At 46.7% G+C, this 70,922-nt stretch overlaps 3 protein-coding genes and 1 pseudogene across 3 annotated transcripts in view; all 4 read right to left on the minus strand.

The window, feature by feature from the left end:
* Nucleotides 1–10,496: 10,496 nt before the first annotated feature.
* LOC136645327 (histidine-rich glycoprotein-like) lies at nt 10,497–26,984 on the minus strand. The gene is made up of 8 exons (XM_066621558.1): nt 26,787–26,984; nt 21,151–21,261; nt 19,949–20,036; nt 17,529–17,699; nt 16,279–16,373; nt 14,449–14,538; nt 11,153–11,773; nt 10,497–10,511 (listed from the first exon to the last, which is right to left on the minus strand). The coding sequence occupies exons 1-8, from the start codon at nt 26,982–26,984 to the stop codon at nt 10,497–10,499; spliced, it is 1,389 nt and encodes a 462-aa protein (XP_066477655.1).
* On the minus strand, nt 26,224–26,341 carry LOC136646198 (5S ribosomal RNA; annotated as a pseudogene).
* Nucleotides 26,985–36,082: 9,098 nt separating the features above from the next.
* Nucleotides 36,083–46,403, minus strand: LOC136645328 (fetuin-B-like). Its single transcript, XM_066621559.1, has 7 exons — nt 46,176–46,403; nt 45,594–45,704; nt 42,089–42,176; nt 39,473–39,639; nt 37,077–37,190; nt 36,504–36,599; nt 36,083–36,160 (listed from the first exon to the last, which is right to left on the minus strand). The coding sequence occupies exons 1-7, from the start codon at nt 46,401–46,403 to the stop codon at nt 36,083–36,085; spliced, it is 882 nt and encodes a 293-aa protein (XP_066477656.1).
* Nucleotides 46,404–60,967: 14,564 nt separating this feature from the next.
* AHSG (alpha 2-HS glycoprotein) overlaps nt 60,968–70,922 on the minus strand; it is an 11,969-nt gene continuing 2,014 nt past the window's right edge. Inside the window, exons 3-9 of the mRNA XM_066621561.1 lie at nt 68,721–68,805; nt 65,231–65,394; nt 63,833–63,943; nt 62,544–62,651; nt 62,138–62,317; nt 61,737–61,801; nt 60,968–60,980 (exon numbers count right to left, since the gene is read on the minus strand). Coding sequence (XP_066477658.1) covers nt 60,968–60,980; nt 61,737–61,801; nt 62,138–62,317; nt 62,544–62,651; nt 63,833–63,943; nt 65,231–65,394; nt 68,721–68,805 — 726 coding nt within the window. The remainder of the gene's footprint in view (nt 60,981–61,736; nt 61,802–62,137; nt 62,318–62,543; nt 62,652–63,832; nt 63,944–65,230; nt 65,395–68,720; nt 68,806–70,922) is intronic.

A 70,922-nucleotide genomic window follows, 5' to 3' on the forward strand; every position in this document is an offset into this window, starting at 1 on the left:
CACCTGCAGGTCCACATACAGGCAGACGTATTGCTGGTTTCAAACAACAACCATACTATCAAATGGGAAACCATGGATGGGACGCTTTTTAAAAAATGTAAAGTCACTTTCATACCAGCATCTGTGTCATCTTCACTGAATGTTTCTCAATGACTCACCTCTCAGTTTGAATCTTTCGCTGTTCATACTGATTTCACACACAGTAGTGTAGCTAAAGGGGGTGCAAAGCACTAAATTTTGCAGGGAGCCTCAACTTACTTAGCATGCAAGCAGCCCCTCTCCCTCCCCTTTGGAGCCATTCTGGGCAGGGGGAGCAAAACGGAGGCGTCTACCTCTGTTTTGCACCCACTACCCTGAATGGCTCCAAAGGGGACAGGCCGCTTGTATGCTAAGTAAGGTGAACCTCCTTGCAAAACTGAGTGCTTTGTACCCTTTCTAGCTACACTGCTGTTCATACCTCCCAAACTTGGACATGATGCTCCCATGACAGTCCCCCCCCCCCGGGGCTTCTTTTGTGACCTTAATCAATATGTTTTGGCCATCCTGTCTGGCTGAGCGCTCACTTGAAGGTTTACATACCTGGGAGAATGGTGCATGTCTGTGAAACACTGGAATAGCCACCAGTACTTTGAACTTGGGCTTCACAGCGGCCTGAGTCCTACAAGAGGAAAAAAATATTAAAAGGCAAGTTAGCTTTTATCTAACTCTTGTTGAAATCTAGCTGCTTCTGTATTCCTCATACACCACCTGAGATGAGTGGGAACAGGAGGAGCAGTGGTGGATAAGGGGGGTGGCCAGCTAGTGGTGTGGTGAGGTATCCAGCAGGTGTGTAGAACAGACAGGGCACATTCCCACCACCAATCCACCATCTCAATGTAATTCATTCATGGGCTAGCCCTGTGCAAATGGCAGTAAGTCAGTTCTCATTGTCCACTAAGGTTAAGTTCCTGGAAAGCCTTGTGGATACCAAATGAGCAGATACCGAATCATTGAGCCTATGGGGGAAAAAAGGGGTTACGTTCCAGGGGATCTTCTTCACCATACACTCTATGAACTTTATGAACCTGAAAATTAACTTGAAGCCCATACGGCTGAGTGATAGCAAGGGCTCATCAACATCTCTGACATCTGATGCTTCCTCTGCTGTGCTGGATATCCTTCGGTGCATTGAAGGTTGTGGTGATGGCAATTTCTCTGTGCTGGCTCTCCCTCAACTTGTTGAAGGTTGCTGGCTCAACAATGGGGCCTCAGAGTTCAGCAGTGGGGAGAGGGTTGCCTCACCCATCCTCCTCCTCCACCTGTCTCTTGGCTTCTTCCCTTGGATTGCTCCAGCCCCAGAGCAGCCCTCAGGTGGCCTTCCACAAATCTCTCATCAGCCTCTGATCGTCGCCAGGGTTGTGAAGGTTCAGCTGGAGTCCCTGAGATGGTGCCCAAGATGGTGGGGCAAGTCTGGAAGCTGACACAAACGTATCCGACGATTCTCCATGGGACAATATCAGTGCCCATTTGATATGGCACTATCAAATATTACAGTATTCGTGGAAAACGACAACAAGAGTCACAGGTAACGAAAGGTAGATGGCAATTCTTCCCCTTGCAGATAAGATAAAGAGAACACTGGTGACATACTTAGTTTTCCTTATTCAGAAACGAGAGGCCTTACTTTAGAGCAAGACTTCTTCTTGTAGAGCAAGTCTCCTCCTTCAAGAGGATGAGAAACTCTGGTCGTCACCCAGTGGGTTGTATCTAAAGAAGGTCATGACTAAGAACCATTCAATGAGACAAGTTAATCGTGTGACCTTAATCGTGAGTAACTTTCTTTGGATACAACCCACTGTAATTTGCAATGTATTGACAACCACAAAGGGTGCATCCTTTACACACATGATTAGGACCACCCTGATTAGCATGTGCATCCTCATGCACTGACTGGCACCAATGCACATCATTTTTCCATGTGCTGTTGTAATCATATATCTAATCACAGACACATACTTGTTGCACATGGCTGTCCTGCCCACTCACCTAACAAAGCTTGGATGCTCTCATATCTGTTCCCCTGGTGCCCTCAATGCATCTTCCACCAGAATTTGCATAGGTACATACATACATCTGTTTTAATGAGAAGATAAAGGTACTTACAGGGTCTGAGCTGTACTCGCACTCTTGCCAGCTACCATGTCCAACAGCACAGGAGGTTTCTTTGAGTCGATATTTCACCAGCAGATTTGTGCCAGGGCCTGCCTGGAGAAAATATGATGTAAGAGATGAAGTAACACATTTCTGGAAGGCAGAAGGATTTCTTCCAGTGCAATGCTATGCATGTCTAGTCAGAAGTAAGTCCCATTGTGTTCAGTGGGGCTTACTCCCAGCAAAGAGTGTATAGGATTGTAGCCTTAATGATGTATTATAGGGCATTTCAATTTTTTTTTCTCCATATGAGACCTGTTCCCCACCATAACAACAGAATAGGGCCCAGGAATTTGGTAGAAAATGTGCAAGGCACACTCAAAGTTTTGGGCACTCAGCATTTTGATGGTTCTCTTATTCAGGCAGTCTGGATGACCATTTAAGTTGCCTGTACAGGATCATATTCCGAGCTCCAGTTAAATTGTAGAGCCACACTACGCATTGTGCAGCATAACCGTGTCCTTGGGCTATGGGGTACAGGCTACAACATCTCTTAGGGGCAGTAGATGTTCTGCACAACTGGTTGGTAATAGGAGAACTGGGTGGGAGTAAAATAGCTTAAAATTAATCCAGGGGAGATTGGAGTTGCTGTGGGTTGAGAGCTTGGCTGACCTGGGAATGGCCTGTCCTGGATAGAGTCCGCACCAGCCCCCTGGAATGCCCTCCCAGTACGGTCAGACAAGAACCCACATTGTGAAGCCTCTCCTCATTTGAGCACTTTCAGCCATGCTGTAAAAACACAACTCCTTCCAGTCATCTTTGGATATCAGGTGATCTTCCTGAAGTTTTTTTCATTGCCATAATTCCTAGTTATGCTGCTAGTTTATTTTTAATGGTTGTTGGTTTTTTTTTATGTCATATATTATTGTTGTGATTTTATTGTGATCCACCTTGGAAGAGCTTGTGGTACACAAGCTTGTGTTGTACAAGCTTAAGTAACAAATATCTGATGATGAAATAGACTTTGGAGGCATGGGTTCATACCCCACCTCTAACACAGGGGATGTTAGGAGTTCAACCCCATGAAGGCATTGTCAGCTAAGAAGCAAATACGTTTGGTAGCCCAACAGAGGCAGCTTCTAGTGACACTCCCGCTATCTCTGCTGCCCAGCTCTCAAGAGTCCTGGGATTCTCTGCAAGCTCCTATCCTCCATGATCGCTATTAGGATCAGTGACTTACCTGGCTCTTCTTGGTGCCAGGGGCTGTCCCTTCAGATGCCACCCCCTGACCTGGAAGTAGTTGTGATGTCATGATGACAGCACCACAATTACTTCCAGTTGCACACTGCTCGGAGCGGCCACACACTTTTTTCACTTTGGAAAAAAAAAAGTGGAAGCAGGCAGCCACTCAAGTGCTCAACTGCTCTGAGAGTGGCTGCTTGGTCCTTAAAGTGCCACATGACTGTGGTTCTTTGTACCAGATAATATCATTTCAGGCAGATCACGTATTTGAAAAAAGTAGGTGAAAAACTATTCTACTGATGCACTGTTGGCATATCCAATTTGAGCTCTCTGCAGTGTGTATTACTAAAGCAGTGGTTCTCACCCTTTTTAGCCTGGGACCCACTTCTGAGAATGACAATCTGTCTGGGGTCCACCAGAAGTGATGTCAGCAACCTGGAAGTGATGTCATAGCCAGAAATGACATCATCAAACAGGAAGTGACATCACTGTGATGTCAGAAGTGATGAGCCAGAAGTGATGTCATCAAACAGAAAGTTCCTACCTAGAAACTCAAACTGCAAATGACAAGAGACAGTATTCCAACTCAGAAGCTTCTTCCAATTCTCCCTGCCCTCCCTATCATTGCTATCAAGCAAAAAATAAAACATCTGGAGCAAAATATTTGTGTATTTATTTACTACTGTTTTTATTTCTGTATTTACAAAATCTCAAGCTACTTCTTGTATTGTGCTTCAAACTAACAAACACTGATGTGGCTATTGGTACTGTGCTCATTACTAGGCAGAAACAAGTGCGCCCTACTCATGCACCTCAATACAAGAAGTAGCTTGAGCTTTTGTAAATTAAGGAAATAAAAACAGTAGTATTCCCCACAGAAGGAAGATAAGCAGGGACGCTTCCCCTCATCTCCCCCAACCCTAAGCACATCTACTCAGAATTGACTCCCATTGTTGGCAATGGGGCTTACTGCCAGGTAAGAGTAGACAGAATTGCAGCCTAAGAGAGAAGTAAGAAGAGGGGAAGGGTGCACATCAGAGAAGCGGCTGGGGGAGCAGCACTCTCCCTGGGTGCTCCCCCCCCACATGCCAGGCTTGCCCTCCCTCCTCCCCCACCTCCTGGCTGCTCTCTTGGAAGCCAGGCAACCAGGGATCCCCCCTCACCCCAGAAAACGTGCTAGCCAGGGCAGGAAAGGATTGCGACTTTCAGGCGATTTCAGAGAGGGAGAGAGGTTGTATTGCAGAGGATGAGAATGGCAGTGGGGTGGTGGCGGCAGTGATGCTGCTTTCAAGGCAGGCCCACAGGATCACGCGGGTCTGCCTCTACTCACCCAAGCCCTGTGTTCAGGTCTCTGCCTACACTCTCCAGCCCAGTCCAGCTGCTCTGTCTTGCAACCCTGAGGCAGCCCATCCCGTCAAGGCAGTCAAGCTGACAAAGGTTGGAGGGGAGAAGCCTGGCTGGCTGTTCCACGTCTCTCCCAGTCCTTCTCTGCCTGCAATTCAAGCCTGCGCTCTGCGATTGGCCCCCCTGAAGGAAGCCTCCAAGTGCAGATGGAGGTCCAGCTGGAAGGCAGCAGCACGTTTTCTGGGGGAAAGCGGCACGCTGCTTTCTTTGCACATGTGCAAGCCGCTCTTAGTTACGTCTCAATGCCAGGAAGCTTAAAATGGCGACGCCCAGGCTTTGCCCACTTCCAAAATGGGGCTGCCAGGTCTTTTGCCATCTTCCAAGATGGCTGCGGTCAGCTTCTCGCGACCCACCAGAAATCAGATCGCGACTCACTAACTGGGTCCCAACCCACAGTTTAAGAACCACTGTACTAAAGCACTAGAAATATTTACTAAGCAGATGCACACTGAAGCTCATTTCATTTCATTCTGGTATGATTTTTTAAATATTAATGAGAGCAAATTATATGAGAGAACACTGCATAGTGCAAAGAATTAGCACTCCTCAAGAGTGTACCCTGTTCTGCAAAGCAATTGCTTCTTATACAGCTGCTGCACAAAGTTTACTTACTGTTTCTCTGGCGTCCAGGACCTGAACGAGAGCAAACTGGTTGCCGTCCTTTCTGTCATTATACGCCTGCAGTGCTAAATCCACAGCATTGAAGACTTTAGGGTCATCACAGTCTATCTGTTGGCCTTCAAGGGCTCCGGCTCGGCAACAGCAGAAGCTGAGAACCAACAGAATGAAGAGTTCCATAGCTGAGCAAAGAGTTCTCCAAGCAAAGAGAGAACCACTTTCTCCCCAGAGAGAAGGTGATGTTTACAGGCAGGGATGGCGCAGCCTGTTCAAAATCAAGCTAAAACAGAATGTGGGCAGGAGAACTATATGGACTCTTGTCACATCCTGTGTACAGTGCAAACAACCTTGGGTTTATCCAAACATCTGATTTTTTTAGGCTACACCATTACAACACTAAGTTTGTCCACTTGCAGTTCAGTCAAATCTGAGGCTGCCAGTCTGCCAAAGGAAGATTGCCAGTTAGATGGGGTTCTATACTTTCGAGAACATTCTGCCCTGGTGCAACACAGAGTGAGTGTCTTGATTTTAAAATTCCCTCTTGAAGAGCACAGAGCAGTGTGTGTGTCAAAACAAAACTGTCACAAAGCTCTGGGAAATCAGAATTAGTTAGATGGAATCCAGCCAATGACCCAGTGGAGGTTCAAGGTTTAGAAACCCATGTTTATGTGGGAAGTCCTGGCCCCTGGAGGAAAAGCAGTGTGGTCCAGTGGGTACAGTTTTCACTTTTACACCAGGGAGGCCCAGGTTCAGATCATTACACACCCATGAAGGTCACAGGGGGCTCTTGGGCCATTCATCTCATTCCAGCCTATCTTACCTAACCTCATGCAGTGGCGTAGCTAGAGGGGGTGCAGAGCACTAAATTTTGCAGGGAGCCTCGCCACAGTGTGCAAGCAGACCCTCCCCCCTTCCTTCAGAGCCATTTTGGCAGTGGGAGCAAAACAGAGACGTACGCCTTCTGGGAGTGTTCCAGGCAGGTCTTCCGGGTGTACACCTCCGTTTTGCTCCCATTGCCTGGAATGACTCCAAAGGGAGGGAGAGGAGGAGGGCCTGCTCACATGCTGTGGTGAGGCTCCCTGCAAATTTTTCACCCCCTCTACCTATGCCACTGACAGCATGACTGTGTTGCAAAGAAAAAATGGGGGTAGAAGATGCTTGTATGCCTTCAATGTGAAAAACATGTGAACCCAGAGTCCTAAAACAAGGAAGTGTTTATTTATGAAAAGCAGTGACAGGACTGTTGCAACCTGGGCAACTGTGCCCTGGTCAAAAGCCTCCCAGTATTGGACATTTGTCCTGGTCAAAAGCTTCCCAGGACTGGACTTTTGCATCTCAGAGATTTGTGTCTCGAGATATGTCGCTTTATATTAGATGTACTTTTGAATTTCTAAAACACAAAGGTAGGTTGGGGTTAGGATTAGGGTTGGGATAAGAGAGGCTATATAACATGGTTCTCCCCCCCCCCCAGTTATAATAGGATGCCAATGTCCAGAGTCGACAATGACTGGGATGTCCAAGACACAATCATCCAGGATATAAACAGTCTAGTACAAGGGTGTCCAAAGGTTTTGGCAGGAGGGCCACATCATCTCTCTGACACTGTGTTGGGGGCCGGGGGGAAAATAATTAATTTACGTTTAAAATTTGAATAAATTTACATAAGTTTAGATAAATGAATATATTAAAGATGAACTTATATGAATAAATGAAGGTCTTGCAATAGCTCAAGTACTACAAAAGGCCTCGCACAAAGCAAGGCCGGCCTTTCCTTTGCTGCCACCACTGCATCACAGACGTGAAACAGCAAGCAGTGGAGGGAGCCCTCATCCCACAGCTCACGCAAGAGGTCAAGCAGTCGTCCTCACACTGAGAGCAGTTGCATCAGGCCAGTGTGGGCTCCAACAAATATCTAGAGGGCCAGAGGCTCATTGGAGACTGGGGGCTCCCTGAGGGCCGCATTGAGAGACCTTGAGGGCCACAAGTGGCCCCAGGGCCGAGGTTTGGGCACCCCTGCTCTAATACCATGAAAAACAGGCCAAAGGCTGTTCAGAGACTGCCAGGGAGTCCAGGACTTAACTCTCCTCACTTTTGAGATAATGGCTGACCACAAAGGAGGTGAATATATTGTGATGTGCTTGCCCCACTTCACCAAGTTGCAAGAAGATCCAGAAGCACAACACCATTCCCAGAAGACTTCCTTTGGAGAAGAGAGGGGCCATAGCCCAATGGCAAACCTCTTGTCTTTCATGATAAAGGTCCCTGGTTCAGCCCCTCTCATCTCCCCCAGGGATGGGACCCTGGAGAGCCACTGCCAGTCTGTGTAGGCAATACTGAGTTCAATCTACAAACACTTAAGGTCCATTGCTTGCCAGGCTAGGGGAAGAAGCTGCTTCTGGCACTGGACCACTGGAATGTGGTGGATGGGCAGCGATGCCCTGCAAGGTGCCAGAACCCACTAGATGGCCAGTTGGCTGCTGGCTCTGTCATCCTGGCCCAGATGTGCAAGCTGTCTCTCCATTGCTTGCCAGACCAAACTGTAACCTCACCTTCTCAGTCAGGCCTAGGCTACTTGGCTACCCTGGCTGTGCTGACCCCTCTGTGTGGCCAGGTCTGGGTCATGCATCTGTCTCAGCTGTGCCTCACCTGTAGCATGTTCTCCTCACTTGTCCTGGTCATGTGACAGTGTCTTGACAGCTGCCATGCTAGTCATAAGGGCCTTGGACCCTTTTGGCTCAGTTTAAAAATTATGGCTGAGCCTGGGCAGCAAGTAAGTGGGCGGCAAAGGAAGGGTCTGGAGGAGAAGAGTGTGTGTGTGTGTGGGGGGGGGGGTGTGCTATCAGCCACCCCTGAGGCAGAGAGGGGAGGAGGAAGTGAGAGGAGTGGGAAGAACCAGAGAGGAAGAAGAGAGAGTAATGGAGATGATGAGGACAGAAAGAGGACAAGTGGAAGGGCTGAGGCAGAAGGCTAAAGGACTAGAGGGGATAAGAGGGGCAGAAGCAAGAGGTGCAATGGAGGGCAAGGCCAGAGGACAGTCCTCCCCAGAGGAGGTCTGACTCAGCCTTGGGGGTCATGGTTGTCTGGGCCCAAGGGTAAAAGAGAAGGTTTTGTTGTGTGGGAAGCCTGGGAGACGGAGATGGGCTGACCATGGGTGTCTGGACAGAAACTCACCAGGGGATCATCTGCAGCCCAGCTGGCTTGCATCCACCTGGGGAAGGGGCCAAACTAGTCTATCAAGGGACCTTGAGCCAAATCCCTTGGAGATACTGGACTGAGTTGAAACCCAGCAGGCAACGTGTGGCATATGATATGCTGGGAGACCTGACCATGGGCTGTTTTTCAGGAGGAGTGCCCCCACATAGGTCACCAGCCAAGCTGTGCCAAGGGTGAGGGCTGCTCTGGTGGTGCTGAGGGAGGGGCACCTAGTGGATTTCTCTCCCTTTCTATCCATGAATGGGCTACCCCAGAGGCCCCTGCATCACTGAGGAAGCCCAGTGGCAGATGGGGAAGGTGGGACAAGGCAGTGACAACATGAGCTACTCGGCCAAGCAACTTATGGTGCTCTTGTCTGCATTAGGGGACTTCAGGGGCCAGCCACGTGGGCCCTGGTGGCCTTGACCAGTGCCTGACTTGATGCAGGAATGCCCTTTGATAGGTGAAGAAGGGTTGGGATATTGCTGGGAGGACCTGTTATGAAACATGTACACTCCTCAACAGGGCAATAATTCTTTAGATCAAAAATGTATGTACAGTACACCGATTGTACCTGCACTGAATGAAATGTTTGAACAACAGCACCCAGGTACAGATGAACAATGATTGTACCTGGGTATACAGATGAACCTGCATGACCTGTGAACATCCCTTCTACCCATGGCAGTGGGGGAAAGGTGGGGCAGAAAGCAAGCAAAAAACTCACTCCCAGGTAGTGGGTAGGCCTGAAATACAATTCTTTTCCAATCAGGGAGTGTTGGGCTTCCAAAGTGCCCTCTGCTCTAGCTGTCAAGACTTACTGCAGTGGAAAGATAGGGAGAACTCCACGAGGGGCAGCCTCTTATGCAAGGGAGAGATCCTGAGGGCTTCCTAGCACACACCTTCCATTCTCTGCTGGAGACCGCAAAGGTGGAACAGTTTCTTTGAGCTCCCTGTTCTCCTCACACTGCTTTTTAAAGGCACCTGGGGCACAATCCTAACCCAGCTCCTAGGTAAGGGAGCAAACATTCCCTTACTTTGAGGAGGCCTCCGTGAGTGCCACCTAAGTGCAGAATGCAGCACACACATCCCATTGGCACAGTTATGCCAGTGCTGAAAAGTTGGTTAGGATTTGGGCCCTAGTTTTTGGCCTTTTTAACATCTTTTTAATATTTTTTACAGGCCTGATTCTTTTATGATTTGCTGCCCTATGCTCTTTTTACCTGACTGCTTTTTATCTGACTGTTGTTTTTATGATATGTGTTAATATGCTTTTATCTGTTTTAAATTATGTTTTTAATCTGTTTTAACCTGCTGTAAGCCACCTTGAGTCCCTTCCGGGAGAAAGGCGGGGTAAAAATAATTTTTTTATTATTAGTGCCTGGTGGGGTGTGTGAGTGTCAAGAGACTGCAAGGTGGCAAAAGGGAGAAAAAGAAGGCAACAGACCAGGAAGATCCCCTTCCCTTAGAGCAGTAATTTTCAACCTTTTCCTCTCATGGCACACTGGCAAGGCACTAAAATGGTCAAGGCACACCCTCAGCTTTTTGACAATTGTCAAGGCACTCTGTGCTGTCAGTGGGGGCTCACAACCCCCCAATGGTCTTATTGATAAATGACCCTCTCCCAAATTCCCGCAGCACACCTGGAGACCATTCGCGGCACACCAGTGTGCCACGGCACAGTGGTTGAAAATGGCTGCCTTAGAGAATCGCCTGTTGATGTGGTTCCCTGCTCCACACTGTGGTGTGTGCTGTCTCAGAGTGTGGTGTAGGACCATGTCAATTGTGTACTCATCTAGTACCGTCCACATTCCTTTGGCACTCCTCTCAGGAGCTAGAGAAAGTGTGTGTGCAGCATTATCCCCTCTGATCAGCAGGCAATATGGATTGGTCAGGCCTGGTATAAATGCTCAGAGCCTGGCATTCTGCCCAGAGACCAAAAGGGTCAAACGAAACCATAAAGGATGACAACGGAGGACATGGGGTACACACAGGGCCCACAATTCTTTGTTCCACATGTCTTCTTCTCCCCGTTCCTTGCAAATAAAACAGATCACAGAGCAGCATTTTCTGTATGTGTATATTTTATTTTTCTGAGTTAAAGCTCAAGGGAAGTAGCAAACTGTGACCGAAGTCAATGAAGCTGTGTATTTATGTAATTAATATTTATGCAAGGCTTTCATTTAAGGAAAATGCATTTACTGGGTAGGCAGAAGTGGGTATAAAGCTAAAACACCAAGTGGATCATCTTTGGCATCTCCTGGGCATGATTCAGAAAGAATTTCAGGAAAATGCTGAACTATTGGCTTCTCATATCGATCTTTGGAAGGGAAAGGGTGCTTCTTGTGACATCTCTGGGAGCTGCATGGATGGTCAAGGAAGTTTGCACTGGGTGCTTCAAAGACCGGAATGTGATAGACTGAACCAATTTCACTCTTATGGAAAAAATTGAAGTCTCTGAATGAATCTGAATCTTCTTCTCGAGAAGAGTCTCTTCCTCTTTCATCCGAGGTTTGGTTAGACTTGCAGTCATGATGGTATCTATGCCAGTGGGCATATCTGTTACCCTTCCAAGATGGTGGTGGTGGTGGTGGATGATCATGATGTCTACCAGGAGGAGGTGGAGGACCAGGTGGTGGTGGGGGATATTTACTAGGAGGTAGATGGTGTGGGCCACCAGGGGGAGGAGGAGGGTAGTGAGGTCCAGGAGGAGGGGGAAAGTCAGGATGTTCTTGGTGGTCTTCAGAGGAATTTTGGTGGCCCATGGGCCCTTTCTGGCCATTGTGATAATGGTCGGGACATGGTGGGCACTCATGGCCATATTGATGCCCATGACGTCCATGCCCATGATGACGTTCAAAGCTATGATGATGGCAGCGATGGTGTGGAGGTGGGTGATCTTTACTAGGAGATTGATGACTTGGGCCACCAGGGGGAGGAGGAGGGTGATGAGGTCCAGGAGAAAAGTCAGGATATTCTTCAGAGGAATTGTGGTGGCCCATGGGTCCTTTAGGGTCATGGTGATAATGGTCAGGACATGGTGGGCATCCATAGCCACGTCTATGCCCATGACGGTGGTGGTGGTGTGGACAACGATGATGGTGATGATGAGGGTGTCTGTGTGGTGGACCAGGAGGTGAACATCTGCATCCATGCCCATGTACTTTGCCATGATGATGGTGTTCTCCTAGGTCGTGGTGGCAGAAAGGATGACTGCCATTCTTTCCAATAGCAAACCATAAGGAACATAGCCATGGTTGAAATGTGCATCACAAATGAGAAAGGAAGAACAATAACAAATAAAGTTACAACCTCTTTGCAGAGGAGCTGTCTTTACCGCATCCGTAAATCTACCTAATTCACTTTGCCGTAATGGGGTGGACTGCTCCTGACACTCATCAAACGGCTCGAGTCGGCATCTCTGAGGTTTCCACTTCATCAATAACATAGGCAGAACGGGGGCTGATGCACAAAATATTGCAGGTGCCTCAATGCCCCTCCCCCTCGCCTTCAGAGCCATTCAGGGCAGCAACGGTTGCCTCTGTGTTACCGTCGACACCCAGAATGACTCTGACAGTGAGGGGAAGGAGCCACTTATACAGCACATTGTGGCACCTGCAATACTTTGTGAGCTGCCCCCCTCTCTACGCTACTGCCGTTGCTTATAAGCTCTAGCATTGCTGTCCGTGTGATTCTGAGCTGTCTCCTCGAGAGTTTACATGGCAAAGCCACATACTCCTGGCATTGGCCAGTACTGGCGTGTAAACTCTTGTCCTAATGTGTCAGAACACCCAGAGAGGGGTGCTATGTGCAACAGCAATGGTGTGGAGAAAACCCCAAAGGGCTGCTGCTGTTTCAGTACAGCACCCCTTGGGAGTCAAATTTGTAGACCAGCCCTGGTATAAATGTTTGAATGCCACAAAGCATGGTTTGAGGGCACATGATGCCACCAGCTGCAGAAGTGAAACAAGTCTAGTGTCTGGGCAGTTTTCTTGGGACCGCCCCCCCCCCTGCACACTATCTGGTAGCTGGGATATACAGTAAATGTAATAAAAACAATGTCTTGAAGTGGTGGAAACACTGGTGGAATAAGGATGACTTTGTGTTCTGACACTCATGTATCGCCTACTCTGACAGAGCACCTGAGCGAAGAAGCAGAGGAATACACAAAAACCTTCAAAACCCCATGGGAGGCCAAAGAACTGGCCAGCTGGATCATGATATGAACTCATATCATGACTTATCATGTTTCTCGTGATGGGAAATTGGGTCCTTCTTCACTGCTTTGTGATCCTCATTAGCCCTTAAGGGCACTTCCACAAACCCATGCGGGAGGATGTTCAGCCTCACAATGACAGGCTCTGCCCCCACAGCTATTTGTGTACCTTTGTACACTTCCACAGTTCCCTGAGTGTACAGTCGCATTTGAACAAGGCTCTGTCTATGCGCTCACTGACCCTACAGAGGTATGATGCTGCCTCCCCACACGCATTCATTTTTTACACAAAATGAATAACTGAAAAGGGCTACGGGCTGTTTGTGATTGCTCGGTCACACAGTTGCAGTGATGAGCTACAAGTGGCAGAATTCCCCTGGCACTCCTTGCCTCTCCTGGTAGTATGCAGCTGCCCCTCTTGACCTTAAGCACTGCAAGGTTTCTTCAGCGTCTTTGCTTTTGTTTAATGCACCTTCTCTCAGTTCCTTCTGTCTCATCTCCTCAGCCCAGCTTCTCTTTCACCAGTCACCATTAGGGCCCAATCCTATCCAACTTTCCAGCACCGGTGCAGCTGCAATGCAGCCCTGAAGTAAGGGAACAAATGTTCCCATACCTTGAGGAGGCCTCTGTGACTACCTCCCCGCCACAGGATGCAGTGCACACCCCATTGGCACGGCTGCACCGGCACTGGAAAATTGGATAGAATTGGGCCCTTAATCTTCCCTTGAGTTCCAATTTCTTAGCCCTTTGCCTAGGTGGCAATCTTCCATCAGCCTCAGGCCGCTGGGCTCCCTGCACTTTTGCTACCTTCCCAGTTTGGGACCTCTTCTCCATCCCCAGTTCATCTCACAAAGTTACCAGTGTCACTAGGGACTATGCAAGGTTTTAAACAGCACACAACCTCACAACTTTCCTTTCCTTCAAAGGAGCTGGACTGCAAACAGGCAGAGAGCTTTGTTCCCTGAGCAGTTGGAGTATTCAATCAGGAACATTCTGTGACAGCACACTAGCTTAACCAATCGGTGTCAGAGGCTTTGCTGCCACAATCATAAAACAATAGAGAGTATATTTTATTTTTGGATTGGACAGATTATTAGTTGAACAGCTGAATGGATATATTGAGATGCTTGACAAATGTACTGATTGCTATGCTTCGTGTAGCACACTTGCAAATGGTTTGCCTAGAACTTCTTTCATTTTTCTGAGAACCAAAGTGGAGGTGGGCATGCTAGTGGGCTTTCTACTTCTTTTTCTTTAGATGCTTGCTTCTATATCTTTTCTTTTACTCTGGAATGGTACTTCTATACTTTAAAAAAAAAACAACAATCTGCCTTTCATGTAACATGGCAAATTGCTTTGAAGCTGAAAGGACCATTTCCTATTTTCAGATTCACACGGCTGCCTGTGTGAATAAAATGCATGAACCTTTGCCTACAAGTAGGGCAATGATAGGAGCACGACCATTTACTCTGGAATGGTACTTCTATACTTTAAAAAAAAACAACAATCTGCCTTTCATGTAACATGGCAAATTGCTTTGAAGCTGAAAGGACCATTTCCTATTTTCAGATTCACACGGCTGCCTGTGTGAATAAAATGCATGAACCTTTGCCTACAAGTAGGGCAATGATAGGAGCACGACTTACAGGAACGTCGTAGATTTCACAGGACTCTACTTCAGCCACGCCTCCCTCTTCTGTGCCATAGGTGACTCTTCCTGTACAGAATCCCCTGCGCTGTGTAGGGAAAGAAAACAGCAACATGTATTTGAGCTCCTGACTGGGTGGTCATAACAGTACTCAGTTGGATCCTGCAGATACTTTTCCAGGGAAAGTAAAGAGTTGAGAGACAGCTTTGAAAAATCGAAGGCATGTCTCACAAAGAGGAACACTGGAGAGAGGTGTGTGCATGTTTTTACTGCATCCCTAACTTTTCCATCCTTGCAACAGCAGCTATCATTTTACAAAGTAGGGGACTGAATTAGCACTTTGCACTCTCTGAATTAAGGTAGAGTTTGCACGTGTGGCTTTCTCCCTAATGTTCTGGAGGAGCATTTGATACTTCTAGAGCCACACTGCACTCTTTCAATGAGGTGAGGCTCTACAATACGTTTAGACATCCCATCACCCTGGATGCAAGAATGGTTTGGGCCCTGCCCCCTCCCACACAGGCACACTGCACCCTAGAAAGGACTTAGTGGAAGATACCCCTTCCTCAGTGTACTGATAGTGCTGAACAGTGGCATAGCTAGAGGGGGTGCAAAGCACTAAGTGTTGCAGGGAGCTTCACGCAGCATGAAAGCAGCCCCTTCCCTTCGAAGCCATTCTGGGTGGGGGGAGCAAAGCATATGTCTGGCTTTGATGGAGAGGGGGAGGGGCCACTTGCACACTGCAGTTAGGCTACCTGCAACACTTAGTGCTTTGCACCCCCTCTAGCTACACCACCATTCCATGCATCTGGGCCACAGCCATAAGTGGCAAGCAGCCAGGGCTGCGCACCAGTGGCCTCCTGAACAGTCCCGGTGCTGGTAAGTCAGCATGGCAGGTTGGCAGAATGGGGGAGGGGAGGAACGGAAGAGAGACTGCAGTGAGGAAGGATAAATGTCGAGGCTGGGAAGTGGGTGTTATCAGAAAAAGCAGTGCGGACAAAATTCTATTCTCCTTCCCATCCTCAGTCCACCTTCCTGGTTCTACTTTAATCTGCACCAGAAAAATCACTGGCACAGGTTCCAGTAGACCCAACAGGGCAGCCTCTTTCCAGCCTCAATCAGTCTCCCTTCCCCACCGGGGTCTCCACCCCATCCTCTCCCTCCACACACTGTTCCACCCCCATCTGCCTCCACCACTAGTTTACAAGCGGGGGGGGGGGGATGGACCCTGGCATGGAGGCTGTGACACTACCACTTCTTGTGGCAGCACTCACAAAATGGCCACCATCCGCGCACAGTTTGCACTATCAGCAGCCATTTTATGACAGTGGAACACTGTTTCACTGTTGTAAACCCTCCGCTCCCCGCAGGCTCAATCCTAGTTAACTTTCTGTGTGTTGGAGTGGACAGGTTGTGCTGCCACCAATGTAAGGAACTGTCTCTCCAAATTTCCAGAGCACATGCATCTGGTCAGTCATTCCATTGCTGAGGATTTGAAGAAGAATGGTGCAGTAAGAGACTTAATAATTTTTGCCTTTGCACCCCTCTGAGGGCACAATTCTAACCAGGTCTATTCAGAAGTAAGTCCTATTTTGTTCAATCGGACTTACTCTCAGGAAAGTGTGGTTAGAATTGCAGCTGGAGTCAATATTTGTCTGCATGTGTGAATCCTGGCAAAAAGAAAAAGCAGGCTGTAAAGGTTTCTCCTTCTTAACTCTGCTTCCTGCCAATCTCTTGCTGAAGTGCTGCTGGTCAGCTTTCTCTGCAGTTACATGGGTTGGCCCCTTTATTCCACATTTCCCTTAAGCTACTTTATCTCTCTACTTACTGAGTATTTGTCAGGTAGAAATTCACATTCTGATGCATTTCTGGGGCACTTGTCCTCTTTTATAATAAATTCTATTACATATCCTGTTCGAGATGCTTCCTGCATAGAACAAACCACATATTAAAACACTATTTTAAAAAGGAAAAGGAAAAAAAGAGAGGAAATTAAAAACTAAAGACTTTCCCACATCCAGGAACAGAAATGGACACTGGGGCAATTCAGAGCAGGGCAATTATCTCCCCCCCCCCCTCAACCAGAAGCAATTGAACAGGTTGAGCCTGCAAGCTATAAACTACTTGATGTTACCAGCAACTCTCATTGAATGCAACTGGCTTGTGAGTAGGAGAACCTTGGCCATGGGGAAGGGGTCATTGCTGGATAATATAGGTTTCTAGTGATTATACTAAGTGTTGTGTGGAACTTCAGTTGTCATTCTGGGGACATGATTGAGACATACAAAATTATGCAGGGGATGGACAGAGTGGATAGGGAGATGCTCTTTACACTCTCACATAATACCAGAACCAGGGGACATCCACTAAAATTGAGTGTTGGGCGGGTTAGGACAGACAAAAGAAAATATTTCTTTACTCAGCGCGTGGTCGGTCTGTGGAACTCCTTGCCACAGGATGTGGTGCTGGCGTCTAGCCTAGACGCCTTTAAAAGGGGATTGGACGAGTTTCTGGAGGAAAAATCCATTATGGGGTACAAGCCATGATGTGTATGCGCAACCTCCTGATTTTAGGAATGGGTTAAGTCAGAATGCCAGATGTAGGGGAGGGCACCAGGATGAGGTCTCTTGTTATCTGGTGTGCTCCCTGGGGCATTTGGTGGGCCGCTGTGAGATACAGGAAGCTGGACTAGATGGGCCTATGGCCTGATCCAGTGGGGCTGTTCTTATGTTCTTATGTTCTTATGTCTGTAGCCATTTGCAGAAAATCCAAGCCTCAACCATGCTGAAGAGCTCTAGGGTGGAAGCATCCTGAACATGGACATAAATTAAACATGTCAGCACCTGCAATGGAAATGCAGCACTGTATGGAAAGATACCCATGTGATTAGAGCTCCCATGTCATGTTAATGGAGGGACATGAAGCCCAACCACAGGTAAGTGGGGTGATTTTCTTGTGGATTTCACACACTACCAGTAACAGACCGTGTGTGCCACTGAATGCATGGCGCCAATAAGTCCTCAAAAGTTGTTCTACCTGATTGAAAATCTCATAGGTTATCCAAGAGTGCATGGATACCTACCGCCTTAAACACTTTTTGGATTTTCTCCACCTTGAAATGGCTTGTCTCGTTGTTCTTCTGCTTGTGCTCCTCCAAGATCCTCTCGGCTTCTCCTGCATGCTGATCGACATCCTCTATGACGGTGACTCTAACTGGACAGTCTACACACTTATATAATTGTGGTGGGACTGTGGAAAAAGTGCATGGTTATCGATGCCATAGCACAGTTGCCCAGGATAATGTTTGTGTAATTAGAGCTGGAACAAAACAAATTCAGGACTTGGCAACATTTCAAAAATTGGGGTCCCAAATTCTAAGTGCTTAAAAAAATAAAATAAAAGAGTTTGTGCTTAAACTTGTGATTTTTTTGATAGATGCTGTTAAAAATATGTTAACTCTTGTTAATAGTGTTAAATTCCTAATTCTACATGCGTATCCTAATCCTGTACATATTTATCTGGCAATAAGAGCTATTGAATTAAAGAGGACTTGCTCCCACTGAGTCGCGGAGAGGTAAGTGGAGGCATTATGGGGGAGGCAGGGAGGAGGCATTATGGGGGAGGTGGGGAGAGGGCAGGGAGAAGGCATGCCAGGGGGAGGGAGCAGGGAGGGAGGCGGGACTGGTGAAACTTTGTTCCACCAGATCCAAAGCCTCCCTGTCGGGCTCACTGCCTGGTGAATCGAGTAGCCCCATTGTGGAAAGTCCCCTTCTCCCAAGGAGCTGCCGGTGGCTGCCTGGGACACGCAGGATGCAGTGGCATCCATTTTTGGCACTGCCACTGCCCTGCACCCCGGGTAGCTTGGGATTGGGCTGTTAATCTGATGGAAGTTTATGGATTTTTGTTGTTGCTGGGTTTGGATTCCAGTGACAAGGATTAAGTACACACAATCATGAATACATTTACGCCTCCAATAGTGTGGGGTACATCTTCCCCAGTAGTTGAATGTTGCGTGAAACAGCACATTGTTTCCTATGAGGCAGGAAACTGGCGCTGATTGGCTCTGCGCTAGCCAGAATGCAGTGCCCCCACCTTAGCTACAATGGCTGTCAGGATGAAGAGAACTGTGATGAAGCTGCGTTCTGGGAGGTATTTTTGTATCACCATCTCAAATCAGCCCTCTTTGAGAAACTGTTTTGCAGTCTGGGCTGAATTTGAAAACTTTACAGCTCTCTTTTTCCTTCTATGTTCAGCAGTGGGGGAACAAGGTCTGTACGGTGCAGTCCCTTTCTGTAAGGCCCATCAGTGGCATCACTAGGGCAGTGTGGGGGGTGCGGACCGCACTGGGTGACACTCTTAGGGGGTGACACCACTAGTGGGCAAAATTTTGGAAACCTTTTGGATAATTTGTATTTATGAATAATATCAGCCTGTTATATATCATTCAATAGGTAATTTAATGCAGAATGTAATGCAACACACAATATTGAAATATTGGTATTTTATGAAAAGTTATAGCCAAATATCCAGAGAAGGAAAACACAACTGCCTTATGTAACAAAAAGTGGATTTCTTTCACTCAAAACTGACCAATGAGACTGATTGTTCCAAGAGCCAATGAGGCGTTAGTATGACACAGTAGGGAACCAATCAGGTGTTAGTATAGGTCAGCTCTTATTTCCATATATCAGAGCTAATACTAGAACTCTTACTCAATTGTGTGAATATCATCATGTTGGCTGCTGGTTTTTTGTTGGTTAGTGATTTGTTGGTGACCTGTACTGCTATATATTTAAATAAATAAATTAAATAAATAAATTTAATAAGGGTTACAGCAACCCTTGTGATGCCACTGTATTTAGGCTATGCATATGATATCAACCTGCTTTGGGAAGAGAAGAGCAGGGAGAGGCAGGGAAAGAGAGGAAAAAACTGATCTAGATAAATCTAGATAACTGATCTAGGTAAATAAAACAGACAAAAAAATATTTCTTTACCCAGCATGTAATTAGTCTGTGGAATTCCTTGCCACAGGAAGTGATGATGGTATCTGGTCTAGATGTCTTTAAAACAGGATTGGACAGATATATGGAGGAACAGCCCATTACAGGTTACAAGCCATGATGGGTATATACAGCTTCCTGATTTTAGAAGTAGATTACCTCAGCATGCCAGGTGCAAGGGAGGGCACCAGGATGCAGCTCTCTTTTTGCCTTGTTTGCTCCCTGAGGCATCTGGTGGGCTGTTGTGAGATACAGAAAGCTAGGTGGGACTAGATGGGCCCTTGGCCTAATCCTGCTGGGCTGTTCTGTTTGTATGTAATGATAAAGATAAAAATAATATCTGAAAGATGGGTCCATGATGGAGGCTGAGATGAGACTGTTATGTGCATCCTGAGTCTTGACAGATCCAGTATTTTCACATAAGATTAGCCAAATTCTCTGAATTACGCTGTTGTGAATGGTTAAGTTGGCAACCTCTTTACAAGTTATAGATACCTGGGCTTACAGTGCAGTTGTATCCATACAGTCTTTCTCTCTCCAAACCTTGGTTTATATACACAATGGCTTTGCACTGTCCAAAGTCCTAGAGAAGACAAAACAAAAACGGCTATTTCCAAACTACAAGCTACTTCAAAAGTAGGTACCGAAGAACTAAGGAAGGGCTTTTCTCACTGGGGAATATTTGATGCCTGCAGTGGCGTAGTTAGAGGGGGTCCAAAGCACTAAGTGCTGCAGGGAGCTTCACTGTGGTGAGCAAGTGGCCCCTCCCCTTTGGAGCCATTCTGGGTGCTGGGAGGCATGCACTTAGCTGCTTGGAGAATGTCCCTGATTCAGTCCCTGGCATCTCTAGGTAGGGTTGGAAAAGACTCCTAACTGATACAGAGAGGAACTGCTGCCAGTCAGTATAGACACTACAGACTGGCCCAGGGGTCTGATTCAGTATAAGGTAGCTTCCTATGTTCTTAGGTAAGGGATGCACACTGTGATGGAATTAAGTGCATGTACCAATACAAGGCTTGTCAGTCTCAAAAGACAGCATTCTGGAATCCAGGCAGGACATGAGAGTGAATCCCAGAATGACTCTGGAATGGGTGAGGCTGGAGGGCAGAGCCCAGTGGTTTGGACAGATTTGGAGGTGGAGCCCAGCGCAAACTCTGTCTATTCATTTACAGTGTATAACTTCAATCACTGGCTTAGGGACAATTGGCCTTGCCCTTTGCTTCTGTGGAGTTTGAAACAAACAGGATCCCTGCCAGGAATTTCCTGGTTGGAAAGCAATGCTGATCAACATCCACATTGATTGTACATGTATAATTCTATTTCTGCACATGGATTGAGTCTGGAGAAGGGATGGAAAGCAGTACTGGCTCCCTTGTTCAGTATCTGGTGAGCACGTGTGTGCAAAGCTGGACAGAAGTGCATTCTTGGGCTCTAGGATTTCTGGTTTCCTGGAGCACTCATTGCCAGGGGAGCAGAGTGGCCCTGACAACTATGGGCCCAATCCTATCCAACTTCCCAGCTCCGATGCAGCTGCAATGCAGCCCTGAGGTAAGGGAACAAATGCTCCCATACCTTGAGGAGGCCTATGTGACTGTGTCCTACAGTGCACACCCCACTGATATAGCTGCACCGGCCCTGGAAAACTGGATAGGATTGGGCTCTATGATGGGAAAGAGTAAATATGCTGTGTCACTTACAGTGATGGCAAAGAACCTCCTACCGTCACAAGATGTCCAGTGTTTTCTCGATAATACAGGACATTCCGTTTCCATCACATCTAGAGTTAAGTACAGGATAGATGCATTTTTCTGCAGGGGGTAAAGGATGGAGGAAAGGCAACAAATTCAGTGACTTTTTAATTAAAGGAACGGGCAGTTTTATTAGAAGCCGATTTCTGCAAAATAGACCCATCCTTCAACACTCATAACATGGAAGTTGTCATGGCTATTAAAAATGTGGTTCAAGTCTTTTGATTTCAGGAGAATTGTAGACAGATTTCCTGGTTCCCAATAACAAGCATGTCCAGCAGACGCAAAATTGAGTAGTAACAACCAACAGCAAAGCTAGAAGGGGTGCAATGCACTAAGTATTGCAGGGAGCCTCACCCTGGTGTAAAATCTGCCCCTTCTCCTCCGAGCCATTCCAGGCTGTGGGAGCAAAATGGAGGCATGCCTCCGTTTTGCTCCCACTGCCCAGAATGGCTCTGAAGGGAGGGGGAGGGTCCACTTGCATGCCAGGGTGAGGCTCCCTGCAAAACTTAGTGCTTTGCACCCCTAATAGCTATGCCACTGGCAACAACAGATTTACCTTAAACAACAGAGAATCTTGTAATAAAGACTAAGCAATTTATTTCAGCATACACTTTTGTGGAGTATAGTCCACTTCATCAGATACATGAAATTTGGTCTTCAGTGGGCAGGCAAAAACATAGGGATAGAGAAACTGAAAACAAGGTATACAAAATGGGCTGGAGAAGCAAAGTTTCTGACTGTTATTATGATGACTTCAAGTAATCATTGTGGCTGCGCTGAGCAAAATGGAGTATTAAGGAGCAATGTGGGTTACTTAGTTAAGCCTATACCATGAAATGCAAGAACTTCGGTGGTTGGCTGTCCTTACATGAAGTCAAAATGCGTGAGAGCTGGCTGACCTCAGTCAGTATAAATAAATACATTAAATAAATGATGCATTCAAAATGGACAGACTTACAGTTCCATTAGAGTCAATGGGGCTTACTCTCAGGAAAGTGTGGATAGGATTATGCTGTTATATACCATTGACTATAATTGGACTTACTTCTGAGTAGATATGTATAGGATTGGGCTGAAAGTTACCTGTGATAAGCCCTATTGAACACATTTACTTCTGAATAAACCTATATAGGCTTGTGCTGTAACTAATTAACTAACTGCCTTTTTGTCCAAAACACTCAGGGTACATTGAACAGTATTAACAGTACAATCCTATGCATATCTACTCAGAAGTTAGCCCCATTCAGTTAAATGCGACTTATTCCCAGATACATGTGCAGAGGATTGCGGCCTTAATAAACTATAGCATAGCTGCTATCCTAAGCACAGTTTCATGGAAGCAAGTTTCAATTGAACTCAGGGAGCTTACTTCTGAGTAAACACTCATCAGCTTGGCCTGTTGGATTCTAAAATAATAAATGAAAACTGGCGATGACAACAGAGAAATTGAAATTGTTCAGCAGCCACACCAGAAGAAAAAGCGTTAAAGTTCACAGCCTGTGATGACTGAGCTCCCCTTGTGCCCTTCCTTTTCCCCATAGGAATCCCTATGAAAAGCCTGAGCAGTGTATGATTCAATAGGCCATGGCTGAATACTCAGAATTTTTTCACCTGATTCCCATAAGAACAGCCCACCTGGCATGTGCCATTAGACATCCAAGGCTACCAGAACAGGTCAGAGTTGTGAACAGAACAGGTCAGGTTGTGATGCTATGGTGGTCATACAACATCCAACAGGATGAGTAAATAGATTTTATTTTTAAAAGATTCTGAGCTCTTTTGGGACAAGGAGCCATTTTGTTACTAGATTTTTCTGTAAACCGCTTTGTGAACTCTTTTTGTTGAAGAGTTATAGAAATATTCTTAAAAAGAAATGAATGAATGAGCAAAGCCCTGCTAAAGCAGGCCAAAGGATCATGTAGTCCTGCTTCCCACAGTGACATACCAGCTGCCTCTGGGTAGCCCCCAAGCAGGAGGGAAGACACATGTCAGTCCAGCAATCTCTCCCCTGCAACTGGGATTCAGAGGCTTGGTGCAGCTGAACCTGGGAACAGCTACCATGGCTAGTAGCCAGTCACAGAACTGTCCCAAATGTATCCAATTTCCTTTTAAAGCCATCCGTGCTAGTGTCCATCATCACATCTTGTGGCAATGAATTCCACAGACCACGGGTAATTATGTACTATGGGAAGAGGCATCTCCTTTTGTCTAACCTACATCTCTAACCAATCAGTTTCATTGGATGACGCCTGGTCCTGATATTGTGAGAGGAAGAAAAATGTCTCTCTGTCCATTCTCTTCACACCATGCATAATTTCATGTCCCAGTCACATCCCACTAATTGCTGTTTTCCAAACCATGAAGTTCCAACTGCCTCTCCTTGCAAGAAGGGTACTCCAGCCCTCTGATCATTTCGATGGTCTTGCTTTGCACTTCACCCAACTCTACAATATCCTAGAGGTGGCTACAATGGTACGCAGTATTTCGAATGTGGTTGCCCCCATAAAAGGTCATATCTGCAGCCTTGTTCTTGATCCTTTCTAGCATGACATTTGTCAATATTGGGTCATATTGGGTCAATATTTTCACTGCGCTATCCACCATGACCCCAAGTTCTCTTTCCGCTGTAGTCAGTGATACAGACCCCATCAGTGCATACGTGAAGTGAGAATTTTTTGCCCCAGTTTGCGCAAAGAACTCTAGCAGGCCAGTGAGGTAGGGACTTTGCTGATTCGCCATCATCCAGTTCTGTTCTTGTTTATTCCTGATAATTTTTATTTTTAACACTCTCAGTGAGTTTATCCAGAAAAAAGATTAGGCTGATTGACCTGTAATTTGCTGCCACCAACCTCTCTTCGGTCCCTTTTAAAATACTGGTGTTACATTGGCTACCATCTAATCCTCTGGTGTGGAGGCAGACGTAATGGGTAGGTTGCATGTTTTTGTTGGAAGCTCAGCAATTTCACATTTGAGTTCCTGAGGAGCTCTTGGTTGGATGTCATCTAGACCTACTGATTTGTTAATTTTTAATTTGTCAATATGCTTTAAAACCTTATTGGACTATCTGACCTGGGCATCTGCCCTACATCTTCTGCAGTGAAGACAGATACAAAGACTTTGTCCAGCTTCTCTGTACTGTCCAGCCCCTCTTTACTCTTCCCTTTTACTCATTTGGGACCCAATCCTATCCAATGTTCCAGTGCTGATGCAGCTGCAATGCAGCCCCAAGGCAGTGGCATAGCTAGAGGGGGTGCAAAGCACTAAGTCTTGCAGGGAGCCTTACCACAGCATTCAAGCCCCCCCCCCAAGCCATTCCAGGCTGTGGGAGCAAAACGGAGGCATACGCCTGGCTTTGAGGGGGAGGGGGAGGGGACCTTTGCACATTGCAGTGAGGCTCCCTGCAATTCTTCATTGTTTGCCTTGATGTTTTTAGACGAGACTTCCATTTTCTGCCTTTTATAGCTTCTTTGACATCTAAGACAGAACTTAACCTCAGCTTCTTTAGGTCAAGTCCAGTGGAGCAGTGGTAGATTTTGAAGTGCAAGAGATGTCATTATATACTCCATAGCCATGCAGTGGTATAGCTAGAGGGGGTGAAAGGTACTAAGTTTTGCAGAGAGCCTCACTGCACCATGCAAGTGGCATCTCTGCCTCTCCTTTGGAGACATTCCAGGTGGGAGGAGCAAATCGGAGGCAAATGCCTCCATTTAGCTTCCACTGCCTGGAATGGCTCTGAAGGGGAGAGGGGAGGAGCTGCTTGCACGCCGTGTTCAGGTGCCAGCAAAACGTAGTGCTTTGCACCCCCTCTGGCTACGCCACTGTAACCATGTTTCCCATTTGCACATGCCATTAACAGCCCAATCCTTTACTTTCCAGTTGTCATTGTTATGCCTCTTCTACTGGAAGTGGAATGAAGTGGCATGAACCAGGCAGGCTGCAGTTTGTGCTCCTGGCAAGTAAAGGAGTGGGGGTGTGCACTTATACCCACAACCTCCCCACATCCATGAGGTTGTTGGCAACCTTCAGTCTCGAAAGACACTGGTATCGCACTCTGAAAGGTGGTTCTGGAACAGCGTCTAGTGTGGCTGAAAAGGCCAATCTGGGAGTGACAATCCCTTCCACACCGGGAGCAAGTGCAGTCTGTCCCTGGTCTGTCTCCCTGGCTATGGGCCTTCCTTCTTTGCCTCTTTGCCTCTTTGATCCATGCTTCTTTGCTTCTTTGATCCATGAGGTTCACATGCATGAAGAGGCAGCATTGAGGGACTGAGGTGGCACGGGGCTATGAAACGTCAGGTACCAGAAGATGTGGACCAGCCAGCCCTGCCCCACTCCTACTGCAGGAAAAGTATTGGAGCTCCTCTCCTTGTTGTCTACACTCCTGATCAAGGCCAAGGATGCAGGTATCTGCTTTTGACTTGCTTCTCTCAGAGAAAGCACATATGTATGGTCAAGTTCTCACCCAACTCCCTGGAGACCCGAGAGGTGAAATGCACTCATTAAGCTAATGCTGTTATAATAAGAGTAATACAGTTTGGAAATTTAGATGTGATAAGGAATTGCTTTTAAGTTTGCTTTTACTGTGATCACCTGTTTGTATTTGATTTGCACTGGGGCACGAGAGAAAAACACCCAAGCCAATTTCCAGACCTGATTGTTTATTTTTTTCCCCCCTCCTTCTATTATCCCCCATATTTTAATACATTCTTTTTATGTGTTGACTCTTTTCTTGCCTGTGATTGGTTGAACTCTGTCCCAGCCTTGCCCAGTCCTTCTCCACCCTTGGCTATGTGCTATTGGATAAGTTCTGAAGGAGTTCTCTATGTAACTGGCAAGGAGGTGTCTGAGGATTCTCTCTCTGCCTGGCATTGTCCTCATGGCAGCAGTGGAGTCTACCTATTTTATTTCATTTTTATTACTTATTACAGTATTTATTGAAGACTCTTAGATTTGAGTCACACAGAATCAAAGTGGTTTACATAGAATGGTTGGCAACCTTCAGTCTCGAAAGACTATGGCATAAGCCTACAGAGCCCGGTATTCCCAGGCGGTCTCCCATCCAAGTACTAACCAGGCCTGACCCTGCTTAGCTTCCAAGATCAGACGAGATTGGGCATGTGCAGGCAGGCCGACCGTAAATCTGATTTTTCAAATAGGGGTTTTTATAAGTGTTATTCTATGAGAGAAACTCATAGGAGCCTCGGTTTCTCCAGATGTCTCCCTTCAGGGTGCTGTCGTCCTGGCTGCACAGCACTTCCACTTTTCTTAGCTTCTACAGGCACATTTTGGCCCTGGCATAGGGCAAAACAGATTGGGAGGGAGGCACAGGCACCAGACTCCCCCTCCCATCGTGGCACACCTGAACACTGAAAATGAGAGATTTCTGAGACTTCCCTCTGACAGCTGAGTCCAGAGCTGTTGCCCCATTACTGAGAATGACTTGCCTGCAATTTTTTTGGCACCATTCTCAGTTATAGATACTGTTGGACTTTGAGATCTCAGTAGGAGGGGGAGCATCTCATTTATGTATTTAGAAGATCTATACCACCCCCAACAAATGAACCAGTTGCAGCAGAGGTACTTACAGCTTCTTGTACATGAGCATTGGCAACACGCAACAGGGAGAACACGTAGCCTTCCCTACGGTGCTTATTGATCAAGTCAAGGGCCAGGCCTGCATCCTTTTCGACATCGTTGCAGTTTGCAGGCACCACGGAGGGCTGGCTTTGAGCATCAGAGCAAAGCAGTGCCGTAAGAACTACAGCTGCCGCTAGCAGCAGCATTGGGGCTGCTAAAGGATCAGGCTGCTTCCCTTTCTGTGCTCTGTTGAGTTTATGTCAGGGGCAAAAAAAAATCTCTCCAGAGATGTTCAAGGCTGATGCCCAAGAGGACGCTGTTTTTTTTTTTTTATAGAGACCTTATTTGTGTAACAAAAGCAGTTGCCTTGATCCCTGATTAAGAAATGCAAACAGAAAATGAATGATTTATGAAGCAAACCTTGGTGAAAGTGGGCCAAGAACTTGGCACATGAGGCAGCTGAAAAAACAGGTATTGCTAAAGTGTCACAAAGAGTGGACGGACTGCTCCATGTGCCCCCTGGAAGACCAAAGTGTGATCTTTGGTGCAGTTGGCTGAAGCAGGCTCATGTGTAGGACATGAATGTTTTGCATAGTCACGATTCTGCCTTGGTTAGTTAGATACCACCATGGGATCTTAGGTTTCCATTTGAATTCAGGGAATTTTTAGGAATTCATTCCAAAGGGCTTTTTTTCCTCCTCTTGATTTGTCCGATTCCTAATGCGATATCAGTGGCTGAAGGTCAGCATTAGCAGTGACTGCTATGTACAGCAAAAGCCATAAGAACGAGTTCCAGGTCCTTCTTAATAACACAGCTAGCGAACTAGTTGCCATCACTCCATCCCCCCTCAATGGAGTGCATTAGATACTCCTTTCTTCTATTTATTAACACTGCTTTCCTGACACCTGATTTCCTGGTATGCCTCTGTTTGGCTCTGGCAACCCAGAATGACTCAGGAGGGGAGGCGTCACTTGCATGCCGCGGTGAGGCGCCATGCAAAACTTAGTGCTTTGCATCCCCTTTAGCTATGCTACTGACATACAACCATGCTATGTCCCCAAGGCATGAGATTTGTGATAACATAGGATTTGTGATATAAAATTGGAAGGATTTCCCAATCCTGCAGAGGATAGGCTAGAAATTTGGAAAAGTCCACCATAAACTGGAGGGCAGGGCAAATGTAATCGCAAAGAAATTCTGAAGGTAAGGCCCTCCCCAGGCCTCAGAATACTTTAGAAGGCATAAAAATGTCATGTCCAGTTTCCCTTGGGAAACTGGAAGTAGCGTTTTTTGTTTTGTTTTGCTGTAAAGGCCATTCTGAAGCCCACAGAGGCAACAGGCAGACGCGCATGGCCTCTGTAGTCTTCAGCTCCAGTCACCTTCAGAGGGTTCAGGTTGGACCAAGTCTGGCTCAACGCAGATCCAAGGGACCTGTGTTAAGCCAGATCTGAGGATAGATAATCCATGGATACAGAGGCCCCACCTGTAGTCATCATATCTCAGCTGAACCTAAGTGGTAGGAGGGCTGGCCCATCCATGAGGCCAACTGAAGTAGTTGCCTCAAACAGTATATTGGGTAGGGGCACCCACCTCTGTCTGCCACTTGCCTCTGATGCTTTCCTCCTGCTCCCTGGTTTAGAAAAGAAAGAGGAATAGAAATCCTCCACATTTTGTCTTTTCCCTGTTCTCATCATCTTTTTCCAGTTTAGGGAGTGGGAAGAGTAGAGGTTGGAAAAGCAGATCAATCACCAGGTTGGGGGTGGTGGTGATATTTCGCATGCTGCCTCAGATGCTGGGATGTTTTGGGCTGATCCTGCTCACAGAGCTGTTGTAAAAGAGGGGAGAATTTAGAATCATGTCTGCCACTCAAAGCTTCTTTGAGGAAGGGAGAATTCAAATATAATAAATTACACCTGTATGATGACAACAAGTGACCAGGGAGTACTGCATCCCAGGGAAGGTTTTTTTACAGGGTGGGGCGGGGGAATTCCAGGTTCCTTACACTTAAAAAATAAAAACACACACAAATACTGAACAGTTTTTCGGGCTGGGTGCCATGGTTGAGCTTTTTTACCTAATGAGCCTAAACCAATCCTAAAAGGGGATCACCAAAACTATGTTAAAAACTGAAAACTAAAAACAACTAAAACTCAACCTTAAAAGCTAAAACTAAAACCAAGCTAAAAGCTCTAAAAACTAAAAACCAAAAACAGTTGAAAATAAACTAAGGATTGAAACGGAAACAAAACATCAAATAAAACCAGAGACTAAAAACTAAAAAGACTGGAATAAGAAGCTAAAAACAAAAACCAAAAAACATATTTAAATATTTAGTAATTTTTCTCTGCAGAAATATAAGAACAATTTTCTGGCCAGTTATTCAGTAAGAAGTAAACCTGGTCCTGCCTTCCACCATTTTGATCCATCAGCACAAGAGTCTTGGGATGCCTTGACAAGCTCTTGTGCACATGACAGATCTGTTTAATGTTCTTAAATATTAATGGAATGTTATCAAATTCAAATGAAATACATGTAAACATACCAGGCTGGGGATATTTTCTGGTTATCTGCAGTTTTGACTTACCCTGAGGCCTGTCTTGCAGCTTGTAGTTGACAAAGAAGGCCCATTACTTAGCATCTGAAGCAAAATAAAACTATTTCTTTTTATTTTTGCAGTGGCCTGCCATACTTCTGGTTCCTGTTTTTCTTTTCTCTATACATACTGCAGGTAGGCTAGCCCTGATGGCTAGGGTACAGAATATGTGAAGTGATCATTTTTTAAAAAAAACCTGACAGTGGAATAATGTCATTTATTAGGATAATTTTTACACTCCGGGCTATGGACTTGAAGAAGAGAATATTCTAGCTATGTATATACCACAGCTGAAGATGGTATGATTGAATCTCATTGCCTCTGGTACAGGTAATCAATTTTTTGGTAGTACTTTGAAGCCCAATAAAACTTGATTGAACGGAAGCTGTCGCAGGACCAGAAAAATAAACTTGTACTGAGCGCAATGAGCCTCCATTTGGTTTCTGAGCCTTCACCGTATATTGGCAGCTCTTTTTCTACAACTTAGAGGTCTAGAGATGTGTTTTATTTCCAAGTGAAAGTGGAGAAGTTCTGGTTTCCCAAGTAGCAGCTGTAAAGAAGATGATATCATACTATGCTTTTATTGAGCATTTGTAAAAATTCCCTCCTGTATAGGAATTCTCACTTCACAAGGAGGAAGTCTGGGGCAAACAAGCAAAATATAAAAATAATATTTTTTTTCCCACACCACTGTGATGTTTCAGCCTACGAAACGATTTCACCCTGTAAGGAGTGCAGATGTATAAAGCCTGCTCCAGCTTGCCTCCAAACCCAGATGTGTTCTTTTGGCACCCCTGTCAAATGTGCAAAAAAACTCAAGAAGATTGTGAAACATTTAATAAGAATGCTGGGAAAAGATGGTCAACTGAGTCCCTTCTATCCCTTCCTTCCCTAAGCAAATAATAATAATAATAATTTAAGAGTTGGGGGGCTACCAGTGGGAAATGACTTTCACACAGAAAAGGCTTTGCAAGGTCTCTCTTTAGCTGCACGTGATGCACGGTGAGTAATTTCCTGCTGGAGGGATGACAATTTGAAAACAAATCTAATGGAAGACGGAGGTTGGGGGGGACTGGTGGACAGGACCGGCTGGTGATCACAGCCAGGTGCAAATTTCATTTTGAGTCAGACTCACCTGGAAGGCCACTGGGGCCAGATGTTTCTAAAAAGTGGAGTTATCAGTTTGAGCACTCCAGTCGGAGTTGTGTACCACCCCTAGCTAGCATTGGGTTATAGCATCTCCCCCCCCCCCTTAATGTTTCTAAAGAGAAAATCTGGCAGAGACAGTGGACAGGACAGGGGCAGCCACTTTGATTCAAAGGTCTGCCCCATTCATGTATAAAACAGGGGCAAGGGAAGGTGTTTTTACAGCAAAAGGAGCCCAAGGCTGAGGGGAGCGGAACCCTAACCTTTTAGTCCCTCCACCTTTCCTTCTCTCCTCTCATGCCATAACTTGAAGCACTTTCTCCCAACCCAGCTCACTTCTAGTAGGATCTAGGCTAGGATAACAGTGTCTGCAGAAATATACTGCAGGGAGGTACAGTGGGTTCAGGTCTCCTCACTTATGCATCCTTTTAATGTAAAAAAACAAACTCCTCCTTGCTTTATCTATGAACCACAAACATGGCTGCCCATTGTATCTAGTTTGGTCCAACACAGTAATTTTCAACATTTTTGTCTCAGGGCATGCTGACATCCATGGTCTTCACCTCTTGTGAGGCTTCTAGGACAACTATTTGTAGTAGCAAATTGTCTGTCCCTGGTTCGTCTGGCGAGGAAGAGGGACAGACAATTTGGCAGTATGGACAGTTGCCCTAGAAACAGAGCCACAGAACCTGGAAGACTTTTTCAAATGCTGTGCTTCGAATCCCCATGGCATACTTGTGGACCTTGAGTGGCACACCAGTTGAAAAATCACTGGCGCAATAAAAATGTAATAGAGAGCTCATTTGGTAAAAAGCTTACTTACAGTTCTATTAATTTTCATTCCAGAGATTTTTCTGGTACTTTTGTCTGAATTGTAACCGGTGGGAGAGTTTTATCTTTCATCATCAAAGATCTGTATAGCCTATCCTATCCTTTCTTCCATTACAAGCTTCTCTTGAACAGAATGGATACTGTACCTCATGTTGGCTAAGGATCTCTGGGATCCCTGACTCCCACAGGCTTCTGGGGAAGCTGAAGGCCTGGAATTTGAATTATGGGGTCTCCTGGGCATGTATCTGACTGTGAAAACCCATCTGGGAATGGTAAAGCTCCTTTTCTGGCGCACACGGTCACGTTTGCTTGGTCTGGTTGAGGGTGGCCCTTCTCAGGAGCACTGGGTGTATCAGGGAAGCTGGGGTTTGGTGGTCTGGGGACTGGAGGTAAAGAGTGGAGGGAGACGTGACTGCTTGAAGGAGGAAGAACCGTCACCCGGCCCACTGTTTTCTCTGGTGGACACTGAAATGTGTCAGAAGGTGTCTGTTCTCCCTGCTGCTCATGGGAGTGGGTTCCATGATGTCTGTGGTGGGGCTTGTGGTGATGAGGCTTGTGATGATGGTGCCTCTTTCTGTTTCTGTGGTGTTGATGACCATCCTCATGGCTCTCATCATCAACGTGACGCTTGGCCTTCCCAGGTTTAGGTTTGTTTTCCTCTTCGGCAGGTGGCTAATGATACAGAGCATAAGGAAACCCGTGAGGTACATGATTCTCACAGCGCATGCTGTGATTCTGCTTGTGTCAGATGATTTGTTTCTTATGCAGACTGACAGCCTGCTTAAGGAAGTTTGCATGGCCTGCAACATTTAATGAGTCATCTGATCCATTCACAAAGAGCAAACAACCCCCATGGGAAGAGAAGTAAAAGAGCAAGGGGAACTATGAGCAGCTCATAAGGGGAAGTTCTTTCTGTGGAACATGACTTTTACTTGGCATCAGAGATGCAGCCACTATTGGTCCCCCACCAGTTCACAGCTGTTGGGGTGATTGTTGTCAGGTCCGTATTGGTTTTGCGGTAAACATACCTGCCTGGAATGTGTAGAGGAGGGATGCTATTCACTAGGTGATTCAGGTTGGACTTACCAATGAAGTTGATTGGCAGTAGAGTTGGGAATGGTACAAAGAAGTAAGAAGATTTTTTAGATTGTGAGCCCTTTTGGGGCAGGGAGCCATTAGTTATTTGATTTTTCTCTGTAAACCGCTTTGTGAACTTTTAGTTGAAAAGCGGTATATAAATAAAAATAAAAATAATAATAATAATAATAATAAGTACTTGTTCATGTAAGAACCAATGACTTGGTTACTTAAGGAAGGATGAACAAATTCATGGAAGGTTTAGAACAGGGGTGTCCAAAGTTTTTGGCAGGAGGGCCACATCATCTCTCTGACACCGTGTCGGGGGCCGAATTAATTTACATTTCAAATTTGAATAAATTTACATAAATGAATATATTAAAGATGAACTTATATGAATGAATGAATGAAGGTCTTGCAATAGCTCAAGGCCTATAAAAGGCCTTGCACAAAGCAAGGCTGGCCTTTCCTTTGCTGCCGCTACTGCATCACAGACATGAAACAAGAAGCAGTGGAGGGAGCCCTCATCTCACAGCTCACTCAAGAGGCCAAACAGTTGCCCTCACGCTGAGAGCAGTTGCGTCAGGCTACTGTGGGCTCCAACAAATCTCCGGAGGGCCAGAGGCTCATTGGAGACTAGGGGCTCCCTGAGGGCCGCATAGAGAGGCCTTGAGGGCTGCAAGTGGCCCCAGGGCCGGGGTTTGGGCACCCCTGGTCTAGAATAGGAGTGTCAAACTCGTATCATACCAAGGGCTGAACAGCATTCATGGTGCCTGCTGAGGGCCAGAAGTGATGTCATGAGGCAGAAAATGATGTCATTAAACAGGTCATAACCAAAAATAAGGACTTCTTCCTCACTTAAGAACTCATTAGCTGCAAATGACAGAAGAGAAAATACACAAATCTTGATCATATTTCAAGATATGAGAGAGCCCAATTTTCATGGGGGCTGTCCTTATAGCAGTAACACCTCAGCACTGCTCAGCAGCTGAGAGCCTAAGGGCCTGATAAAAAGCTTCCGAGGGCCGCATCCGGCCCCCGGGCCTTAAGTATGACACCCCTGGTCTAGAAAATTCTTTCAGATATTAACCACGATAGCTAAATGGAACCTCCAGCTACAGAGGAAGTATACCTCTCAATACCTGATGACAGGGGCAATAACAGGAGAAGGCTGTCACTTGTGCGCTTTACTTCTCAGGCTGCCAGGAGGAATCTGATTGGCTAGTGTTGGAAACCACCTTGTCCCCATATTGAGAACCTACAAGATCTAGCCAACCCTTTGCATGTAGCAGATAAAATTTTAGAACACCATTTGAGGACATAAGAAGGACCTACTGGACCCTTCAGTCCAGTATCCTGTTTCCCACAGTGGCCCACAAGGTGCCTCTAGGTAGCCACAAGCAGGAGATGAAGATGTGCCTCCCTCCTGCTGTCATTCCCCTGCAGTTGGCATTCAGTATGTGTATGTGTATTCAGTATGCAGTTGGCATTCAGTATGTGTATGTGTTCCCTCTACATACACCTACCTCCTGGGTACAAAAGTTCCTCCATCAGCAAAATCATATGAACAGACAATTGCAACCTTGAGCCAAACTAGGCTTTTGCTTGTCCATCACATTCCTCAAATGTAATAGTGCATGTGGCTCTTTGGATTTCCAGTCAGTGTTTAATTAATTGCCCTTTGTTTCTCTCCCCCCCCCCCCAATAGTTCTCTGTGTGGAACAGGTAAGCTTGGATTGCATATTGCCTCCGAACTGGAAGGTAACGAACAGCCATCATGACTAGTAGCCAGTGGTAGATTTTCCTCCATGAATTTCTCTCTTGGATATGAAATCTTCAAATAACTGAGATTTTGCTTCCAGGACCTCACAATGTATTTCCCAGTGCCGGTGGCATAGGCGTGCACAGAACCTCCCCTACCTATGAACACGCTACGTTTCAGGAGTCTGTTCATTAGTTGTTTTGTTCATAAGTCCAACAGCACCTGGACTATAGCAATAATGCCGCAACACCAGCAATAATGCTGGTGAAACAAGCAAAGGAAGCCACTCAGCAATGCTGAAAAGGCCCATTTAGTGACCCCATTGCCACAGCAACAGGAACACTAACTATGGGCTTTTCTGGAGGTGGGAGGGAGAGACAGAGAGCAAGGGGAGCATGTGCACGAGCTATAGGGCTTAAAAGCCCTGCAGCTGGCTCATGTGGAGAGTGCTGGGGCTAAGAGCTGGGGGCTTTGGGACTCTGCAGTACTCACAAGACTTCTGAAGATGGAAGGCCCTGACCAGCTCAACCAACCAACTAATGCTCTATCTGGAACATTAGTAACTTGAAAGTACCTAAGTAGGGGAGCTTCTGTACTGTGATAACAGACTCTTTCCTTGCATCATCTACATTCATTTGTGTCATTTTCATTTCAACTTTCATTTACTGTACATGATTTGCTGCCATTCTGATGTCTGATTGTGGAACATACCTGTGGAGGGTAGAGTTCACAGTACACAGAGACAAACTCATGATTTTCTGTTTGGTTAAATGCCACAGTACCTCTGCACACTCCAACCGCCTGGGAAAAGAAAGATTTTCCATCAGCAAACTGCATGAACAGTCAGATTTAACTGCAAGCCAACTTAGACTTGAACTTTTACACCTGAAATGACCCATGTCATAAAGCTTTAACTTTAGCTTAGCTTTACCTAAGCTAGCACCTAATCTAACCTGAGGGAAACTAAGGTTCAGCAAGTTGGGGCACAGGAGCGAGGCAAGGGCAATAAAAATAAATACATAAGTGTGTACATAGGTCTACTCTGAGCAGGAGCTGAGTCCTACTCATGAGGGTCAGGCACTTGCAAGGGTCAGGTCCAAGGGTCAGGCACATGCAAAAAGAATTAAAACAGAGGAGGATAAAGTGGAAAGCAAGTTTTTCTACTTTGTTTAAATTAACCCTATACTTAACCCAAGTTAGAACCTAATCTAAAAGGTTCAGTAAATTGGGACACAGGATCTAGGTGAGAGCAATAAATAAACTCAAATGAAAACTAGCTTGAAGCTAAAAAACAGTCCAGCCTAAGAGAACTGAATTAGGAGGGTAAAAACCTAGGAAGGGCCCGTTCCCAGCCAGCCAGGGCAATTTAGCATAGTCATTGTCCTTTAGAAGTTGATAAAAGCCCCATTAGGCACATCCAAGCACCCCATTCAGGAGCCTGCATGGTGGATTAAGCCTATCAGTGGCCTTTTGTCTTCCTGATCTTTTGTAATCTCACCTGGGAAGACCAGCCCCCTTTCAATCAGCAAGGAGGGAGGGAGGAGGAGCCAGCTAGGGGTATAAAGCTAGTGTCTGCCACTGTGTGAGCCTCTCTGCAGAAGTGCACATGGCCTCTGAGAAACCCAGTGCCTTGGGAACAAAGTGCCAGGTAAGGCTCTGTGAGTTTAGCATCTGTGTGAGTTCAGCAGTAGGGTGAGGAAACCAGGGCCCCAGACACTGCCCTTCTCTTCACTTGAGAAGAGGGCAGCAAACCAGTGTAGGGTTTTGTAAGTACCCCTAAATAAAAACAACAACAAAAAAAGCTATGCAGTCAGACAGCTGGCAGTAGGGTGGGGGCTATCCAGTGTTTTGCACTGAGTGCAACATGTATGACTATATGACTCTGGGGCATAAGTCATGGGTGCGCCCTCCGTGCAAGGAGCTCCAAGGACTCGGGGAACGCATCCGCTCCCTTGAAGCCTCGGTGGCCGACCTGGAGATGCAGAGGAAGGCAGAGAAGGACCGTGGGGAGACTTCTGGGGATGATCAGGCTTCATCCTACCCTCAGGCGTGCAGCTCCTCAGTTGCCCAGGTGGGAAGTCTCGGGGCTGGAGGATGTCATCCTGGAGAGAAGGGAAACAATCCCCTAGGGGGGACCCCTTTTCCAGGGGACGGGCCCGTACCAGAACGCACTCAGGATACTCCTCAGCAGGAGGGGTTCGGGGGCTTCTTGTAGTGGGGGATTTGATTATTAGAAACATAGAGAAGGGGGTTTGCGATGGATGTGAGGACCGCATGGCGACTTGCCTGCCTGGTGCGAAGGTTGCAGACATCACTTCTTGTCTAGACAGCTGGTAGACAGTGCTGGGGAGGAGGTAGCGGTTGTGGTGCATGTCGGCACCAACGGTGTGGGCAAGTATAGCCAGGAGGTCCTGGAGGCCAAATTTAGGCTCTTAGGCAGGAAGCTGAAAGCCAGGACCTCAAGGGTAGCGTTGTTGGAAGTGCTACCTGTTCCATGCGCAGGGCCAGCTAGGCAGGTGGAGATCAGGGGTCTCAATGCATAGATGAGACGGTGGTGTAGGGAGGAGGGGTTTAGATTCGTTAGGCACTGGGGAACATTTGGATGTTGTCTTGCCACTTGCCTTGCCTGTTCTCCCCCCCCCCCCCGAGAAAGACCGCCCCTGCACAAAACCTCTTGTGCCTTGGCATCCTCCTGGTGCTAAGCCTAGAGTGTACACACATAGGCAAATGTAAGGCTGTGAAAAGGAATGGCGCACTCTGAGGTCTGTGAGATCCACCAGGGCAACCAGGTAAGTCCTTGGAGAATAAATATGTGATGATGACAAAGCATACAAAACCCACAAACTTCCACAGAGGTGAAGTTCTACGCAAGCCAATTTAGTACTCACTGCGATCTCAAGTGGGAGGAATGGACACTTGGAGACATCAGGCACAGGTGCTCTTTTGGAGCAGGATGTCTCCCGGATGGTATATTCCATAACGGTTTGAGGACCAAAGACCCACTGTGAAAGGGACACAAACAATGGATTAAAGCAGTGTGCCTTGTCTGTAAGTCTTGAGCCTCAAGATCTGGGGGTTAAATTTAAGTACACTATTGCTTCAAATAAATAGTTGTGCTGGTGCCTATGAGGGAGGCAAAGGCATTGTACAATGGAAACCCAGTAAAATAAACCTGGGCATCTGTTTAATTTAAAGGTTCAAAAAAATGTTTGTAGAGGTCTGAAAGATGGGTCCTCTTGGGGATTATTACCTGATGAAAATCTAAGGACGCCAAGCACTCTGGCTTGAGAATGGGGTGGTGGCAAAGAACTTGGAAAGGAGACAGGTAGGGAGACAGGCAGGTCAGCTATCTGAAGGCTTAGGATGAAGGAGGGCTGGCCCGTTCATGAGGTCAACTGAAGCAGTCAGGTAGGAGATTGGCGGGAGGTGCCCATCTCTGCCTACTTACCTCTACAGCTCCTCCTTCTCCTTCTGGACTGAAGAAGGAAAAAGCAGACAGAGAAGAAGACGAAATATGGAGGGAGGAATGTGTTTGGCTAGAACACTGGAGAGTCAGAGAAACTGAGGCTGTGCATCGTCAGGTAAGCGGGGGCAGCACTTGGCTTGCCACCTCAGGCACCAGGAGGTCTTGTGCTGGTACTAGGCTGAAGTCAAGCAGACTGAGAAATTGTGGCCTGATGACCCAGGGGAGACTCAGATGGCCTCCCACATTAACAACTGGCTCCAACTGTGGGAAGGCAGGAGTTTTGGGAGGTTGACATCATCAGATTGGCCTTCTGGAGTCATCAGACTTCCAACATCAAGAGAGTTATGAATCTTGGCTGGAACTGTTAGTGTTTCCCCCTTCTGACCAGCGGCCACGGTCTGGATTCAGCCTGACAGTGCCTTAGAGTTAAAAGTGGCATGGCAGGAGGAGACCACAGAGTGCGGGAGCCTGAGAGCAAATCCTCTCCATGACTTTTCTTATAACAGCAGTGCAGAAGGATGGACAGGACAACAATAGTGGTGATGTGGAGAAGGAAGCAATTGTTTGTACGCCAGTCCTGCAAATAAGGCTACAGTTAATTCTAGCCCACACCTTAGGTACTAGGGGGAACATGACTGAGATGTACAAAATTATGCAGAGAGTGGATAGAGGGATGGCTTTTTTTCCTCTCAGAACCAGGGGACAGTCACTAAAACTGAATGTCGGAGAATTAGAGGCTGGACTAGATGGGCCTTTGGCCTGATCCAGGGGGGCTAATTTTCTTTGGTCTGATCCAAGGGGGCTCTTCTTATATTCTCATGTTTGATCCATTCTCAATTTAATTTTTTGCATGCCTGTTGTAGTTGCTCAGAGGAGAAGAAAGTGGTGTCAGCAACCACAGAACCAACACTATGACTGAACAGACCATAGGCTTGCGAGGAGAGTGAGCCCAGAGGACTGGGTTTGGCTGCTAGTGTTTAAAATGTACTTATTCATTGGTCCAATAATGTTCAGGAATCAAATATAAAGAAAAGCCATATCCTTTTCAGAAACACTGTCATGAAAAGAAGACCCCTTTTGGCTTAGACCACAAGGACCACCCATGGTCCAATCCTTTTGCAACAGAGGAACAATCACCCTGCTCTTGCATTTAAGGCCCAGTGATGGTGCAAGGATAGCTAAGAAAGCTGCAGGAGCATAAGAGCCATATGGCTGCAGATCCTGGGCTCCACCACTCATGGTAAGTTAGTGGGGGGAGCATGTTGTGAGTAGGGAGGGGGAGGGTAGGACTGAGGAAGGGCAAGGAGCGGATCAGGGGAGGGAGTGGATCCCAGTGGCACTGTTGTATGCCAGAATTTTATCCCCTCTCCTTTGCATGATCCCTCCCCTGTTCTCTCCTTGGACTTGCATAGGTTGCAAGAGACCCATAGGTTTATGGGTCAGCTTGAAGGTTTATGCAGAGGTAAGTAAAAAAGTATTTACCTCTGGTTTGCCTCCAGGTCATCCCCCCACCATAGCATGCAACACATGCCTTCTTGGCATGGCTGCATGTTGTAAAGTGGTATGGGATAGAATTGGGCTGCTCGTCCAGAATGCTGTGACCAACAAGACTAGCTAGATGCTTCCAGGACGTCCACAGGGAGGGCATTCCCATACTGTTGCTCCCCCTCCAACAGCTGGTGTTTCAGCAGCAGAACCTGGAGGTTCTACTCATGAGTAATGAGCATTGATAAGGATAATCCTTTAGGGTTCTCCTGTATAAGTGCTGAACTGAGCTTTCCCTTAAAATCTAGCACCCATGCACAATCTCAGCCTTACCTGTGATCTTCCTTTGGTAACATTGAGAACCCTAAAGTAATGAAGGTGATTGTTTTCTGCGTTGAACTTGGCAAGGCTCTTAGTAGCCGCCTTCAGAAATCTAACAGCAGTCGGGTCTCCGGGAACCGGGCAGTCAGGACACACCCGTGCAATATCAGCTGGTGCAACTGTTTGTAAAACCAAGCAAATCAGTATCAGTGAGATAGGAAGTTCACAGACCAGTGCAGCTGAACTGCCGAGCAGACCTAAGTGCAGAAGCTTCTGCTCCATCTTTTAAAATCATAGTTCTGTCTCTTTCATGGGGATCCCAGTGATTTCCCTTCCCAGAAACTGATCTGCTGAACTACAGCAATGCTGCAGGATCAGTTGCTCTTAGAGCAGTGACTTTCAACCTTTTTCATCTCACGGCACACTGACAAGGCACTAAAATTGTCAAGGTACACCATCTGTTTTTTGACCATTGACAAGGCACACCATGCTACCGATATGGGGCTCAAATCCCCCAATTGCCCTACTAATAAAATGACCCTCCCCAAACTCCTGTGTCCATCCGTGTGTCATGGCACAGTGGGTGACAATCGTGTCTTAGAGCATACCCAGGGTTCTTGTTCTCTTTTTCTTTAATGGAGTTTATTTGCAGTAACAACAACATAACATCGTTGACATGGTAATTTTCAAACCACGAGCACTCAGATCCCTGCCCCGAGGAGCTTACACTTTACAGTCTGACACAGGTGAGACAGCAGAGGCACTTGTGGGAAATGGGACCAGGGTTAGCAGGGGAACAAATCTGATGAATTCAGTTGTGTGTACTTAGGTGTAGTTACAGTAGGATATATGGGGGATTAGGCGGTTGTGCTGAAGTTGTAATGGAAAGGGTGAGTTTGTGGAGGAGGGATTTGAAGGCAGAGTAAGGGAAGAAGATTCACACAGGTGTTGGGGGAGGCAGCTCCCAGTCCAGGCATAAGAGCAGCAAAAAAGAAAGGTCAAACTGTTTGCAGTTTGAGGAAGCAGGGACCTTCAGAGGCCTGTGGCTGGTAGAGCTGGAGGAGCAAAGACCCAAGGAAGGGAGGTAGTAACCGGATCTGGGTGAAGCGATAAGGAGGGGCAAGGCCAGACAGTTTTGGAATCAAGGGACTTGTGATGGATCTGGGATGGTACACACTGTCAGCTTTCAGCACCTTTTACCTGCTATGTGCAAACAAAATTCTAAACTCGTTAGCAAAATGAAATGCTGTTTAAAAATCACTTCCAAGTATTTCTTTCAATTTTAAAACTCCAAGCTTGTGGTTTCTCCCCCCCCAAAAAAGATATTGCAGTTTTTGAACTGGTCTTACAGGACATTCGTGAACTGAGTTTTTATTGAAAAGTGATCCGCTATCTGCAGGGAGTGAATTACACTTTTGACATATGATATCAGGCAGAGCACAAGCCTGTGCATGTCTACTCAAAAGTAAGTGCCATTATTTCCAATGGGGTTTACTCTCAGGAATGTGTGTATAGGATTAAACCCTCCTAACTGGGTAAGAGGCACTATTTCAAGTGGGTGCTCCTGTTCCCGAATGAACACACACACACACACACACACACACACACACACACACACACACACACACACACACACACACACACACACACACACGATTCTTTGGATTTTGGAGAGGCAATCAAACAGGCGACAGGAGAATTCAAAGGACTTCTTACGTTTACTCGTTTGCAAACGGGACCCCCCCCCCACACACACACACGGAGGGACCCCGAAGGATTACAATGATCCAGGTTTTATAGGGTAGTCTAGGTAGGAGAGGGGGGACAAGAGCACACAAAGAGAGCAAAACACATCACAGACATTTGGCATTGTTTTCAGATCAACATCTTGATCCTCAGGATGTTCAGGAGGGCAATTCGATATTTTCAATTTGTTTACAGAGATATCCATTACAAAGGATCTGGTACTCTATGCATCCCTTTTATTTGTTTATGGCTCTTATTTATGACTTTCTGTTTACCCTTGTGAACCTATACCACAGTTAGCCTGTTCTCTAAGAGGAATTTTAGATGCTGGCTTTTGGTCAGAGAAGAGCCTTATGGGTGAACTGGGCATCTTGGGATATTTCCATATTGTGAGGTGGGCATATGGGTATCACTCCTCTTTTATTTAGCAGGGAGAGAGTAACTGGCCCTCCTCACTCCAGCAGTGTCTTTTCTAGTGACTGTCTGCTGGTGTTTTGCATCTTTTAGATTGTGATCACTTTTGGGACAGGGAGCCATTAGTTATTTGATTTTTCTCTGTAAACTGCTTTGTGAAAAGCTTTTGTTGAAAAGCGGTATATAAATACTGTTGTTAATAATGATAGGCTTGCAGCCTGAATTGGTCAAGGGAAAAGTGGTAAGCGATATCAGTTCTATGGCTGCAATTGAAGGGTCAGGACAAGAGTGATCTGGGGGGTGAAAACAACGTCCTATGGTTTAACAGGCCCTAGTACAACTGTATTTCAGTTTTCACAAAAGAATATTTAAAACTGTAGTGAGAATGGAAGTGTGCTTGTTTCTGTGCATGCACATGCATTCTCTTGTAATCTTTCCTTGAATAAAATATATACTGGTAATACATACTTGGTCGTAGAACGCATTCATAGTTATACAGGTGAGAAATTTTCCGTCTCCAATCGATTAACACTGATGCTTTGCACTGTCCATAGACCTAGAGCAATATAGAACTCTTTTACGTGTTACCAGAATGAGTAACCTACAACTTGTCATGACCCAGGACTTCCCTTGAGTCCCAACCTGCAACACAGAATCACTTGCTAGTCACTTTGAGCCAGTGGCGGACCTCCTCGGCCCTGTGCCCCAGGGCAAAGGTCTGTGATGGCACCCTGGCAGGCTGCTGCAGCCTCCCCACGCGGAAATCTGGCACCCCCCCCCACTCACCTGAGGCTCACGGAGCCTTGTGCGACCTGAACCTGCATTGGGGAAGCTCAGGAAGCTTCCCCGACACTATGAACTCTGCTGCCAAGAAACTGGAAGCACAGTTTCCGACCCCGCCGGGAGCCTCAGAAAGGTTTCCATGGGGTCCTAGAGGCTCGCACCTGGGGCATTTGTCCCATTAAGCCTAATGGGAGGTCAACCCCTGTTTTGAGCCCCTCCTTTTCAGGAGGGGACAGGGAGGAAGTAAAGATATTTTGAATAAACAAATTGTCAAACTTTACGGTGGATTGTGCATGCATGCCCATACCTTTAAAAAGGCATATGAGGTACCCTACAGTATTGTATTGGCAACCTTCAGTCTCGAAAGACTATGGTATCGCGCTCTGAATGGTGGTTCTGGAACAGCGTCTAGTGTGGCTGAAAAGGCCAATCCGGGAGTGACAATCCCTTCCACACCGGGAGCAAGTGCAGTCTGTCCCTGGTCTGTCTCCCTGGCTATGGGCCTTCCTTCTTTGCCTCTTTGCCTCAGACTGTTGGCCAAGTGTCTCTTCAAACTGGGAAAGGCCATGCTGCACAGCCTGCCTCCAAGCGGGCCGCTCAGAGGCCAGGGTTTCCCACTTGTTGAGGTCCATCCCTAAGGCCTTCAGATCCCTCTTGCAGATGTCCTTGTATCGCAGCTGTGGTCTACCTGTAGGGCGCTTTCCTTGCAAGAGTTCTCCATAGAGGAGATCCTTTGGGATCCGCCAATCATCCATTCTCACGACATGACCGAGCCAACGCAGGCGTCTCTGTTTCAGCAGTGAATACATGCTAGGGATTCCAGCACGTTCCAGGACTGTGTTGTTTGGAACTTTGTCCTGCCAGGTGATGCCGAGGATGTGTCGGAGGCAGCGCATGTGGAAAGCGCTCAGTTTCCTCTCCTGTTGTGAGTGAAGAGTCCATGACTCGCTGCAGTACAGAAGTGTACTCAGGACGCAAGCTCTGTGGACCTGGAACCCTACAGTACCTACAGTACCTACTTTAATTATGGAATCATAAAGTTGGAAGGGAACTACAAAGCCATCTAATTCAACCCTCTGCCTGGAACAGGAAATCTTCCTAGAGCATCTCCAGCAGGTACTTGCTGAATCTCTACTTGAAGACCTGTGAGGGAGAATCCACCTCCTCCCTTGGCAATCTGTTCCACTGGTGAACTGCCCTGACTGTAAGGAATTTTTTTCTGGTTGTCCAACTGGAACCTCTTCTCTTGCAGTTTGTACCCCATTGGATCTAGTTCTACTTTCAGAGGCAGGTGAGAACAAATTTCTCCCTTCTTCCATATGAGAGTCCTTCAGGTATTCGAAGAGCGCTATCATATCTCCTCTCAGCCTTCTCCAGGATGAACATGCCAAGTTCCCTCAACCTTTCCTCCTAGGCCTTGTTCTCCAGCCCTCTGATCATCCTCCTCACTCTCCTTTGAACCAGCTCTAGTTTGGCTGCATCCTTCTTAAAGTGTGACACCCAGAACTAGACACAGTACTCCAGGTGAGGTCTGACCAATGCAGAGTAAAATGGAACGACAACCTCTCACAACTTGGAGGCTACTAACTGATTGGAAACAATTGGTTCTATTCATGCTGGTTAAAATTGTATTCATCTTCAGTTGTATTCACTTTCATAAGGTGTGAACCTGTGGAAAGTGACCAGCAGAAGGTGATGATGTCTCAGAGACCTGGTGAAGACTTCAGTGGAGAGGCAGGGAGCTATAAGTGTATGTGCTTAGAACAGAATCCCCCAACTTCTTTTAAAAATACATTTCAAAATTCAGATCTAGAATGTGGGTGCTTCCAGGCAGTGGCATTGCTGGGGGGCGGGTGGTGTGGGCCGGACCAGGTGACGTGCACTGGGGGGGTGACAGCACTGATGGGTGACGTGCTAAAATAACGGTGGTTAGGTGTAATACCATCATGTTATATACCATTGGATGTGGAATTTCCAGTGGAATGCAATGCAAAAAACCAGAGTGAAATAACTCTTATCTATCAAAAGTTATGGCCAAAAAGCCAGAGAACAAAAAATGCATGGAGCCCTATGGAAAGTGAAACTGAGCTGGATTGTGCATTTACTCATGAGTAGGTGACCTTGCCTTGGTCCGTTGGAAAGGGCAGGCTGAGAGGAATCCAACAACACCAGAATGGTCCTGATCCAATGAATGCAGCCTCCCAAAACACCTGAGAAGTAAGTCCCTCCCTCCAAGCAGATGAATGTATTGAGCCCTGTGGAAAGCGAAACTAAGCCTCACATTTGCATTTACTCATGAGTAAGCAAACGAGCCTTGGCTGGTGGTCAAGCCAGGCAAAGAGAAATGTGAAGCCACCAGAATGGTCCTGATTTGATGGAACTGGAGCTCAACAAATGCTCCAGAAGGCAGCCTCTCCCCCCCCCCACTCAAAAGGATCAAAACAGAGGCTTCAACTGGTGGACCTTTTTGAGACTTGCAAAGCCAGGTGGATCCTGACAGTGATCTGGTTTAAACAGAAGTTTTTAAATTGAGCTGGGCACTGGGTAGGGCTGAAAACCTTATTGATTTTGGAGGGGGGGGCATGTTCTTGCAGGCAGGCTACAGAGGAAATTCACTTGGTGGAACAGGGCTGGCTTCTGCTTATTTAATTATTTGTTTTACTTTAATTATTTATACTTAATTTGCCTGATGATGTCACTTCCATCATAACATCACTTCTGGTCGGTCTTGGACAGATTATTATTCTAAAAAATGGGTCCCAGTGCTAAAGGTTTGAGAACTGCTGCAATAAGGTGTTAGTAAGTTGACACCCTGGGGGTGTGTGTGTGACACCACTAGTAACCAAAATCACTAAAATCACAATTTGGAAGAATAATACCATCATGTTATATATCAATCAATGCGTAATTTCATGCAGAACATGTTCTATCTTTGTTCTTTCAAAAGGTACAGCCAAAAAACCAGTGGGGGCAGAGTGATGGTACAACACCATGCCCACCACCTGGGGTGTTGCCCTGCCCACTACATGGGGGGGTGACATGCTGGCATCCCGCATCGGGTGACACGAACCCTGGAAGCAGCGGTGTCACTAGGGTTTGCACATCTGAAGGTCACATCTGAAGACACTTTCAGAGCCTTACTTGTCTGTAATATACATCCTTTTCGTAATAAGGCAGATCAAATACTTACTGTTTCATGTTGAGGCCGAATGCTGCAATTCTGATATGGCTTCCTGCTCCAGACGTGGCACTCGGTTTCCAGCACATCCAAGGTGAGAAAGAAGTTAGAAATGTTGTTTATCTAAAGGAGAAGACGGAACTGCTTAAAGCACAAGGCAGGACAGACTTTCTTTCACCCACAGCAAGCCATTTGGGGACAAAAAGTTCGACAAAAGTTCTTCTTTGAGTGTGAGTCTTACTTAGTAGCGTAGTCAGAGGGCGTACAAAGCAAAAAGTTTTATAGGGAGCCTCGCCACAACTTCCGTTTTGCTCTCTGTGCCTGGAATGGCTCTGAAGGGAACCGGAAGGGGCCGCTTGCATGGCGCGTTCAGGCATCTATAAAACTTAGTGCTTTGCACTCCCTCTAGCTATGCCACTGTTTCCAGCCCTACCTGAACAAACCAGAGCTTGAACCTAGAACTGCCTATATGCAAAGCATGCATTCTGCTATAGAGCTAACAGTCTTTCCCTGCACTTCTGTCTGATGACATTAAAGATGAGCGACTCTAACTGAGATGCAGAGAACAAAGTCAGTACAAATGTGTCTGCTCACCAGTGGAATTTCACTGACGCCAAAGATTCGCTGGAGACTAAACACATAGCCCTCTCTTCGGTCAGTGTTGATCTTTTGCAGGGTCAGATCAGCTGCTGCTTCAGCCATCGAAGAATTACATGCCAGGGAAAGTATAGGTGGTTGCAGTAGTTCTGGATTTGATGATGGGTAACCAGCCCAGGCAGAGACCACCTGTATCCCAACCAGGAGAGAAATGAGAAGGACCATTCTGGCAATGCCTGGGGGAGTGGGGGAGAATCTGGAGCCAGTCTGGGAGGGCAGGCTTTTGCAATGAATTTGGGATTCCTTCTATATGTTGAGGTCAGTGAGAAATATTTGTCCTCCTGCTGGACAGTGGTTGTCACCTTTAAAATGGGACACACAAACCACAAGTCAATGATTAGACAGTTCTATTTTATTTTGTAACAGGTTAACAGTGTGATCCACAAGCTTGCTCTCCACCCATGTCCTTGGATTTAAACCACCTTAATTCTACAGGCAAATGACCCCTTATCAGGGCATCTGAAATCTGGGCTATTCCAAAATCCAGACATTTTTGTCCAAGACTTCTTTTTTAAACATTCTGTAGTGTGAACACTAGAAGGTCTTGTGCGGAGGATGAACAGTCCTTTCCCACAGAGTCTGTTCCTCCTCATCAGGAATTGGTGCAGTCATGAAAAACAAAAGAACTTCAGGTGAGAATGTGGCCTCAATGTGGTAGCAATGGTTAGAGAACTTGGCATCAGTGGCGTCACTAGGGTTTGGGTCACTCAGTACGGGTGACCAGCGTGTCATTCCCATGATGCAGATCCATGCAGTGGGCAGGGCAATGCTCTTAGCGGTGGGCGTGGCAATATATCACCACCCTGCCGCACCCCGCTCCGCTCTGATGGATTTTTGGCTATAATTTTTGATAGAATAGAGATACAGGTCATCCCTCATTATCCACCGGGGTTCTGTTCCGAAACCCCTAGTGGATTAAAAAAATCCTTGGATAAAAAACAGTAGAAAAATAGATTTAAAGGCCCACTTCCAGGTTTCTTGCTCTCCATTGCTCCTCATGGAATAAGGTCTTGCCTCAACATCCACAGGAGTTTGATTCTGGGACTCCCTGCCGATACCTTAAAATGTGTTAAAAGCAGTTTAAAAAAATAAAAAAAGTAAAAATGTTTACTTCTGAGTAAACATGCATAGGCTTAGGCTATCAGAGACCATACGTTACTTATGCAGTTGTCAAGTCCTCATTATTCTCTTTGTGTTTCTCCTTGCTTCCCACAGGCAGCTGTCCTCACAGGTGAGGACATTGTGCAGACCCCAATGGAAGCCTACCAGCCTGCAGTGACCAATATGAGCCCAGCTGCTGTTCAACGAGAACATAAGAACAGCCCCACTGGATCAGGCCATAGGCCCATCTAGTCCAGCTTCCTGTATCTCACAGCGGCCCACCAAATGCCCCAGGGAGCACACCAGATAACAAGAGACCTGCATCCTGGTGCCCTCCCTTGCATCTGGCATTCTGACATAGCCCATTTCTAAAATCAGGAGGTTACACATACACATCATGGCTTGTAACCCATAATGGATTTTTCCTCCAGAAACTTGTCCAATCCCCTTTTAAAGGCATCCAGGCCAGATGCTGTCACCACATCCTGTGGCAAGGAGTTCCACAGACCAACCACACACTGAATAAAGAAATATTTTCTCTTGCCTGTCCTAACCCTCCCAACACTCAGTTTTAGTGGCTGTCCCCTGGTTCTGGTGTTATGTGAGAGTGTAAAGAGCATCTCTCTATCCGCTTTATGCTTCCCATGCATAATTTTGTATGTCTCGATCATGTCCCCACTCAGGCGTCTCCTTTGTAAACTGAAGAGGCCAAAACGCCGTAGCCTTTCCTCATAAGGAAGGTGCCCCAGCCCACCAATCATCTTAGTCGCTCTCTTTTGCACCTTTTCCATTTCCACTATATCCTTTTTGAGATGTGGCGACCAGAACTGGACACAGTACTCCAGGTGTGGCCTTTCCAGATTTGTTCAACAGCATTATAATATTAGCTGTTTTGTTCTCAATATCTTTTTTAATGATCCCAAGCATAGAATTGGCCTTCTTCACTGCCGCCGCACATTGGGTCGACACTTTCATTGACCTGTCCACCACCACCCCAAGATCTCTCTCCTGATCTGTCACAGAGAAGCTTAGAACCCATCAGCCTATAGCCCAATCCTGAGCTGCCTGGCGTGCAGGGCTGCAGTGGCGCTGAAAATGGCTGCCGCTGCATCCAGTGCACTCCAGGCGGCAGCAGCCTCAACTTCCTTGGGAGAAGGGGACTTTGTCCCCTTCCCCTGGGTAAACCAAGTAGCCCCGCGATGGGGCTACTCAATTCTGCAACAACTCAAAGGTCAGCGTAGAATGAAGAGCCTCCGTGTTGGGCGGCCATCTTCACCAGTCCCGCCTCCCTCCCATCCCACTGCCTCCCTTCTCTCCGCTGCTTCCACCTACCTCCCCACTGCTCAGCGATTCATGCAGCCACTGAGCAGTGGAGTTCCGGTGCTCCACCGGCACTAGCCCAGCACTGGCCAGTACTGGGCTAGCACTGGCTGTAGGGCCCGCAAGCATGCCTTACGGCACGTTTGCGACAGTCCATGCCGACCATAAGCCAGTGTTCACTGAGTAGGATTAGGCCCTTCCTCATTCCAGTCATGCCCTTGGGGCTATGCAAACTCCATGGCAGACAGTGAGCAGGTGCAGCCTGGTGCAGCCTGACCTCAGTGGCACCTGTTATTTGGCTGGCACATCCAGTACATCTGCTGGATGGAGATGTTTGGCAACACAACTTGTGTGTTTTCCTTGCAGATGCCTCTCCACCTATGAGATTTCACAATAAAAACTTTCGCCTGCTGGGATTTTGTTTAAAAAACTTATTTACTGAATTTTTCTCCTGCTTTCTCCCCATAAGGGGACCCAGAGTAGCTTACAGAAAATAACAAAAAATACAGTCAATTATAAAATCACAATTAAAACAATTACAATATTCCCTAAAAAGTTCTAAAACGTTAAAACAACCTTAAAACAATTATAATAAAAAAGACCAACAGCTGACATCTTGTAAGAAAGGGCAGAACATGTAAAATCAAGATGTCCTTGTTAAAAAGGCCTTGACTCAGAATGGTTGTTTAAAAACAACAACAAAAAAAAAAAAACACCTGTTAAGAACATAAGAAGAGCCATGCTGGAGCAGGCCCCAGGCCCATCTAGTCCAGCTTCCTGTATCTAACAGCGGCCCACCAGATGCCTAGGGAACACACACAAGACCACTTCCTCCATCTAGCATTCTGATTACACTCACACCTACCAGCGAAGATACCAGAGTGTAATTGGTTTTAACTTGTGCTACTTTATTAAACACAGACCAATTTTTAATGCATGAAACCTACTGAATAGGTTTACCTACTGTGTTTACCTTCTCTCCCTAGCCAGTCTGGGGTAGGCAAAAAAACTGCCATCCACAGCCAATTCAGGTGACAGGAAAAAATTCCTACCCGATCCTCGTATTGAGCGACCAGATAATCTCAGACTGTATATACCCATCATGGCTTGTAACCTGTTGTCGTACACTTGGTCTCACTCCCAGGGTTTTGGGTGCTCAGAGTTGTTGGTTCTGAAACCTAGAGCCCTCAAAGATCCCTGTTCGGTAGTACTGCCACCACCCTGTAAGAGCCAGTGCCTCAGTCCAGGGACACCGAGACCCTCTAGGCTTAACTATATCCCTTGTAGGCGCTGAGCACTTTCTTTACTTAAAGTCTCAGTCCTCAAGTTACTAGTCCACAATGAGGATTTTTGGTAGCTTGCTGAACGGCTAGGCAGGATTCTGAAACTTTGTCCCCAACAGACAATGAACCAATATGGTAAAAAGATTTTAACTTTATTAAGTACATAGGGTTACAAAACTTACAAAAGGCAGCAAATGCTAGAGGCATAAAAACGTCTAGGAAACATAGCATAAAATAATAAAGCTAACTGGCTATTTTTATTATTTTGACTCTCACCTGGGTCAGCTTCCTTTGTAGATCCTCAGGTCAGTTACCTATGGCCACATGGTCCTGGCGGGGCAGGATGTGCACCCACCACCTTTTCCACCAAGAGACAAAGACCAAAGACCCTGTCCTCCAGAAGTGGGGCTGGATGCTTGCCCTCTCAGTTCTTCCCTCCCCCCTGGAGATCTACAGCTGCATTCCATCCTTGATGGGCGTCTTTCTGACTGCCTAGGTGCTACATAATCACCTTCCATTGAGTTGTAAATTCTTAGCAGCTAGGACTGCAAGCCACTTCTGTGTTACTGTTTTAGCTTGGTTCAGGCTTTACATGTTACTAGGCCTAAACTGTACATATTCATGACACCTGTGATGGAGTTTTACTCCAGATATCTGTCCAATTCTGTTTTAAAGGCATCTAGGTTGGATGCCATCACCACATCCTGTGGCAAGGAGTTCCACAGACTAATTGCACACTGGATGAAGAAATATTTTCTTTTGCCTGTTCTAACTCTCAGTTTTAGTGGATGTCCTCTGGTTGTGGTGTTGTGTGAGAGGGAAAAGAGCATCCCTCTATCCACTGTTGTCATCTATTTTTCAATAGATAGGGATTGCTTCTTCCCACCCTAGTTGTTTTTCACCTCTGCTGATCTGGGGAGAGGAACTTCTCTGCTGGAAGGGTCTGCAGCATCCTTGCTCAGTAAGTCCACGAGGTCCAGTGGTGCGGGGATGCTCCTGAGTGGTCATGAGCCCCCTGATCTCTGCTTTGGTGGTAAGACAGACAGTTGCAGGGGAATGGGGCGGGCAGCATAATAGCAGGCACACTGGCAGGCCCGCCATGATGAATTCAGTATGAGATGTGAATGGGGGTAGCTAGTTGGGTGGGTTGCTGCAGTGAAGGTTTGAGATGGTTTGCCAGCCTAATAATTGGCCTATTCAGTGCTCCCTCTGGTAGGTTTATGTGCTTCCCACCCTTTAATTAACCATTTTTGCCAGCAGATCCTGAATACCCACTGGAGCAGCTATGGTGACAGTGGGGCAAGCAGCGAGGAATTCAGGGGTGAATCAGAGATTTGGCTGGGCAAGGGGCAATTGGGAGGCAGAAGGGGGAGCATCTTGGTGGCAGCAGCACATGCCCTCTCCCAGCCTGGACCCACCCCCTGACTCTCCTCAGACTTACACCAGCAAAAGAACTGTCATAGGTCCAAGGAGACCCATTGATGGCCAGATGGCCTATGGTATGTAAAAACATTTTCGCTTATTTGTCCCAGGCTGTCTGGTCGACCCCCTACCATTACATGCAGAACACGCTCCGGCAACCCGGCAGTATAGGATAGGATCAGGGGGTTAGTGAAGCAGAGGCATTCTCAACATGGCTTGTTCTCCTATACGCTTACTAATTTTATCTTCATGCTTTCCAGCTCTTGACCCAATACAGAGTTTTCCTGGATCCCCCTGGATCACTTTCTAAATATTGGTGTTACACTGGCTGCCTTCCAGTTCTCTGGCATGGAAGGTGATTTAAAGGGAAAGTTACATGTTTTTGTTAGATCAACAATTTCATATCTGAGTTCGTTAAGAATTCTTTGGTGGATGCCATCTGGACCCAGGAATCTGTTAATTTTTAATTTGCCAATACACTTTAAAATCTCATCTGTTCTCACTTCTACTTAACAGAGTTCTTGAGGAGAAGCATCTTGCTGGAAGAAAGGGTGGAAGCAGACAGAGCGGGGCTCATATATATTCAAGATGTGACACCCCCGGTGTATGCATCCATGAAGGCTGATCATATTTTTTACTGGGTCCAGGAAACAACTGCAGAGAAGTGAAAGCAAATTAAATATGTTGGGACATCCGGTCAAAGTACATTTATTAGATAAAGGAAAACTGGCAAGGTTTGCTTTAAAAGATGATGGTATAAGCAAAAATTTATGTATTTTTAGAGCCCCACTTCTGCAGAATTATTGCAATGGGTTGCTGCATTAACAGAGGTTTACACAACAGATTGTGTAAATCTCTCACAAAGAGAATCTGGTCGAACAAGAAGCTGACGGAACATACCAAGATCCAGGTCTACAGAGCTTGCGTCCTGAGTACACTTCTGTACTGCAGCGAGTCATGGACTCTTCGCTCACAACAGGAAACGGAACGCTTTCCATATGCGCTGCCTCCGACACATTCTCGGCATCACCTGGCAGGACAAAGTTCCAAACAACACAGTCCTGGAACGTGCTGGAATCCCTAGCATGTATGCACTGCTGAAACAGAGATGCCTGTGTTGGCTCGGTCATGTTGTGAGAATGGATGATGGGCGGATCCCAAAGGATCTCCTCTATGGAGAACTCATGCAAGGAAAGCGCCCTACAGGTAGACCACAGCTGTGATACAAGGACATCTGCAAGAGGGATCTGAAGCCTTAGGAGTGGACCTCAACAAGTGGGAAACCCTGACCTCTGAGCAGCCTGCTTGGAGGCAGGCTGTGCAGCATGGCCTTTCCCAGTTTGAAGAGATACTTGGCCAACAGACTGAGGCAGAGAGGCAAAGAAGGAAGGCCCATAGCCAGGGAGACAGACCAGGGACAGACTGCACTTGCTCCCGGTGTGGAAGGGATTGTCACTCCCGAATTGGCCTTTTCAGCCACACTAGATGCTGTTCCAGAACCACCATTTAGAGCGTGATACCATAGTCTTTCGAGACTGAAGTTTGCCAACAACACAACAGATTCCAATAACAAGATGCATCTTTTAGAAAGCAGAGCAGCTGTGAGTTTGAGTCTCACTGCAGCCATGAATTCACTAGATAGCCTAACAGTCCAGACATATCAAGCCCTTTGTAACATTTTAATGCTAGCTAGGACATCACAACGGCGTTATGGCATTGCACGGATTGGGCCGCCAGCAGCCATTTTGGATCTGCCATCCAAGTGGCCCACTGCTATATTTAGCTTCTTACAGGACTGTAGGTAAGCTTGTGGGTTGGGTGGAACGGAGTGGGGATCAGGAAGGGGAGGAGGTATATCCTGGTGCATGTGACATGTGCCAGGATGCAATCCCCTTCCGGCACCCCTGTTTCTTTCTTCAGACTTATGCTAGTTACATAGGGGGTCAAGCTTGTGGAGCAGTAAGGGAGACTATTCTCCCTTACCTTTCCCAAGCATCCCAATCAGCTACCCCTCCCCCCACCGTAGCATGCAGTGCTGCCTGTTTTGGTGTGGCTGCCTGCTGTGGTGGGGGTATAGATCAGACTGGGCTGCTAGGGAAGCCCCTCGCTGTGAGCCTCTACTCCCTATTTGCAACATGGGGGTAATAGCCTATTTTGCAGAACTGTTGTAAGTATGGTTGAGAATAAAATATGTGAGTCATTTTAAGAAGATAAGTTTTGAATACTTGAAATGTCTATATTAATTATGTGGCTTCAATGGAATACTAAGGAATGTAAGAAAATTTACTAATGACCAGTGCTTTTTTGTAAATAAAAAGGTGCAGGAACTCTCAACTTGTTAATCTTTCATTTATTTATTTATTTATTTATTTATTTATTTATTTATTTATTTATTTATTTATTTATTTATTTTAAAACCATTTTTAATTGGAGAAATAAAATATTTCTTATTAAGTGTTGCCCATTCTGCCAGTCTGGAGAGATCTTTCTGGAGCTCCTCACAATCACTTCTGGTCTTCACCGCTTGGAAAAGTTTGGTGTCATCTGCAAACTTTGCAACCTCACTGCTCACCCCTGTCTCCAGGGGTGTCTCCATTTATGTCTCCATTTATGAGGAGGTTGAAAAGCAAGGACAGATCCTTGGGGCCAGGGCTTTTTTTGTAAATAAAAAGGTGCAGGAACTCACAACTTGTTAATCTTTTATTTTATTTTATTTTATTTTATTTATTTATTTATTTATTTATTTATAAACCATTTTTTATTGGAGAAATAAAATATTTTTTATGTGCTTCCCCCCTAAAGATGAACTTACTTCTGAGCAGACATGCATAGGATTGGGCTGTCAATCTCCACATCCCCTTCACCCTAGCTATTTTTTCTACACATGGGGAAAAATACTGTACAGGTGCACTTGTAGCGTGTAGTATGTAGTGTGGCACTACTTCGAAGAGAGGAAGCAGTGAATGGCTTCCAAAAAATGGCTTACATGAGTTCCATGTAATAAAATTACTCTAAGCAACTGTGGGAGTAAGAACAAAAAAGGAATTCTTACATGAGAGGGGTCCTTAGGTGCACATAGAAACAGCTACGTTTGCAAACAAGCAATTAAATATGGTTTAATTCAGGTATCAGAATACTCTGTGTCTTTGGGAAGGCACTTGGCATGCAATTGTATGTTCTCTGCTGCCCTGAGCAGCTGCTGTGCATTGCTGGAGAGGAGCTGCAAACGCTGGCTGGCAGAGGGCATGCTTGTGGGGGAAGGATGAGGAGGATCTCTGGCAAGGCTGGACAGCACATTGTACATATGTAGAATCCCTTTTCACCAGTCCTTAGCATGTGAAAACGGGTGCAGATATATATCTCTGCCAGGATTAAGAGCCCAATCCTAGGTATGTCTACTCTGAAGTAAGTATCATTCTAGTCAATGGAGCTTACTCCCAGGAAAGTGCCTAGGATTGCAGCCTAAGAGCCCAATCCTATGCATGTCTACTCAGAAGTCCACTTTAGTGAATGGGGCTTACTGTGGATAGGATGGCAGCCTCAGGGCCCAATCCTGTGCCTGTCTACTCAGAAGTCAGTCCCATTAGAGGCATTGGGGCTTCCTCCCAGGAAATTGTGGAGAGGACTGCAGCCTCAGAGCCCCTCCTGTGCCTGTCTACTCAGAAGTCAGTCCCACTAAAGGCAGTGGGGCTTCCTCCCAGGAAAGTGTGGAGAGGACTGCAGCCTCAGAGCCCTTCCTCTGCCTGTCTACTCAGGCTGCAAGGCTATGACACTTTCCTGGGAGTAAGCCCCATTGAACACAATGGAACTTACTTCTGAGTAGACGTGCTTGGGCTCTCAGGCTGCAAGGCTATGCACCCTTTCCCAGGAGCAAGCCCCATTGAGCACAATGAGACATACTTCTGAGTAGACAAGCCTAGGCTTGTGCTGCAGATTGGCATGGGGCTGCATTAGCCAGCTTCCTTCCCATCCTCCTCCGCCAAGCCAGTACCTGGGCATTCCGTGGGTGCCGCAGCCCGTCTCCCTGGCTGGCTGGCTGTCCGTCTGTCCGTCCGTCCGTCCTCCTCCTCGGCGTCAGCGTGTGTCCCCCGTGCCCTCCACCGGCTTGGAAGCTGCACTGGGAAGCAGAGCGCAAGGAGAGGGGAGGAAGGCTGGGCTCAGATGAGAGCTTGGAGATGGGGGCAGGAGGGGGTCATTGTGTGGTCAGTCAGGGGCCAGGCACCCGCCCACCCTGCACCCCCCAGCACCCACCCAGCGAATGCCTCTGTTTTGCTCCCCCCCTCCTGGAATGCCTCCAAAGGGGAGGGGCTCCTGCAAAAAGGTGCTGGAACTCCGTCCCCCCGCATTCCATTAGAAAAAAAGCCCTGCTAATGACAATTTAATTCTCAATCTAGGCATCCTTGTGTTCGTAAGTGTGTAATGTAATGTAATCTCCGGGGTATTTGAGGGACCACCTCCTTCCTTACAATCCTGCCCGTACTCTTAGATCATCTGGGGGGAGCCCTTTTGACTGTGCCGCCACCAAGAGAGGTGAGAGGGGCGGCGGCCAGGAAGAGGGCCTTCTCGGTGGTGGCCCCCGAACTTTGGAATACCCTCCCCTTAGAATTGAGAACTGCTCCCTCATTGCTAATATTTCTGCGTGGACTGAAGACCTTTCTATTTCAAAAAGCTTTTAACTGTTGACAGGCTGGCTGGCTGTCTTTCTCCTTTTATATTAGAATCCACGGGGTTTGTTTTTAGATGTTTAATTATTTGAAAATTGTTTTAATTATTGTTTTTAACTGTTAATTTTGTATTTTTAATTGTTGTAGGCTGCCTTGTGTGCCCATGGGGCAAAAAGGCGGGATATAAATCAATAAAATAATAAATAATAATAATAATGTCTTACCACTTCTACACACTGTAACATGACAGGGAAAGACATTTGCATCAGAATCTAGACATGGGTAGCTGTTCCCAAATGATAGGAAAGGAAAACTTCTCTTTTACAGGAAGGGAGGCTCAACAGTTGCACTAATGGGGGGGGGGGGGCATCATGGCCCAATGTAGGTGAAAAGTTGCTCAGGGAACACCTGCTTTCTTTTAATGAATGTATGACTCCACAAGCAGATGAACTACACTCCGGGTTGCTGAAGGATCTTGCAGATGTAATCCTGGAGACACTGTCTGTAGTCTCAGAGATTTCTAGGATTCAGCATGGGATTGGCTGCCCATCTGAGCATGTAAGCCAGCATGAGAGGCAGGACGGGGTGGGGAGAAAGTGGAACAGAACAGGGGGGAAGCAAAACTGGGTGTGGAGGGGGAAGAGACGGGGGGGGGGGCTAGGAAGCTGTGGGAGGGGGTGGATCCAATGGCAATGGTGTGTGCCAGATCCTATCCTCCTTACTCACAGCCTCCCTCCTTTTTCTTCCCAGATTTGCACAAGCAAAATCGCTAGCACAGGTCCACGGAGACCCACTGCAAGGTGGGAGGCTTACACAAGGGAAAGGGGATTTAAATTCCCTTTCCCTTCCAAAGCTTCCCAATCCCCCACCCTGCTGGATACTGTATGTGCCTTTTCAGTGTGGCTGCAGTGGCAGGTGGGGAAGGATAGCATTGGGCCATTTGTGAACTGCTTTTTTATTAATAATTGGTATAGTGTATAATAATAATAATAATAATAATAATAATAATAATAATAATAATAATAATAATAATAATGAGGAAGAAGAAACAATTGACCATATACTTATTTCCTGCAAGAAGGTTGCACAAACTGATTATAAATCTAGATACAATACAGTGGCTCAAATGATCCATTGGAATTTATGTGGAAATTGCAACATCAAAAAACGGTCAAGAATTGAGGGAGCATAAGCCAGAAAAAGTAACAGAAAATGAGAGAGTGAAGATCTTGTGGCATTTTGGAATACAAACTGAAAAAGTTTTGGCACACAATACACCAGACATCATATTAATAGAAAAAAGTTAAGTGACCATTATCAATATAGCAATACCTGGCGATAGTACGATTGACAAAAAAAGAACATGAAAAAATTAGTTAACTTCAGGATTTAAAAATTGAAATCCAGTGATTATGATACAAACCAGCCGTGGTTATCCCATTGGTGATTGGTACATTGGGTGGAGAACCAAAACGCTTGAACTGCATTTAAAGCATCTGAACATCGACAAAATTACCATCGGTCAAATTCAAAAAGTTACCATGCTTGGTTTAGCGCACATTATATGTAAATATATTACGGCATCCTAGGCCCTTGGTGGGACCCGACTAGTAATTAATGCCAAGTCCAACTAAAGAATGGGCAGCTGTTATATGCAAGATAATAATAATAATATAGTAACCATGCTTGCAAAAACATGCTGCCCTGTGACAAGCATTTTTAATTCTTATGTATGCCTGCCGCATTATAAACATTGTGATGTCTGAGTGAATGGATGAGTGGTTTTTGCTAACAATTGTACATAGCCTTGTGGGATACAGCCAGAAAGAGAGAGATATGGGGTCTTACACCCACCATGGAATGAGCAGTGGTTATAGAACACAAATGTTTGCAAAAGGACTTGTATTGGACGCACTGTAAAAGACTTGACTTGAAGAGTAATGTTTGAACAGCATTGTTTAAACAGACTACCGTAGACACAGCTGGGGTCCTTGACTGAGAACTCTGCCCAAGCAGGAAGGATGATGGACAGTCACAGGACATTGGATGAGGGTGAAAGGCAGGGTGCCATCAGTCTGACCCAGATGGGACTTCCCATTGTAAACATCGATATGCCATCACTCCATAACTGCCTCCCTATGCTAGGAGTAGAAATAACTGGCTCTAGGGGGTAGGATGTAAAAAGAATATGGGCACAATCCTTTCCAGCACCAAGGCAAGGCCAATGTAGCTTCAAGGTAAGGGAACAAACATTCCCTTACTTTGAGGAGGCCTCTGTGACTGCCACCCTACTGCAGGATGCAGCACATGCCCTGTTGGCACAGCTGTGTCAGTGCAGGAAAGTTGGTAAGGATCTGGGTCTAAATCAGTTAAAGACAAACTTCATTGCATTGGAGAAGATCTACAGGACACACAACAACACCCTCCTACTTTCTAGAAATATAAACTGTAAGTAGGGGTGGCACAACCACCTTAAGTGTTCATGTAGAGTGGTACCCTTGAAAGGTGGCAGATGAGCCCCCCACCCATCTGTCCACCACCCTCTCTACTGGGTGCTCCAATCGAGGTCAATCTCTCTGTAAGTGCCATCATCCCTCTGTAACCATCATCAGAAATCTCTCTTTCTCTCTCTCAACTGAAACTTGCAGTAAAGCTGTGAGTTAAAACATGTATCTATGTGATTCTACAGAATCTGCAGTGCCTCTTCACCATCTGCTGGTGGCGCAGTATTATTGCATGTTGCTTAAAACCCTTGTCCTGCCAAATTCAATTCCCCTTACTCTTTTTTATTGTTCATTTGAGTTTATTGTCCCCGTTTCTTTTACTGGACTTTTAATAAAACTTTTTACAGTTTCACCTAGAGTTTTCCTGGTCTCTGGTATGGGAAGTACGGTGGATTGTCACATCTCCTCACTCTGCAGGTGCATCTGTAAGAATGGTTTGATAGAGACCCCTGAGAGTCAGTATTGTTCTAGGAGCAGGGTTCTGCCCAGGTTGCCCCTCTGGCTATCCTGATCTCCTGGGCTGGTGGTTGTGTATTCAGTCTACTGAGGCTTTTTCTCCCAGTAAGCTGGTGTCCAAACAATGGAGAGAAGGGAGCAGGAACGGAGTGAGTCACTAGGCTCTAGTGCCCTGGATTAGTGTGGGGTCGCTGGCAGCCCCTCTCTTGACTCCGATACATGGTATCAAGCCCTATTGATCAATGGAGTGGAAGAAGGAGGAAGTGCCCACATGAAATTTTCCCTTTCCTGCACCTCACCAACCAATCGGACTGCTCCCCAGGGACTCTCTGTTCACAGAATGTCCCTGAGGAGCAAACTGATTGACTGGGGAATGTGTGTGGTACAAGAGTTTGTACAACTTTTGTGTTGGCTCTTCCTCAATTCCCCATCCCATGGCCAATCACACTGCTCCCCAGAAACTCTATGTGGCCCTACGTGGAACCCGACTGGGAAAGGAGGAAGTGCTTGTGCATTATCACAGGGGCTATGTGAGTTGCCTATGTGATTGCAACTTACATACAGAGGTTAGAAAATGTAGTCGTGGGTGACTCTATATTTCCTACCTGGCAGCTCTAGGCTGCAGTGACTTGTGTGTGGTGGCTCCTCTCAGGAGCAGATCATCCCTGAATTGACAAGTGGCCCTCCCTGACCCATGTCTGGCAAGACCCCATCACTGGAGCCATCCCTTCTTTTTAGATGGGCATTTTAAGGTATTCTCCAGAGGGCTACAGACTCTTGTTGGCATCCTTCAGTCTCGGAAGACCATGGTGTCACGCTCTGAATGGTGGTTCTGGAACAGAGTGTTCTCTCCAGTGCGTGAAGCCTGGGTAAAGTAGGTATGGAGGATAGGCTGTTACCCATGCAGCAAATCCCCCCTCTCCACGTCGCTGAAATGGTCCAATGGAAAGGCAGAGGCCAATACGGTTGGTTCCAGCGGCATCGCAGGAGTTGCCAGAACGTGACTGTGTTCAGCCATGAACTGCCTCAGGGACTCCGGCTCCGGATTTTGCCTCGAGGTTGACTCCTGAAGCCTTTTCCATAACTGGATGTAGCCACAAGGCAGTGGAGGTTTGGGATCAGAGTTTTCCTTCTCTCAGATGAGCTGCCTTCCCAGGCTGACGAGTTCCATCTACCCGGTGGCTGTTTAGTTGCCTCTTACGACAAGTACAGTCAAACTGAGGGCCTATTCTTATCCCCAGCCCCCAGGGATAAACAGCTGGAATAGTGGCCATCTACTGGAGGCCTTTGAAAGTTTTGCCTCTCTGGGCGTTGGAATCAGTCAAATGGATGCAGGGTAGGAGCTTGAATTAAAACTTCAAGTGTGTTCAAGTGTTGTGTGTCACACTCTCCCAGCTCATCACTCTATACCGTGCATGGTTTTACTTGCCTTATGTGGTGCTCTCTGATGGGGGCAGCTTTGTTCATTAAGTCCACAGAAGTCTCTAATCCACAAACACTTTTAGTAGCTTGCTTGCTAACAGATTTGCCCGCATATATTATTGGGGCACATGGCTGAATTGAAAGGAAGAAGATAGCGACCCCACTCCCTTCCATTTTGAAAAATGTCCACGTTTGCTTCCCTGGAGGTATTGTTGCTCAGCACAGATGATAGTTTCCCCCTACACTGATTTCATGCAAAAAATTCCCCCCAAGGATCTATTTGCCCCCAAAGCGGGTATTTTTGCAGCAAATTTTGTTGGGGAGCTCAACAGCCAAATAGGACGGGAAGATGTTTTAGTTCCCCTGAGTCCCAAGCAGGCTCAATTTTTGATATCAAACGGACACTTCCATTTGCATGTCCTGGTTTAAGCTGTCTTTTAACAAGATGGACAGAATGACCCATGTAGTTAGGCCCTAAATTTGTGAGCCATTGTTGGACTGGAAAAGACTATTTTTCTAGATGTGATGGTATCAGTCTGGGTAATCCTACCAAGACTTTACCGATGGTTCCTGCCATAACAAGAGGGGAAACAAAAAGGAAAGGAGGCCTTTGAGTTTAAAGTTTTATTTATGAAGCACCATTACTGGGTAATTTTACTTTCGGAATACACATTTGCCATCACTACACCTACAATATGACATCACATTTTTGGACATTTGAATGAGAGCATTCCTGGTGTGCCTTTGAAATTTCTAGTCGTCACTGGCCAGTGCTGTGTATGTTTGTCCCTTTAAGCCCTGCCCTCCCTCACATCAGATGCCGCCTCAAAATGACCTGCATTTACAATTTGAATAAAATATTCATACTTGTGTGCCATCGCTGAGCATCTATAACAGGGGTGCTCAAACTTTCAACTTTAGGGATGCTGGACCTTTAACAAGTGTATAGAAGAGAGAATTTCAGCAGGTGCAACTTGTCATCCCACAGATGACAAGCTGCACCTGCTGAAATTATCTCTCCTACACAATTTTAAACATCCAGCATCCCTAAAGTTGAAAGTTTGAGCACCCCTGATCTATAATTTATTCTGCTTCTGCTAGCTGAGGGGAGACACAAGAAGAACTGTGCCAAGCTGCAGTGGTGTATGTACAGGGGGGTGGCAGGGAAAGTACTGCAGTGCACTCAATGTGCTGTGTAAGTGGCCCCTCCCACTCGCCGGTAGAACCATTACAGGCAGTGATGGCAATGCGCAGTGATAGCAATTCTCTCAAGGCAAGTGGGAGGAGCTACTTACACAGTGCATTGAGTGTGCCTGCAGTACTTACCGTGCCACGCCCCTGTACCTACGCCACTGGGAGGGTGCTGAGTTCTGTGCAAGTCGGAATCTGTACTAGCTCAACACAAAGGGGCAGAACATACACAGTCCAATAGGTGTTCGTAGCAGGTTGTGGCTATTGGCTGTAACTAATCAGGGTGAAAGCCCCTTTGAATTCAAGAATTTGAGTTTAGATTTTGGACTTTTCAGGAGATATTTCATTCACTGGGTAGCCCCAGGTTTTCCACACGCTCTCAGTCATGGGCTGACCTCCAGGCCTTCTGTTCACCACCAAGCTCAGCACTTAGGGATCCAATCCTAGATATGGAAATGACGTATCCTCCCTGGACAAACTGGCAAAGGCCCAAGTGGCAAAGGCCCAAGTGGAACAGGTTGTGGCTCAACTGCTACAACAGATCTTTTGACCACTGGTGCTGGAGGGGGTGCTGGAATTTCAGCAGAATGGGACTCATGAGATGCATGGGTGTCGTTATGGGAATGACGGAGATCGAGGACCTTGAAACCAACTCCAGGGGATGGACGATTTCCTCCTAAATGATGCACAGTCAGGTGGGTATGGCTGAGTCCAGGCTGCAAAAGAAAACCGTCATGTGAAGTCTTCTTGTGCTGCAAATTCACAAGGACGCTCATAATGTGGATCTCTCCATTTGGGGCTCCAGGTCAGTGAAGAAATGGCCACTGAGCTGTATAGCGTCCTCGCCAATGCACAACACTATGCCTTCCAGAAAGACTGGCCACCCCCACCCAGGAACATTCAAGAGCCAAAGAAATGAAATGTATTGTTTAATGTTTGTACCTGATGGTCATAGATTTCACAGGTCACTTGGGTGCTATTAACCTGCTTCAGGCCATCAGCAGAAATTTCAGGGACCTTGATAAAAGATGCCTTGCAGAACCCAGAATGCTGGAAAAGAAGAAGCACTTAAGTCACAGTTCATGGGACTTACTCGCTGCCTAGTGAGCGTTCATGGGATTGAAGCTTAAGAATGCAGCTTAAGAGTGCCCAGAGCCATGGCCTTCATCAGAGACAGGCAGCAAGTTGGTAACTTAATACACACCAATTATGCCTCACTCTTAACAAAGCCCAAGGACGCATTCTTGCTTTGTGCACTGAAAAGATATTAACTGACCATGGGGACAGTTGCAAAATAAATGCTGATCACTCAAGACTGAGGTCAAGCCACTTCTGGTCCACACTGGTGATCTGGGGAAGGAAGTGCAGTAGCCTACTTCATAGGCCAAGCAAGACAAATACTGGGAGGGCTCATTGAGGTGCAAATACTTGCACCACCTGCCTTATGCCTTTGAGCACTGCCATGCTGCGTGAATGAGCTGACTCACCTCTAGAGAGTGGAGCTGCCAGCTATTTTGCAGGCAAATCAGGATTTGCAGAAGTAGGAAGGGAGTGGGGAAAGAGAAGTGAGAAAGGTTCCAGGACAGCTGATCCATTCATACCTTGTCTTTCCCTTGTCTCAGGCTAGCTAGCTACATCCCCCACACCAATGAGTCATATTCAGGCTCCCTTGCAGGCAAGCACTGTAGGTGCCGAGGGATCATACTGGGCAGGGGTGTGGCTAGCAAGCATGATTCCATTCCCCCCCTTTATGCATTCACTGAACATCTGGAGAGGGTCTTGGAAGGCGGTTACAGAAATATATCCATCACCATGTAAGGGGAAAGCTCCAGTTGCCTCTTGTGGCCCGCATGGGCATGGGATGATATGTGCCTTAACACCAAGCATCCTTGGGCAGCTGCTGGGGCCCAAGTGTTCCAGGGTGGCTCCCTGCTGATGACTGCCCTGGTCCTCAGCAACAGGCCGCCACCAGCTGGGCGGCCTCCTCCCTTTAGTTCGGCAGCAGGTGCAGACATGGATGTCCAGTCATGGATTTCCACATCCAACACCAAATTAAAGGGAATTGGCCTGACCAAGGTCAGAGGGGGGCACTAGAGGGCGCCATGCTGGGGGCCCCCTCAAAGAGCAGTTCCAATGTTCAGGTTCTCCAGTCTTGTTTACAATGTGAGAGACAAAAATAAGTTCTAAGTCTGTGCTGGATTAATTAGGACCGGATCATTGCTCCTACTTACCGCGTGTTCGCCTTTCTCCACATGGCAGTTTTCCACATGCTCCTTCGCTTGTTGGGCTGTGCAGTTTGTGCCAACAATGACGAACTCCGCATGGACACCAACAGGCATGAACTGGGAACATAACAGCAAACATTTAGCCATGTGGCGGGTGGTGGTCCGTCTGAAGCAGTCACCCATGATGGCAGCTTAGCACCTTGACCCACCTCCACCTGACCCACCTCCATTCTCCTCCCACTCTCTGAATTCAAAAAAGGATGAGAGAGAGGCACTCATTGCATGGAGCATCTTTAGCATCATTCTTCTCCACATTTCCCTACCCGTTAACTGGGCAAGGGGAACTTTTTCAGGTGGAGCCCATTTTAAAATTTAGCAGGGGGAAAGTAACTGTCCTTATTCGTCCCAGCACAGTGTCTTTTCTAGTGGATATTGCTGGTGGTGTTCTGCATTTTTTAGATTTTGAGCTCTTTTTGGATTTAATTATTTTCCTTTGCCTGTCAATAATATTATTTACTACTAGTAGTAGTACTACTATTACAGTAGTTGGCAACCTTCAGTCTCGAAAGACTATGGTATCGCACTCTGAACGGTGGTTCTGGCACAGCGTCTAGAGTGGCTGAAAAGGCCCATTCAGGAGTGACAATCCCTTCCACACCAGGAGCAAGTGCCGTCTGTCCCTGGTCTGTCTCCCTGGCTATGGGCCTTCCTTCTTTGCCTCTTAGCCTCAGACTGTTGGCCAAGTGTCTCTTCAAACTGGGAAAGGCCATGCTGCACAGCCTGCCTCCAAGTGGGCCGCTCAGAGGCCAGGGTTTCCCACCTGTTGAGGTCCACTACTACTATCATCATCATCATCATCATCATCATCATCATCATTTCCTCTTCCATTTGTCTTTTCTCCTCCTTTTTTAATCCAGGGAGTGAAAGGAGGAGGACAGAGGTAACTGGTACACCAGTAAGAAGGACAACATTTGATGTGCTCTCTCAGGGCCCAATCCTATCCAACTTTCCAGCCCTAGTATAGCCGCAATGCAGTCCTGAGAGTTCCCATACCTTGAGGAGGCCTCTGTGACTGCCTCCCCACCACAGGTTGCAGTGCATGCCCCTTTGACACAGCTGCACCCGCAGTGGAAAATTGGATAGGATCGGGCCCTCAGCCAATAGGAGGTCTTGGGCTGGTCCTGGGTAGAAAGCTACGAAACTGTCAGGAAGAGTCAAAGCAATGCCCTCTTCCCATTTTAGGTAAAGGAGCTCCATCTTCTTCTGCAACTGGTTCCGATACTGGAAGTCTGTAGGCTATAAAGGCTTCACTGGCCCAGTACTGGTCTCCACCAGCCACATGAACAGGCAGAACTCTGTGCGGTATCTAGCATAGGCAGCAGGGATTTGTGGTTCAACACTCACTGAAGACCTTGCTCTTGTAATCTCAAGGATTTTGTAGTAGCACGAGGCATTGTTGGCATTGTATTGGGCAAGGGCAACGTCAACTGCATGAACCACACTGGCATCATTCAGATTCACCAGCTGCGGACAGTCGGGGCAAAGCCTCACCAAATCTTCAGCTGAATCTAAGAGGGAAGAAAGAGAAAAGCAGATTGCAGCGAAAGCAGTCAGCACTGTTGCCAGAGGTAAGCTATCTCCCCAACTGCGGATGAATTCCAAAATTGATGTCCTCCCCCATTTTCACTTCCTGTGTGTGGGTTGGTAAAAATGGGGGATGGGACCTGCTTGGGTCAGCTCCAGGAAACAGACACCCGCCATTCAGATCACTTCAATACTGTTCCATCTGCACAATGTTTCTGAGCTCAAGGCCAAATGTTCATTATAACTGTAAGAGTTTCTGTGATTTGGGTTCAGAGGATCTACTTCCCATTCCATCTGAATTTAAACTGGTGGGTTTGCAGGGCATAACTGAGGCTCTGGAAGTTCCTTCTTTGAGGGGCATTTTTGGCACTCCCTGTCTTACAGCCCAATCCTATCCCCACTGCTGCCGGCAGAAGGTGCATTCCACCGGTGGAAGGACAACGATGCCAGCGGAATATCACTTCAGCTCAGAAGCCCAGTGAGGCTACCAGCACAGTCACTGGTGGGCTCAGTGTGCTGACCAGTGGAGACCCACTGACCCACTCTGTCCCCCAGTGCAAGGTGAGTGGCAGTGGGGGCAGGCAGTGGGAGGGTGGGAGGGGAGGAATGGGGCTGTTTCTGGGCAGAGAGGGGGCCAGCAGAGGTAGGATGGGGTACCAGGTTAATCCTAACCCATCCAATTGGATGATCCTGTGACAACAGCAACTCACAGTTTTAAAAATTCATGCACAGCGATGCTCTGGGTTGCTGCCTTTGGCTTCATCATTGATATGCCATGGTCATGCATTTACAAAAGCTCACCCCCCCCATAGGACCTCCTCCCCTTCCCTCTGACAGTGTAAGTAGCTAAGGATAGGGAAGTAGCCAACAATTTGTATACAATCTTACTATTTGCTTGTCTTGTAACCTCCATGCCACTTTTTGCCAACTGGAAAAATTGGTCAGTCCTCTTTTTTTAAATGAGCCTTGCTTTCTGATCCTGTATCCCTTGCCACCCCAACCCCCAGTTTTTTATATTGCCTTCTTTATTCAGTGCTTTTAATAAACACTGTTTTTATTCTTGATTTCCTGCCTGGGCTCAGTTCACTGGGAACAGTAGCAAAGCTAGACAGAGTTACAAAGCACTAAGTTTTGCAGGCGCCTGAATGCACAGCACAAGTAGCCCCTCCCCTTCCCCTTTGGAGCCATTCCAGGCAGTGGGAGCAAAACACAGGCATTCACCTGGAATGGCTCCAAAGGGGAGGGGCCGCTTGCACAGCATGTTCAGGCGCCTGCTTTGCACCCCTTGGAGCTACGCCACTGACTAGGAGCAAGTTAGCCACTCATCTCTAGACCACTCATTTCTTGCTATTGGTAGCTTTGGCTCTTGCATGCCATGGGGAACGTACTGCATCTGCAGGAGGGGGTAACTGGAAAGGCCTCCTTGGGGTAAGTCAACTTTAATAATAACAATATAATAACAACAGGTATTTATATACCGCCTTTCTTGGTCTTTATTCAAGACTTTATTCAAGGCGGTTTACATAGGCAGGCTTTATTTAAATCCCTTATTAAATAGGGATTTTTACAATTTGAAAGAAGGTTCTTTCTTTCAAGAACCACTACATTCAGGTGTTTCATTCCGATCTGGCTTCACATTCTGGCCTCCATCCTCCCACGCTCAGAGCAGATGGAATCGCTCGGCTTCAGCTTGTCAGCTGCTTCAAGGTTGCACAGTGCCGGTGGCCTCGAACTGGCGACCTTGTGGATGTTATCTTCAGGCAGACGGAGGTTCTACCCTCTAGACCAGACCTCCTGCCTCAACTTTAGTTTTCTTACCCTGGAAAAAGCCTCCATTGCTGCCATGGACTCCTTGTTTCTATGCCTGCTGTGTAGCAGGTGTAAGTTTGAGGTGTGTGACAGCGATGGACAGAGAGATGGAAGGGGTTAGGACAAGTGTAGCCAACCTTTCAACTTTAGGACTTCTGTGAGAGGACAAGCTGCACCTGCTGAAATTTCCTCTTTCAGGGTTGGCCACACCTGTCCTAACCTGTCTCTCTATCTGGCTTAGGATACCAGGGAATGTGAGTTCCACTAACCCCACCTCTAGTTCGCCTCCCCATCCTCTGCTCCGCTCAGAAACACTTTGATTCCTCCCCACCCTGTTCTGCCCCTGTGGGCATCAGGTCTACCTCTGCTAGTCCACTGACAGGCTTCTTTTGCTGCTGCTGGTTGCAGCAGTGCCCGCAAAATGGCCGCCAGTGGCCCACTGTGCACCAACTCTTTCTGCTGTCGTAAGACCCTGAGTATACCGGCCTTCTCCAGAATAGGATTGGGCCATTAGCTACAGCATCATATCCTGGTCCTTGCCAGGCCAGATCTCACTGCTCCCTCTGCTGCAACCAGGTGAAAATGGCAGTAGGAAGATACAGTTCTTGGTGAGGGTGAGGGCCAAAGAGCATGAGCCTTGCCAGACAGGTGGAGGGGGCCACACTGTGTTACCCCACTTCTTTTGATTCACGCAGCAAACACACACACACGACACGTGACGTCACGGTGCCCCGTGATCCAAAGTGACTTCACTTCTGAAAGTGACGTCATTTCCGGTTCACCTCTGGATGTGACCCCTTTCCCCCCAAAAAACCAGCAGTACCTTTATAAGACCAAAGGCATTCCAAGGGCGAGCTTGTTTGCAGCCTCTCTGGCCTCTGGAAGGCCTCCGGAAAGAAAGGCCTTCTGAGGGTTGGAAGAAAGAACTTCTAGAGGCCTTTAGAAGGCTTCTCCAGCCCTCAGAACATGGCTATGCTGGGGGTGTGTGGTCAGGGTCAGGAGAGGCAGAGCCTCATCTGCCTCTAATGACCGCATGTCCCTGACACACACAATGGTGAATGTGGCGAGGGCAAGCCTTTTGGCATCACAGAGCTTATGTTTCCTAAGAGTAGTTAGAAACTCTACAGAAAATCTCCTGCTAGTGCTGCTGCATGGGGGCCCAATCCTATCCAACTTTCCAGCACTGGTGCAGCTGCAGTGCAGCCCTGAGGTAAGGGAACAAATGTTTCCTTACCTTGAGGAGGCTTCTGTGACTGCCTCCTCACCAAAGGATGCAGCACACACCGCATTGGCATGGCTGCAACGCACTAGAAAATGGATCGGATTGGGCCCTGGGTCTCTTAACAAGAGACATAACACACACACATCCCACTCAGATACTACAGAGGGATAATGATTTGCCAATAGAACCATTCCTGGTAGGGAGACTGGAGAATGTGCCTTTGGTCCCTTGTCTGGCAGCCTTTCAGAGAACCCACTAAGAGCCAGATTACCAGATTACCTGGAGTTGAGTGGCATTTAGTGGACAGCACAGTTAGCTTTCCATCCAGTTTGAGGAGTTTGACATCGCAGTCCCCTTCAACAGCCTAGAGGTGGAAAAGGAGAAAATTACTGGCTAAGATGCACCCAGAGAATCAAGACTGGCAGCAAACCCTCACTGCCCAAAGTATCAGGCACATAATCAGACACAGGGTACAATCCTAACCAGGTCAGAAGTAAGTCCTATTTTGTTCAGTGGGGCTTACTCTTGGGAAAGTGTGGTTAGGATTGCAGCCATTACCACTTTTGGAGTGATGTGCAATGGTTGTCCTTATATGGCTGAACTGTGCATGAGCTGACACGTCATAACCAGGCTTGTTGTCCGCAGCTCTGCTGGTCAGCTGTGGCAAGTAACATGGTGAGAAAGCTAGGACGTGCTTGCAAACTGAACATTTCTTTTCTTTTGGACTATCTATGGGCCCTGAATCACCCGGGGGTGTGGGGTGAGGCAGAGCCTCCCCACTGGAGCCCTTCAAAAAGCACCACTGCTGTGTGAGGCGCTTGAGCACCCACAACCTATGCGCTGTGCACGTGGGTTGGGGTGCTTGGGTGCCTCACATGGCGGTGGGGCTTTTCAAAGGACTCCGGTGGGGAGGCTCTGCCTCACCTGCCTCCCCACCCACCACATGTCCTTGGAATCACCAACAAACACAGATTCCTGAACAGTCAGGTTACTGATATGCAGATTAGTAACTTTTGTGGATCTGTTTATAAGGCTGCACACTTACTATTTTTATGCCTACCCATCAAGACATATTGATGCTTCTAGGCCTGATCTACACATGCAACTGAATGAAATGAACATGAACTGGTAGAACTCCAGGGTGGTAAAACTACCAGCACTACTCCAGACTGGGCATGGAGGATCATGTTTCTGAATGCACTTCTATGTGGAAAAAATTCTCTGCAGATAGAAAACTAGTATAACATGGAATGAGCTGGGTTATCAGAACTGTTGTCCCTAATGTTCTAGATTTTGCTTGCAGGGAGTTGATTTTTGTGTGGGGAGCATTAAAAACTGCATGTTGTCCATGCACGTTGTCTGAAATGGCACAGACCACTCTTATCACTTCCGGATTCTTCATCCATCATTCCGATGCACATTCTGATCCACATAAGCTGAATGAATGTGGGTTGAACTGGTAAGCCAAATGCTTTGACCTGGCTGGACCATGTTGAGGAAAGTTGGAACAAATTCTTCTCAACTTTGTGGGGTAGTTTGGACTTCTGTAGAACCAGCAGATGATGGGTTTAGTACTTATAAATTTATTCTGCATAGGAGTGGAATGAAAACAGTGGAATGACCTGCCTTATTCTCCCCATGGCCCTGAATTTTACAACAAAGGATTGCAAGAGAAGCAATGTCCCTATGCAGAAAGTGGAGCCTCAGTGAAAAAGTGGATGAAAAGTGCTGAACAAGCAAGTGGGACCTATATCTGGTTCCCTGTTAATGTGGAAGTTTCTGTACAAGCTACAAACCTGTCCCCAGATCAATCACATTGAAGAAGACTGTCCATGCAGACATAGAAACACAGGAGAGGTAGACAACAGAAGAAATAACACCCTGCTTAAGTGTGGAAGATAAACAATACTATCTAGAGCAGTGGTTCTCAAACGTTTAGCACCAGGACCCACTTTTTAGAATGAGAATCTGTCAGAACCCACCGGAAATGATGTCATGACCGGAAGTGACATCATCAAGCAGGAAAAATTTTTAGCAATCCTAGACTGCAATCCTACCCACACTTAGTTCCATTTACTATCATTGTTAAAAGCATATACATAGTAGCCTGTTATAAGTACAGATCTGTCACCTTTCCCCAAATGCAGTCATGTACTATGGTAGCATCAAGTCTAATATATTAAAAAATAAATATTGAAATGAATGGAGACCCACCTGAAATTGGCTCGCGACCCACCTAGTGGGTCTCGACCCACAGTGTGAGAAGCACTGATCTAGAGCTGAAAGCATTTCAAGGAAGGAAGTTCAAATAAAAATCTTGGCAACAGGAAAAGCAATTGGGACTATGGAGAAAAAAGACTTATCTTTTAAAAAGCATTTATAGGTCACCTTTCCCCCCAATCATGGGAATTCAAAGCAGCTTAGGAAAGGAACAACTAGGGGAAAGGAAGAAGAAATTCAGAAAATGCAGTTGAAGAACAG

Source organism: Tiliqua scincoides, chromosome 3 (assembly GCF_035046505.1).
Source record: "Tiliqua scincoides isolate rTilSci1 chromosome 3, rTilSci1.hap2, whole genome shotgun sequence".
Lineage (NCBI taxonomy): Eukaryota > Metazoa > Chordata > Lepidosauria > Squamata > Scincidae > Tiliqua > Tiliqua scincoides.

Excerpts from the sequence above, each read along its gene's own strand:
- LOC136645327 (XM_066621558.1), bottom strand. The coding sequence starts at position 26,984 with ATGCTGCTGCTAGCGGCAGCTGTAGTTCTTACGGCACTGCTTTGCTCT. Across the intron at positions 14,539-16,278 it reads TTCTACCTGACAAATACTCA|CGCAGGGGATTCTGTACAGG; the intron begins GTAAGTAGAGAG and ends TTCCCTACACAG. Across the intron at positions 11,774-14,448 it reads GTGAAATCTACGACGTTCCT|GAGAACACCATCATCATGGC; the intron begins GTAAGTCGTGCT and ends ACCACGACCTAG.
- LOC136645328 (XM_066621559.1), bottom strand. The coding sequence starts at position 46,403 with ATGGTCCTTCTCATTTCTCTCCTGGTTGGGATACAGGTGGTCTCTGCC. Across the intron at positions 42,177-45,593 it reads TTCGGCCTCAACATGAAACA|GTCTATGGACAGTGCAAAGC; the intron begins GTAAGTATTTGA and ends ATATTGCTCTAG. Across the intron at positions 36,600-37,076 it reads TCCTCCCACTTGAGATCGCA|GACCTCCTGGCTATACTTGC; the intron begins GTGAGTACTAAA and ends TTTGGCCTCCAG.